Source organism: Notamacropus eugenii, chromosome 2 (genome assembly GCF_028372415.1).
Source record: "Notamacropus eugenii isolate mMacEug1 chromosome 2, mMacEug1.pri_v2, whole genome shotgun sequence".
Taxonomy (NCBI): Eukaryota; Metazoa; Chordata; class Mammalia; order Diprotodontia; family Macropodidae; genus Notamacropus; species Notamacropus eugenii.
This window is the reverse complement of record NC_092873.1, coordinates 520,274,522-520,332,048: the sequence shown is the minus strand read 5'-3', so window position 1 is coordinate 520,332,048 and position 57,527 is coordinate 520,274,522. Positions and strand designations below refer to the sequence as shown.

The following is a 57,527-nucleotide window of genomic DNA, read 5'->3' as shown; positions in this document are numbered from 1 at the left end:
AAAGACTCGGGTAGCCCAATACAGGCCTCTAGGCTTGGCAATTTCTCACCTGGATGATTGCAGGAGGTTCCTATCCATGCTTCATGTCACTCTCCAAACCAATCCCTCCGCACCCAGCTGCCACAGTGATTTTCCTAAAGTGTAGGTCTGATCATCTGATGTCATTCCCACTCAGTGAGCTCTGAGGGCTCCCTATTATCTCTAGGATCAATTAAGGGCCAGAGGAAGGACCCAGGCTGGGTTTCTGAATCCAGGAAGAAAGGTTTTTTTGTTTTCCACAATGCTGAGGAGAGTAAATGAGTACTGTAAGGCTAACAAAGGCCTGATATGCACTGTCCCATTCAGTCTTCACAACACCCCAGTGAGGCACCTGATAACATTGTGTGCATTTGACAGATAATAACATTAATTGGAGTACTGGTAGTAGTAGTAGTAGTAGTAGTAGTAGTAGTAGTAGTAGTAGTAGTAGTAGTAGTAGTAGTAGATAACACAGGAAAGAACCTGAAACTATCCTCATCTTCCAAGGTCCCCTACCCTACCCTTTGAAGCTTGGGTGGGGAAAGAGAGAGGAGTCAAGGAGGGAAGAAGAGGATAGAGATACAAAGGGAGGGAGAATAATTGTAGCTCAGTCTGAACCTTCCTGTTGAGAGATAAAGAAGAGGCATTAATGTCATCCAAAGGAAAGCACAAAAAGTCCTTGCTGGATTTGCAGTCCAAGCACCTGGGTTCAAATCCCAGCCCTGCCACCTACTACCACTGAGATCTTGGGCAAATCACTTCAGCCTCAGTTTTTAATCTCAAATGAAGAAGAGGAAGATCTCTAAGGTGTTCTCCAACTCTAAATCTAGAACACTGTGATGCTATAGAGAGCCAATACTTTGCTTCATCTACCTCAAATAATGGGGAGGTTTCAGAGAGTTTAAATGAGTTGTAGAAGGTTTCCACAGGTTGATGAGGATAATTTTTAGAGATCCTTATAGACTGTAAACTCTAAGTGGGTAGGGACTATTTCTTTATGTCTTTGGATCTACAGCATCCAGCCCAGTGCCCAGCATGGAGAAGTAGCCCAATAAATATTGCTGATTGTTTCATCTCTAAATCACTCACTTTAACATTCATTATTTGCTTTAACTTTCACAGTGTGAAATATTAATCCATCAACTGATGTGCTAAGTTGTCATTATTATTAAAAGTTTTGCTATAGATGATAAAGTATAATCACTCCAGTATTAATGATAGTTACATGGGGTTTTTTCTCATAAGATTCAGCTCAAAGAAGGAATCGCATGCACACAAAATTGGGTATAGAAATTTATCTTACCCTATAATCAAGTAGGAATGGAAAGAGGGAAGAAAAGTGGGGAGGCCTGATAGAAGGGAGAGAAGATGGAGGGAGGTGGTGATCAGAAGGAAAATACTGGTGAAAAGGGGCAGGGAAGAAGGAGAGAGGAAATATAAATGAGGGAAAATAGAATAAAAGGAAATACATAATTAGCAATCATAGCTGTCAATGTGAATAGGACGAACTCTCCCATAAAATGAAAGCAGATAGCAGAGTGGATTATTAACCAGAATCCTACAATGTGTTGTTTATAAGAAACACATCTGAAGTAGAGATGTACACACAGAGTGAAGGTCAAAGGTTGGATCAGAATATATTATGCTTCAACCCAAATGAATGCCATTCTCAGACAAATCACAAGAAGAAATAGATCTAATTAAAAGAGATAAGAGGGGAAACTACATCTTGCTAAAATGTACCATGGACAATGAATTAATATCAAATCTAAACATGTATGCACCAGGTGATACAACATCCTGATTCTTAGAGGAGAATTTAGGTGAGAGACAGGAAGAAAGGGACAGCAAAACTGTACCAGTGAGGATCCTCTACCTCCTCCTCTCAGAACTAGATATAACTAACCACAAAAGAAATAAGAAAGAAGTTAAGGAGGTGAATAAAATTTTAGAAAGATTAGATATAATAGACTTCTGGAAAAAAAGTTGAATGGGGATAGAAAGAAAAAAGACTTTTTTTCTCAGTAGTACATAGCACCTACACTAAAACTAACCATATATCAGGGCATAAGAAATAACTTCACAATCAAATGCTGAAAGGCAGAAAGATTGAATGCATCCTTTATCAGATTATGATGCAATGAAAACTAGATGTAAGAAAGGTCCATGGAAACATAGACTAAAAGTTAGTTGGAAACTAAAGTGTGCTAAACAATGAGTAGGTCAAATAACAACTCACAAAATAATCAATAATTTCATCAAAGAGAAGTACATAATTCAGACATAAAGGGTGATACCATAAGCAAATTAGAAGAACAAGGAATAGTTGACTTATCGGCTGTATAGAGAAGGGAAGAATTTAGGACCAAACATGATATAGAAAATATTATGAAATGCAAAATGAACAATTTTGATTACATTAAATTCAAAGTTTTGAACAAATAAAGGCAAGCCAATTAAGACTAAAAGGAAAGCAGGAAACTGGGAAACAATTTTACAGCCAGTCATAAAGGTCTCATTTCTAAAATATATAGAGAACTGAGTGAAATTTATAACAATACAAGTCATTCTTCAATTGATAAATGGTCAAAAGACATGAACAGGCAGTTTTCAGAGGAAGAAATTAAAGCTATCTATAGTCACATGAAAAAGAAATGCTCTAAATCACGATTGATTAGAGAAATGGAATTTCAAACAATTCTGAGGTACCACCTCATGCCTATTAGATTGGTTAATAAGACAGAAGGTAAGTGATCAATGTTGGAGGGAAGGTGTGAAAAATGAGATATTAATGCTCTGTTGGTGGACTTGTGGACTGATTCAGTCATTGGTACTATGCCCAAAGTGATATAAAACTATGTGTATATATACCCTTTGATCCAGCAATATCACTCCTAGGTCAATATCCCAAAGATTATTTAAAAAATTAAGGAAAGGGACCCACATGTACAAAAATGTTTATAATAGTTATTCTTGTGGTGGCAAAGAATTGGAATTTGAGGAGATATGCATCATCAGGGGAATGACTGAACCAGTTGTGGTACATAAATGTAATGAAATAATATTGTATAATAATAAGCAGGGAGATTTCAGGAAAACCTGGAAAGACTGACATGAACTGATGTTGAGCGAAGTGAGCAGAACCAGGAGAACATTGTACTCAGTGACAGCGGCATTATACAGTGATCAACTAGGATAAACTTAACTCTTCTCAGGAATACAATGATCCAAGATAATTCCAAAAGATTCATCATAGAAAATGCTATCTGTATTCAGAGAGAGAGAGAGCTATGAAGTTTTAATGTAGATCAGAACATAATATTTTCACTTTTGTTCTGATTCTTCTTTCACAAAATAACTAATGTGGAAATATGTTTAATATCACTGTATGTGTATAACCTATACCAGATTGTTTGGCATTTTGGGGAAGGAGTAGGAAGGGAGAGAGGGAAAAATGGAATTAAAAATCTCATAAAAGTAAATATTAAAAACTATCTTTACATGTAATAGGAAAAAGACAAAATACAGTTAAGTAGAAAAAAATAAAAAGAAGATTAGAAAAAAAAGAAATTAACAAGGAAAACTGCCCTGATATGCTAGAATCTGCAGGCAAAATAGAAATTGAAAGAATTATTCAATCACCACCTGAGAGAAATCCCAAAATGAAAATTCCCAGGAACATCATAGCAAAATTCCAGAGTTCACAGATCAAAAAGAAAATAATTCCAGCAGCCAAAAAGAAACTATTCAAATGCCATGGAGCTACAGACAGGATTACACAGGATTTGGCAGTTTCTATATTAAAGAACTGGAGGACTTGGAATATGATATACTGGAAGGCAAAGGATCTTGTTCTACAATCAAGAATAATCTACTCAGCAAAACCGAATATAATACTTCAAGGAGAAAATAGACAGCTAACAAAATAGAGGATTTTAAAGTGTTTCTATATAAAAGACCACAGCAGAATAAAAAACTTCATCTCCACATACAACCCTCAAGGGAAACATAAATATATGTACCAAAAAGCATTGTAACTAATTTTTTTGGAAGAAGTTCTATGAATTACAGCTGGAAATAGACAATAAAACTATACTAGTGGAGAATTCAACTTTCCTCTCTCAGAATTAGATAAGATCTAACCAAAAAATAAACAAGAAAGAAGATGAGGAGATGGATAAAATTCATAAAGAGTTAGATATGATAGTTCTCTGGAGAAAACTGAATGGGAATAGAAAGGAATATACCTTTTTTCTCCAGAGCATGTGGCCCCTGTACAAAAATTGACTATAAATTATGTTATAAAAGCTTGACAAACAAACACAGAAAAGCAAAAATGGTAAATGCATCCTTTTCAGGTATCATAGAATAAAAATTACATTCAATAATGGGCAATGGAAAGATAGGTTAAAGGTAATTGGAAACTAAAAAAGCTAATACTTAAAAATGGGTTAAATAATATATCATAGAAACAACCAATAATTTCATTAAATACAATTATATCAATGAGACAACATACCAAATTTTATGGGATGCAGGCAAAGCAGTACTTGGAGGAAAATTTATATCTCTAATTGCTTACAACAATAAAACAGAAAAGTCAGATGAATGACTTGGGAATGCAGTTACTTGCCTCACCCCCTCATTAGACTAAGCCCATCTTTCTTTTCATATTCATTATCTCGTTAACTGTCAATCAATATAGGTTGATTTTCATCAGTTGGGAACAACCACTGTTCCAAAGGTATTTAAACATCCAGCTGCCCCTAACTATCATCTTTGGTTTATGAATGAAAATCAGTGACCTTAATCTATTAATTATTTCCTAGCCATAATTAATAAATTGATTATCAATTGTTCAGAAATTATGTTTCTCAGGCTTTTCATTCATCACAGGATGGTGATACTTCTGGCCACAAAAGGAAAGTTGGGAACAGGGCATGTTTGAGAAGAGAATAAGAAAATGAGTTTTATTTCTAAAATATCAAGTTGAATTGCATGCAAAATATCCAGTTTGAGATATTCAATAGCCAATTAGTGATTCATGACTAAATTTTACGGGAGACACTGATGCCCTGTAGGTAGACCCATCAGTCATCTGTACAGCAAGGATAACCAAGACAATGGAAATTGATGCATTTGCCTAGAGAAAGTATAGAAAGGGAAGCCTTGGTTAATACCCATGATTAGGGAGTATGATATAGTGGCTTATTACACATCACTCTTCTTCAGTGAGGTGGCAGGAGAGTGCACAGAGTCTGAAATCAGGAACACCTGATTGAGTGCAAATCTGGCCTCAAAAATCTAATAGCTATGTGACTGTAGACAAGTCACTTAACCTCTACCTCCCTCAGTTTTCCCAGCTTTAAATAAGAATAATTTTTCTATCTACCTACTAAGATTATTAGGAGGATCAAGTGAAATAATATGGGTAACTGCTTAATACATAGCAGAGAAAAGGCACTGGAAATGAAAAGAGTTGGGAAAGGTTTCCTGCAGAAGGTGAGATTTTAATTTGGACTTTAAAACAAAATGGGAAAGTTAGTAATCAGAGTAGAGGAGGGAAAGTGTTTCAGGTGTAAGATCCAACCCTGATGAAATTCCTGAAACTCAGTATTGTTCATGGACCTTGTTCATGGATCAACCAGGGAACTACTGTCACTGGATCAAAGAGTACATAGGCAAGAAAAAAGTTAAGAACATTTAAATCACAGGAGAGGTAGGAGAGGCTAAGGTTAAGACTGCCAAACAGCAGGCCTTGTATTTGATCCTGGAGGCAATAGGGAGCCACTGAAATTTACTGAGTAAGGAGTAATATGGTCAGACCAGCACTTTAGTAAGATAAGAGTAGCTAACATTTATATAGTGTTTACTATGTGCCAGGCAATGTGCTAGGGCTTCATTGTTATCATATGTAATCCTCATAGCATGAGATGTAGGTGCTACTATTATACATATCTTACAGATGAGGAAACCGAGGCAGATAACGATTAAGTGATTTTTCTGGGGACACTGTATCTGAGGCAAGAAACAAACCCAGATTACCTTGAGTTCATATCTAGCACTTAATCTACTGTGCCATCTCAATACTGACTAGCCAACAAACTATTGCAATCATCTCACTCAGTAATATGAGGTGATGTGTGACTATGCCTGGGTGGTGACAATGTCAGAGAGAGAAGGGCATACACATGAGAGATGTCATGAAGATAACATCAACAGGTCTTGGGCATGGGAGTGAGAGTGTGAGGAGCTAATGAAGTGGCCCAGGGAGAGAAAGGAGGAGACTTGGGTGGTGGCACCCGAGCAGTAAAAGGGAAATTAGGAAGAGAGCAAAGATTTTGGGGGGGAAGATCATGGGTGGCATTTTGGATAGATTGAATCTAAGATGTCTATGTGTCATTCAGTTTGAGATCTCCATCAGAACTTTGGAGATATGGGACTAGAAGTGAAGAGAGAGGTCAGGACTGGATAAAAAGATTTGAGAACCATCAGCTGAGAGATGATCACTGAATCCATGGTATCTAAGGAGACCAACAAGTGAAACAGTCTAGGGAGAAAAGGGAAGAGGACTCAAGACAGAAGTGGCTGCCTGTCCCTGGGTGAGTCACACATTTGGTGTCTCTGTCAGCTCTGCATGGCTATAATCTGCAAATAAGGTCCAAATCTCCTTTTACAGACAGTTTTCCATAGCAATGAAATCACAGATACAGTCCAAAAACTGTACAACTATGTGAGAGGCACAGGAGGGGCCTTATGTTTGGAAATGGAACTGATAATTCTGTATCCCCACCCTACCTCACTCCCAAATTCATTAAGAAGCAGTCAGAATAATCCCTTGTCTTGTATGCATATATTACAGAGTGGCTGTGGAAAAACTAAATTGAATATTGATTTAAGGACAAGAGAATAATAGTGTGACTGGGTGGATGTGGAGTGTGGGGAGTAGGAGTAGTGTAAAGGTATGTTGTGGGCAGAGGATGGGTGAGTCTGCACCTTGATCCCTGGGTAATTGACTTGTTTTCCCCTAGAGTGAACTTTGACTTAGAATACGTGGAGAGGGCAGATAATGAAGGTGAGACCAGTTTGGAGTTCCCAGTGAAATCATGTGCTTATTGACTGTTACTTCCTCTTCTCCAGTGACCACAAAATTGGGAAATAATGAGGAAACAGCCCCGACAGATGGGGCCTATCTGAATGGTACAATTCTAAGTCTGTATTTAAACGGGAATTTTTTCTGTATTTTTAATAGGAAAATCTAGTTGAAATGATGGAGATATGGGCATGTACCTGCAACACCATTCATACTATCATCAAGTGCAGCTACCTGGGAATAAGCTTTGGTAAATACTCAGCTTTGTTCATTATTCCTGGGTTCTTGGCCTATTTCACTGCCAAAGATTTCAGGTTCTGGAAGCCAGGGTGCTTGGAAAGGCCAAATAGTAGGTAGCTAAGATTTTGTTGTACATCCTTCATTGCTTAACATATTTTGCATGCTAGTTTTTCACTCCTAAGTTATCACAAGTCCTAGATTTCCAGAATCACCGTTCATTGATGTGGAAGATGCCTTGGAGATATTTCTTCCAAGTCCTTGACTGTACAGATGAAGATATGGGGGCAAAAAGAGATTAATTTACTTGGCGCATGTCAACGGGCAAGTCACATACCCAAACCATAAGTGAGACCTTAGCAACAATAATAAATTGTAGAATATAAATGTAGAACTAAAGGCAACTGAGAAGTCATCTACTGAGTTTTCTTCATTTTATAGATAAGGAAACTGAGGAAAACAGTGTTAAGTGACTTGCTCAGGGTCACACAGTTGATAAGTGCCTGAGGCCAGATTTAAGCTAATGAAGATGAGTCTTCTTGATTCCAGGTCTGCACTCTCTCCACTGTGCCACATATGTTATACAACTATTAAATGTTAGAGAAGAATTTGAAAGAAAATTTGGGTTTAAATATTTCTTCAAATTTTGCCGTACAATTTTGCTGTGCCTCAGTTTTCTCATTTGCAGAAAGAAGTCATTGGACTTAGTGTTTTCTAAGATAGCTTCTAGTTCAAAATCTGATTCCCTATGTAGCTTTGAAAATAGCTTCATTTCTAGGAACAAATTTGCCTTTGCAAGAATGTGGTAAGTGACAGCTGGAGGAAAAGAGAGCGTTGCAGGAAAGTAAGAAAGCAGCACATTCCAAATAAAAAAGAAAACTATATTTCAACAGAGTTAGTATCCTTTGTTGGAACTCTTTCTAATTCCTTTATGGAAGACAAGGAATGATTCATGGAGAGATCATCCATGGTTCATCACTGTCTGTTTTCAAAGTCTGATATGCCCTAGAGACTCTGTTGAGGTGGATCATTACAGAACAGACAGACAAAAAATTAGCAAACTGCCACTGTTTCCCAACCACATTATCCATTTTTCAGAAAAATAATAGCCTTTGCTGTTGTTCCTGATTCTTCAGACTGTAGTCCATTCATATTAAATTCTTTCAAACTCCTGAATAGGAGGATGGATTGCAGTGGGGAGATATTGGAAGCAGGTAGACCAACCAGCAGGCTATTGCAATAAACCAGATATTTTATGAAAAGGGCATACACTGGGGTATTAGCAGGGTCGGAAGAGAGAAGAGGGCATATTGGAGAGATGTTTCAAAGGTGAAGTCAACAATCATTGACGATTTTGGATGTAGAGAATGAGAGATAGATAGGTAGGAATCCAGGATGGCTCCTATATGATGAGCCTTGACAGAAATAGGGAAATGAAGAGGTGGGGCACAATTTAAGGTGAAAGAAAATGAGTTCAGTTTAAGATGCCCATCTAGTCTGAGATTTCTGAAAGGTCACTGCAGATGTGAGATGGGAGGTCAGCAGACAGATTGGGGGAGGATAAGTAACTTGAGAATTGTCATCTGAGGGAGGTCACTAAATCCATGGGTACAGAGGAGTTCACCAAGTGAAGTACTATAGAGGGAGAAGAGAACAGAGTCCAAGACAGAACTCTGAGGGACACCCATGGTTAGGGGGCATGAGTTAGAGGAGGATCAAGCAAAAGAGAGAGAAGAGGGATCAGAGAAATTAAAAGAAATCCAAATGAGAGGGATATTCTAAAAAACCTAGAGAGAAGAAAATATCAAGGAGGAGAGAGTGATTCACGGTATCAAAGGCTCAAGGAACATCAATGAGAATAAAGACTAAGAAAAGGCCACGGGATTTGGCAGACAGGAGATTATATGTAACTTGGAGAGAGTTTGGGGGAAACATAAGATTGGAAGCTGGATTATGAGAGGTTAAGAAGAGACTGAGAGGAGGCAAGATAGAAGACACTCTTGTAGACAGCCTTTTTGAGGTTTTTGCCAAAAAGGGCAGAAGACATATGAGATGATATTGGGATAGAAGGATCATGAGAATTGCTTGAGGATGGAGGATATATGGCATGCTTCTGGGCAGTAAGAAAAAGCAAGGAAAGAAAGAAAGATTGAAAATCAGTGAGACAGTGGGGGCAGTCTTCTGGGAGTCAAGATGAAATGGGGTCACCAAATACATGGGTCAGCCTTGGTAAGGAGCAAAGCCATTTCATCTTGTGAGACAGGGGTAAGTGCATAGTTTCCTTATCTGTAAAATGGGAATACTAAACAACCTACCTCATCTATTGTTGTGAAGAGGAAATGAGATCATTTATGTCAAGGACTTTGTCAACCTTAAGGCAGCATATAAATGTTAGCCATTGATAAATGCTTGTGGATCCATTAATTGACAGTTGGAGCCATGAAGCCAAAGTAGTTACAGTATAACAAAATCTATGAGCTAAAAGCAACAGCAGAAGCATCTAGTTAGCCTCAGCTCAGTCTTAATTCCATCTTCTACAGAAAGCTTTCCCCAGTCCTTCTTAATTCTAGTGCCTTCCCTCTATCTATGATGTAATATTTATCCCGTTGATCACTAGCTTTGTATTTGTTTACATGTTTTTTGCCCTATTAGGTTGCAAGCTCTGTGAGGGCAGAGGCTGTCCTTTGCCTCTTTTTGTATCTCCAGCACTTAGCCCAGTACTTGGCACAGAACAGGAATGTGATAAATGTTTACTAATTGATTGAAAGATCCCACTAGAGCACTCCTGGGGAATGGGGATCCTCTCTCTACCTGAAGAACTCGGATGAGAAGAAATCAATCACTCTCAGAAGTATGCAGTCAACAAATATTTAAGTGCTTACTACCTACCAGGTTCCACGTATACAAACACAAAGAAAGACTCACAATCTCATGGAAGAAGAAAGCCAATTGGAAAGAGCTGAAAGATAGTGGTGAGGTCAAATGGAAGGGGAGGGGCAAAGATAAAGTCTGAAGTCAAATGGATAATGAGAAGGTGCTTGTCCTGGGCCCCCTCTTTAAATGGAGGATGTTGGAGGGTTTCCTTGATGTCTGCCCTCCGCCTTCTCCAATCAGAATCAGGCCACTCTTACAGATCAGGATTTCAGAGAAGCAATTCCTTTCACTTGGACAGCTCTGGGTGTAAATTGGAACTCCCCTCCCTCATGGTACCATATGTATTAAGCTTACATACCCACTAGTTCTGTCCTTGGGCACGAACAAGAACAAAGCTAATCCCTCTTCCATTTGGCAGTCCTTCAAAGAACTGAAGACAGCTCCATACCCAACTCTCCCACGCCCCAAGTAGCCACACTCTCCTACAGGTGAAACATCCTCAAGTGTCTCAAATGTTCCTCCTATAACATGATCCTAAGAGTTGTTTTTATCTGGAGGTAGTGTGGTGCAGTGGAAAGATCACTGCATTCAGAGGCAGAGAATCTGAGTTCTAATGTCTGATCTGATACTACCTATATGACCCTGGACCAGTCACTTGACTCTCTGAACTTCAGTTCTTCATCTGTAAAAGAAGGAATTTGGACTGGCTAACCACTAACACTCCTTCTCGTTCTAAAGCTGTAAGCATATGAGCCTTCTTTACCTCCTCTATTGATTACCAGTGTCCTTTCTAAAACTGTGGTGCCCAGAAGTGAAGACAATGCCCCAGAGGAGGTTGGACCAGGATAAAGAATGGCACAGCATCCTCTCACTGACCCTGGACCTTGCATATCACTTAATATGACTTAAGGGTAGCACAGTCTCCTTGACTGCCTCACAAAATAGTGACTAATATTGACCTTGCTGTTGATTTAATAACCAGCTCTCTTTTTCAACAGTACTGTTCTACTCATACCTTGTCTTTCTTGTGCTTGTGAAATTAGGGCTTTGTTCTCAAGTGTAAGATGTAATATGTCCTTGAATTACATTCGATATTCAATTAAATTCCTCAAAGATACTTACCATCTCATATATATGTCCATACATGTATTTATTTTTCTCTGTCTTTCTGTGTTTGTATCTGTCTTTCTGTCTCTTGTTGTATCTCTTTATGTCTATATTTATCTATCTATCTATCTATCTATCTATCTATCTATCTATCTACATATATATCCACATATATAATATATATCCACATATATAATGTGTTTATATATAAAACTTTAATTAGTGTATTGATGTGTATAGATAAATGTATGTATGTACATATATGTATGTGTGAATATGTGTGTGCATGTTTGTGTCTGTGTGTGTATCTGCAGATAGGGCCTTCTGAGCTGCAGGATGGAATTGGGCAGAGATCCAGGACTGCTTAGAGCTTTTAGTTCAAAAAAAATCTTCTTTACTATTAACAATATATTTATCAGTTAAGGAAGGCAGGATGAAGTAGTGGGAAAATTTTGAGTTAAAGGATCTGGGATTGAATGCCACTCCTACAAATGACTACCTACTTAAACTTGGCAGCTGCCACCCTTGCACTTCTGGTCAGAAGTCCTGAATTCAGATCTTGACTCAGATACTTACTAGCTGTGCAACTTTGGGCAAGTATTTTAACCTCTCTCAGTCTCAGTTTCTCCATGTGTAAAGCAGGCATAGTAATCACATTTATTTTACACGGTTGTTCCTTGTAAGCCTTAAATTCCTGCAGAATATTAGGATAACAGTGATTGCTGATGGTCCCACTGTCAAGTCCCATCTCCTCTCTAAAGTGAGAACAATGGACTAGACAGCCTCAGAGATCATCTAGTGCAGGCGTGTCAATCTGCAGGCTTAGAAAACCACATAGTGGCATTATCTATATTGTATAGTATCTTTATTTTGTTACACATTTCTAAACTACATTTTAATTTGCCCCTGGCCCTACTCAGGACTGAGAGCTATGATGCTTCAGGTAGGCTCTTGTGTTTAACACTATTGATATCCCAATCTCCTTTTATATAGAGGTAGAAATAGAGTCCCAGGGAAGCAAACTTGGGTGACCTGAGATTCAAGTCCAGGCCCTCTGACTCCAAATCCATGAGGGCCATGGGAGGAGAAAACACAAGGATTTCCATTCACTCCTGGCTCCTGGTCCCAACCTCACAAACTGAGGAAGGTTTGAAAAGTAGTTGCAAGCACTTAGAAGTGCCTGACAATCAGAGAAGGTGGTTTCCACCTTCTTTGTGCCCTGAACCCCTGTGGCAGTCTCCTGAACCTACGGCTCCTTTCTCAGAATGATATTTTAAAAGCATAAAATAACATACTAAGGATTAAAAATGAAATTCTCGTTATATTAAAATATGTTGGAATTTTATTCCAATCATTCAAATTATTCCTATTCACTCCAATCAGATTGAAATTTCATTCCAGTCATTCCATGTTTTTTCTAGTTACAATGGAATTTTACTTCAATTACTTTGTAATTTCATTCTGATTTAACCCAATTCAATGAAAATTTTATCCCAATAATTGTAATTGTATTGGAATTTTAATTTAGTTTTTCCAGTTATGTTAGAATTTTATTTTAATTATCCCAATTTATTCCAGTTTTATTGAACTTTTATTTCTATTGTTCCAATTGTATTGGTAATTTATTCTAATTATCCCAATTTATTCCAAATCTATGGGAATTTTATTCTAATTATTCCAAAAAGCTGAAATTATTTCTCATATTCAAATTCTCAGACCCACTGAAATCTATCCACATACTCCTTAGAGCTCCTGTATGTTAGTTCTTAAGCCAATTAGGAGGCAATTTGTCATAGGGAGAAGAGTATTGACTTGAAATTAACAGTTTCCAGGGATAGAGCCAAGATGGTGGAGTAGAAAGACACACATATTCTAGCTCTTCCCCCACAGCGCATAAAGTAAAAAATGACTCTCAACAAATTCTAGAGCAGCAGAAGCCACAGAATGACAGAGCGAAAGAGATTTCCAGCCCAAGGCAATCTGGAAGGCCAACAGGAAAATCTATCTCACAGGGAAGGAAGCAGAATGCAGCCCAACTTTGGCTGTGAAGCACCAGGAAGAACAGGACTGGAACAGGCCTCAGGGGCAGAATTCCCAGCAGGAGCAGAGGTTCTCAGATCCCTCAACCCACAAGGGCCAAGGAAAGCATCAAAGGTCAGTGAGAGGACTTTTTCTAAGGGCAAGAATGGAGTAGGGTCCTCCCCTAGCATCAACCACAAGTGGTGGCAGCAGCATCAGCAGTGGGGCAGCAGCTGCAGCTTCTATTTGTGGAGCTCTCAGTCTAAAGCCCCTGAAGGAATTGAGCCACTGATATGAACTTCAGCTCTGAGTGGTGGCCCTGCCCCTGCCTATACGCCCTGGGGGAACTGAGCAGCTGATCTGAATCTCAGCCCTGAGCATTGACCTGGGGCATGGAGGAGCTAGAGGTGGCTGTGGACAAGGAATTCTACTACTCCCAGATTCTGGGCAGAAAAGCTTTTGGTTGCTCCCAGATCAGTGCACAGGGCCTTGATTGTGCCACCTTGGAGGAACTGAGAACTTTGAGGTCCCCAGAGTATACCCTCCTCTTGACAAAGGATCAAAAGTCAAGGAACTGGCTGGGAAAATGCACAAAAAAGCAGAAAAAAATAACACTACAGAAGGTTACTTTCTTGGTGAATAGGTATTTTCTCCTATCCTTTCAGATGAGGAAGAACAATACCTACTGTCAGAGGAAGTCAAGGCTTCTGCATCCAGTTTCTCCAGAATAAATATGCAATGGTTTCAGACCATGGAAAAGTTTGACAAATGAGTCAACACCTTGCTAAAGGAGACCCCAAAAAATGCTGAAGAAAATAGCACCTTTAAAAATAGGCTAACTTAATTGGCAAAAGAAGTCCAAAAAGCCAATGAGGAGAAGAATGCTTTAGAAAGCAGAATTAGCCAAATAGAAAAGAAGGTTCAAAAGCTCACAGAAGAAAATAGTTCTTTAAAAATGAGAATGGTGTAGATGGAAGATAATGACTTTATTAGAAACCAAGAAATTACAAAACAAAACCAAAAGAATAAAAAAAATGGAAGATAGTATGAAATCTCTCATTGGAAAAACAACTGATCTGGAAATAGATCCAGGAGAGACAATTTAAAAATTATGAAACTACCTGAAAGCCATGATCAAAAAAAGAGCCTAGACATCATCTTTTATGAAATTATCAAGGAAAACTCCACTGATATTCTAGAACCAGAGGGCAAAATCATTATTGAAAGAATCCATCAATCACCTCCTGAAAGAGATCTGATAAGAAAAACTCCTAGGAATATGGTAGCCAAATTTCAGATTCTCCAGGTCAAGGAGAAAACATTTCAAGCAGCTAGAAAGAAACAATTTGAGTATCGTGGAAATACAATCAGGATAACACAGGATCTAGCAGCTTCCACATTAATGGAATGAGGGGCGTGGAATATTATATTCCAGAAGTCAAAGGAACTGGGGTTAAAACCAAGAATCACCTACCCAGCAAGACTGAGGGTAAAATATGGTCATTCAGTGATATAGAAGACTTTCAAGTATTCTTGATGAAAAGACCAGAATTGAACAGAAAAATTTGACCTTAAAACACAAGAATCAAGAGAAACATGAAGAGGTAAACAGGAAAGAGAACTTTTAAAGGACTTTCTAAAGTTGAACTGTTTACATTCCTACATGGAAAGATAATATTTGTAACTCTTGAGACTTTTCTCAGAATTTGGGTAGTTGCAGGGATTATACACACACACACACACACACACACACACACATACATATAGACAGAGAGCACAGGGTGAGTTGAATAAGAAGGGATAATATCTAAAAAAATAAAATTAAGGGGTGAGAGAAGGATATATTGGGAAGAGAAAGGGAGAAATGGAATGAGGCAAATTATCACTCATAAAAGAGGCAAGAAAAAGCTTTTTCAATGGAGGAGCAAAGGGAGGAGGTAAGAGGGAAAAAGTGAACCTTATGCTCTTGACATTTTGCTTAAGGAGGAAATAACATCCTCAATTTGTTATGAAAATCTATTTTACACTACAGGAAAATAGGGGAGAAGGGAATAAGCAGAGTGAGGGGGATGATAGAAGGGAGGGTAAATGGGAGAAGGAAGTAATTAGAAGTAAACATTTTTGGGGAGGGACAAGGTGAAATGAGACAATAGAATAAATGGGGGGCAAGATAGGATGGAGGGAAATATAGTTAGTCTTTAACAACATGACTATTATAGAAGTCTTTTGCAAAACTACATATATATAGCCTGTATTGAATTGCCTGCCGTCTCAGTCAGGTTGAGTGAGGAGGGAGGAAGCGAGAGATTGGAATTCAAAGTATTAGAAATGAATATTGAGAACTGTTTTTGCATATAACTGGGAAATAAGAAATATAGATAACGGGGTGTAGAAATCTGTCTTGCCCTACAAGACAAGAGAGAAGATGGGGATAAGGGAAGGGTGGGGTGTAACAGGGAGAGCATATTGAGGGAAGGGGTAATCAGATTGAAAGGCGTTATGGGATGGGGGAGGGGAGAGATGGGGAGAAAAGTTGGAACTCAAAATGAATGTGGAAAACTAAAAATAAATAAATAAACCTAAAGAAGAGATCAATGGGTTCCAAAGAAGGCTCTGAAACTTACAAAGAGCTGTGGGACCCTGTCAGTTTCCTGGGTTCCCTGGACCTCAGCTTACTGCTCTCTTAAACAAGGGGATGAGTCACTTCCTGCCCCACAGATCTAGCCCTGTGATTTGGGCCCTTCTGGGTGCGTTTGTCTGTGGGAGGAGCCTTCTCAGGACACCCTAACCAAGTTGTCTCTCTGGTTTTCTGTAGGCAAACCCAGTCTTATTTTCAGGGGAGAATATTGTAGGGGTGGGGCATGTTTACTCCCAGGAGGCAGACCTTAGCAGAGGGCAGAAGGCTGGGCCACAGAGGGGAGGCTGGCACTTCCTGGAGCTCTCAGTGTCTGGTGTATAAAGCCAAAGTGTGCAGCAGCAGCAAGGGGACAAACACAGCTTGGGTTTTGTCCCTCACATGAACACTGCTCAGGCGGGCCCCATAGTTGCTGCTGTTGGTGCAGGAAGAGGGAGAGGAAGAGGGAGGAAGAACTTGGCTTGTCTGCCCTTGGTGCCAGAGCTGGGGAAAGATGCAGCTCTCTCTGGGAACTGTGCTTCCTTCCCTTTGGGAAAGAGCCCCCCTGCTGACCCTCCTTCTCCTGTCTGCCATCCTCCTGATCCTGGCACAGTATCTGCAGAGGAGGAGGAGGCAGCATCTCAACTATCCCCCTGGCCCTCCTGCACTGCCCATATTGGGTAACTTCTTTCAAATCAACTTTAAAAAACCCCAAGCCACCATCCAAAAGGTAAGGAGTGAGATGGGAGGGTGAGAATCCACTGGGGTGGGGCATGGGAACTGGAGTCCTGGTAAATGTGCTGGATTAAGCAGCCACAAGTCTGGCTATCCATCCCTGCTCTGCCCCGCTGGAAGGCAGCTTAATGCAATGGAAAAAAACATCTGGTTTGAGGCTTAGAGGGCCTGGATTCACATCCCCTTCTGACCTGTGGGAGATGGAGAAAGTCAAAAGCTCATCACTCCTGGGGTGTGTCATTGTTGACATTGTACGGGGGCAGGATTGAATGGCTGCCGAGCTCCCTTTTGACTCCATACAGTGATTGGCACACATTAAACATTATATAAATGTGAGATATTTGTTATTATTATCATTACTTGGATTATTATAAGTTGATAGGTGAGCTCCTTGAGAGACTCTTTTGTCTTTTTTTGTTGTTTTGTTTTGTATCCCCAGTACACAACGCAGTACATGGCACACAGTAAACACTTGATGAATATTCACTAATAGACTGAATGGCAGAAATTGTACAGGTAGCCTCAAATCCCTTCAGACTCTACAATCAGAGGTATTTAACTGGAACCATTGAATTTTAACTAAAAACATTTATTTTTTAAATCACAGAATTTAGTATATTTGGTTTCCTTTATAATCTTATGTGTTTTATTTTATGCATTTAAAAACGTTCTTCTGAGAAGGAAACCATAGGATTCACTAGACTAACAAAGGGTTGATGACCACAAGAAGAGCCACTAACACACTTCCACACCCCAAAGGCTCAGAACTCGTGGTCCCTCACTCTGATCTTAAGACTTTGGACAAATCATGTCAGGTCTCTGGTGTGATGGTGAAACCAGTGGAAACACCTTCAGAATCATGGTTTTAAATGGTTAAAATAGGATTATAAAGGACACTGGTCACAACATAATACAGTTATCAAAATTTAAATTAAAAAAAACAAAATTATCAGGACCCAGATCTTTCTCAAAGCAAGTGTATATGTGAAATTGGATATTTTATCTCAATGTGAGATTTAGCACTTAACCCTTTTGAATTTCACCTATTGCCTTCAGTTCAACCAGTGCCCATCAAAGAATTAGCCAAATAGAAAAGGAGGTTCAAAAGCTCACAGAAGAAAATATCAGTTCCTCAAGAGAAGGGACTATTTGGTGTTTGTGACTTCTCAGCTCCTAGCATAGGATCTGAGATATACTTTGATGATTCAGTGTTTGTTGGGTTGAGCTGAACTGAATTCAATGGAATTGGATCAGATGAATTGAGTGAACTCCATTAGATTTGATGTTTTACACTGATAGAATGTTATCTGATATCAGTACAGACAAAAAAATGACCTAAAAGGTAATGCAAATTTCCAACTCAAACTAATTCTTTTTCAGCTTGCCAGGGAGTACGGAAATGTTTTCTGCACATATGCTGGTAATCTTGCCATTATGACAGTAACTGGATTGCCACTGATCAAGGAGGTCCTGGTTAACCAAGACCAAGTATTTATTGATCGTCCAAAAATTCCTGTCCACCACCATGTCTTTAAAACTCATGGTGAGTTCTTTGAATTGTCATAATTATTTTTCATTTCCAGGATTATTTGAATGGTATCTTTGATTCCTGTACTTCATCATTCCTTGAGAATTTCAATCCACTGTAGAGGTCTTGGGACTAGAAGAAATATGATAGAAAAAAGAGGTCTTTGAAGTTTCCCTCCATCTTGTCTGAGAGTGGGGGAAGGGGAATAGGATTGAGGGGGAGGGATATTAGAATGGTGGATGGGGTTCAAATTCATCCTATCATAGGACTAGTTATATGAGCTTGGAGTGTTTAACTTGAAGACAAGAGCAAGTTGGATGGTAAAGAGATGCATGATGATTGTCTTCAAGTGTTTGAAGACCTATTCATTGAAAAGATCTTGGCCCCAGAATCAGCAGCAAAGGGTGAGAGTTGCAGAGGGGTATGATTAGCTTGATGCTAGGGAAAACTTCCTGACCATGAGAACTGTGCTAAAATGAAATGCTTTTCTTCAAAGATGATACATTCCCCCTCATAGGAGGCCCTCAAGCAAATGCTGCTCAGTATATTTCGTTGGTGTTATTAACTGTGTATAAATTAGACTAGATGACATCTGAGATCCCTTCCAACAATGAAGCTATATGGGTTTATCATTCTGCCTTTTTGCCCTTTGACCCACACAATGGTACAGACGCCAGGTCAAAGCTTTTTTGTTTGTTTTGTTTAATTTTTTTTAATTTAAAATTTATTTTATTTTATTTCAATAGATGAAATGAAACAAGCATTTCTGTAAAACAATACAATGAAAACAGGATTGTACAAGAAACTGCAAATCTATTATGCATAATTTAATATTATTTTTCAAATATTCAAAACGTTATCATGTAAATTTATTTCTTTCCCTTTTCCTCCCCTCCTCAGCCCTCCCTAGTGATATATATGTATATGTGTGTATATGTATGTAAAATTATGCTGCAGATACTTCTATTTATTTTTTCTTTCTTTGGATCCAGATAGTGTCTTTCTCTATATGACTTTTATAGTTAATTTTGATATTTATAATTTCCAAAGTAACTTATTCACTCAAAGTCATTCTTAAAACAGTATTACTCTTACTCTATACAATCTTCTGCTCATTTCACTCTTAATTATTTCACAGAATTCTTTGCATATTTTTCAGATATCATTGAGCTCATCATTTCTTATAATACAGTAGTATTCCGTCAGATGCATATGCCACAACTTGTTAAGCAATTCATGGGCTTCCGTGCAATTTCTTTGCTACCACAAAGAGAGCTGTCATAAACACTTAAGAATATATAGGTTCCTTTCCCTTTTCTCTAATCATCTATGAAAATAAACCTAGTACTCGTTTTGCTGGATCAAAGGGTATAAGTAGTTTAGTAACTCTTTGTGTATAATTCCAAACTGCTCTCCAAAATTGTTGGATAGATTCACAATTCCACTAATAATGAATTAGTGTCCCGATTTTTGTACACCACCCCCAACACCGATTTCTATCGTCTTCAATCATTTTAGCCAATCTGATGGGTATAAAATGATCTCAGCTTATTTTAATCTGCATCTCTCAAATGATTGAGAGCTTTTTTTCTTACAACTTGTTTTGATTCCTTCATTGGAAAACTTCCTGTTCATATACTTTGACCACTTATGAGGTGGGGAATTGCATTCTTTCAGATTTGACAAAGTTCTTTCTATATTTTAGTTTTGAGAACTTTATCTGATAAAATATCTATGAAATTTTTCCCAGTTTTCTGCTTTCCTTTTGATCTTGACTACATTGATTTCACCTGTAGTACTTTTTTTAATTTAGTGTAATCAAAATTATTCATTTTGATTTAACTTTGATCTTTATCTCTTGTTCATTCATAATTGTTTGTCTATCCTAAGTCTAATAGGTAATACCTTCCATATTCTTATAAATTTCCTATAAAATCTCTTTTTATATCTAGGTCATATGTCCATTTTCCCCTTAACTTGGTACATTGTGTTAGATATTGGTCCATGCACAGTTTCTGCCATAGTGCTTTGTAGTTTTCCCAAGAATTTTTACCAAATGATTATTATCCCCAAACCTTAATTCTTTTCCCTGGTCAAATACAAGGTTATTATGTTTATCTGCTGCTGCTGTAACTTGTAATTCTATCCTATCGCATTAATCTACCTTTCTATTAGTTAGAGAGTACCAGATAGTTTTAATAATTTCAGCCTTGTCATACACTTTAAGATCTGGCACAGATAAACCTACCTTCTTTACACATTTTTTTTCCATTATTTCATTTGATATCTTTACTTTTTTGTTTTTCTAAATGAATTTTGTTAACATTTATTTCCAATTCAATAAAAAAAAATTTGGTAATTTAATTGGGATGTCATTGAATATGTAAATGATTTTGGGTAAAATTCTCATTTTTATCATATTGGCCTAGCCTACCAATGAACAATTAATCTCTCCAATTAATCTGATTTTATGCGTATAAAAGTTATTTTATAATTTTGTTTATATAATTCCTGGGGTTTTTTGGCAGGTGAACTCCCAAATATTTTATACTGTTTATTGTTGTTTGTCTTTCATTCATAAAAAGGACCATGATATCAGCGAGGTGATGTAATGACATGCAAGTGAATTGAATTTCCAGCTGCACTTTCTCCTCCAGAACCTTCTGTGTCCAGAAGCAAGATGTAGATCAGTATGATAGGAGATGGTGCTAGATGCAGTGCGAGACCTTAGCTTTTTTAAGCTAAGGTATTTAAGAGGTCTCAGTTCAACTGAGGCAATACCCACTCTGATTGAGGCTAGGTAGGAAATGAGGCAGAGAATGATATCTTTAAAAAGTCAAATTAAAAAGAAAAAAAAAAACAAAACTGAGGGGGAGAAGACCCTCAGGGTTTCTAGCCACAACAGAAACAATGGTTATTTATATTCATTCTGAGAAATCCAAGCTCATAAAATGACCAAGTGGGATTTGACCTGGGCTTCATTTTAAATAGGATATTTTTTACTATCTCTTTTGGAATAATTTTATGATATATAGGAAGGCTGATGATTAATGTGGATTTACTTTAAATCTTGTTACTTTACTGAAATTATTTTTTCACCTAACTTTTTAGGTGACTATTTGAGATTTTCCATGTGTATCATCATATCATCTGAAAAAAGGAGATGATTTTATTACCTCATTTCCTATTCTGATTCCTTCAATTTATTTTTCTTCTCTTATTGCTGTTGCTAAGATTTCCAATACAATAATGAATAATATTGTAGACAATTGGTGTCTTTTCACATTTGATCTTATTGAGAAAACTTCTAATTTATTCCCACTACATATAATGCTTATTTATGGTTTTATATAAATAATGTGAATCAACTTAAGGGAAAATTCATTTATACCAATACATTTAAGTATTTATAATAGAAATGACTGTTGTACTTTATCAGGAATATTTTCTTCATGTATTGATAAAATCATGTGTTTTTTGTTTTATTATTGATATAATCAAATATGTTAATAGGTTTCCATAAATTAGACCATCCTTGCATTCTTGGTGTAAATCACACTTGGTCATAATATATAATCTTTATACTATATAGATGTAATCTCTATTTAGAATTTCATTTAGGATTTTTGCATCCATATTCATAAATGCAATTGATGTATAATTTTCTTTTTCTGTCTTTACTCTTCCTGATTTAGATATAAGTATAATATTTGTTACATAAAAAGAGCTTGGTAGAATCCCTTCTTTATCTATTATTCCAAGTAATTTATTTAATATTGGAAATAGTTGATCTTTAAATGTTTGATGGAATTCACTTGTAAATTCATATGATCCTGGAACTTTTCTTTTAGGAAGCATATTTATGGTCCCTTTAATATCTTTTTCTAAAATAGGTATATTTAGATATTCTATTTCCTCTTCTACTAATTTAGAGAATTTATATTTTTTGTACATATTCTTCTATTTCACTTAAATTATTAAATTTAATAACATATAATTAAGTAAAATCTATACTTATACTTGCTTTAATTTCATCTTCATTAGCAGTATATTCACCGTTTTCATTTTTAATACTAGTGATTAAGTGTCTACTCTCTTTTTAAATCATTAACCAATTTTATCCATTTTGTTTATTTGCTTTTCATAAGACCAATTCCTAGTTTTATTTATCAATGCAACAGGTTTTTTATTCTCAATAGTATTGATATCACCTATTTTTTGTGATTTATAATCTGGTGTTTAATTGAGGAGTTTTAATTTGTTATTTTTCTGGGTTTTTTTCAATTGTATACCCAATTAATTAGTCTGTTCTTTCTCTATTCTATTGATGTAAGCATTTAGAGAGATGCTGTCTCACTATTGTCATTCTCTTTAGTGCAATTATTGTCTCTATGATTTGTTCTTTAACCCACTCATTCTTTAAGATTAGGTTGTTTAATCTCCAATTAGTTTTGATTCTATATTTCCTTGGCCCCTTATTAGCTATACTTTTTATTGAATCATGGTCTCAAAATGATGCTTTTAATATTTCTGTTTTTCTGCTTTTGATGATGAAATATTTATATACCAATATATGCCCGATCTTTAAAGTTACCACACTGAGAAAAAAGATTCCTTTCTATTTGAATTCAATCCTCTCTAGATAACTATCATATCTAGTTTATCTAAAATTCTCTTTACTCAGCCACAGTGTGAAAGGACTCTTCCTAATAGATTTAGTTCTTCACAGCAATGCAAGGACCTAAAACATTTCCAAAGGAATCTTGATGCAAAATGTCATCCATATCCAGAGAAAGAACTACAGAGTCAGTATGTAGAATGAAGCAGACTATTTTCTATTTTGTTATGTTTGGGTTGGGTTGGGTTTCTCTCATGGGGTCTCCCATTTGTTTTAATTCTTCTATGAAACATGACTAATGTGAAAATGTATTTAATAGAAATGTATGTATAGAACCTATGTAAGACTGCATGCCATCTTGGGGAGGGATGTGGAAGGAAGAGAGAGAAAATTTAAAATTTATGGACGTGATTGTTGAAAGCTGAAAACAAATAAATTATTTTTTAAATATTCCTAATAAAAAAGATTAAAAATTCTATTTACTTTCTTAACTCTATTCTTATTTATATTTTTGATTCAACTGTTCTATTTCTGAGAGGGGAAGATTCTACTACTATTATGAAACTACTGTCTATCTCCATCTGTAATTCATTTAATTTTTCTTTTAAAAATTAGTTGTTATAGCATTTGGTGGATATAGGTTTAGTATTGATATTTCTTCATTGTCTATGATACCTTTTATCAAAATGTGGTTACCCTGCTTATCTCTTATAATTCAATCTATTTTAGCCATAATTGTCTGAATCATAATTGCTACCCCTGCCTATTTTGCATTTGAGGCATGATAAATTCTACTCATCCTTCATTTCAACTGTGACATGTCTCATAGGATTCTTATTTTTAGTCCATTGTGCTATCTGTTTTCATTTAATGGGTGAGTTCATCCCATTCACATTCAAAGTTATAATTATTATCTGCGAATTTTCCTCCATTTTATTTCTACTATTTTCTTGCTCAAATATATTTTTTTACCATATCAGTTACCTTATCTATTTCCCTCACACTATTACTCTTTATTTTAGACATCCTCTAAAATTCTCTTCTTTGTCTATTTACTCAACCTTCTGAATCTTAATCTATGTATACTTTTAAAAGTCTCTCACTCACCTTATATCCCTCTTTTCTCACCTCTCTGGAAATTCACAGGACTTGTAAAGCTCTTCAGATGTATACGTTATTTCCTCCTCAACCCAGATGAAAGGAAGATTCCAATATTAGCACTCCTTCACACCTACCTGTTTCCTCTGTATTAGCTTTTCCATTCATGCCCCATTTTTATTAGATACTTTCTCATTAAACCATTTTCCTACCCACTTTGTTTTTTAGAATCATCTCCTCACACAAGTCAGCCACAACTTTTCTTTCAAACTATCTCATTAATGATGAGTTTTAAAAATGCTAATACTAATAATGAAAAATGACTAATATTAATAATGTTTTCATGTTTTATGAAGATTTACCTTAAACACAGCATTATAATTAATCTTTAATGATTTCGTTATATTTCTTCTGGATCTCATATCTAATTTTCTATTAAGTCTGATCATTTGTTAGAAATATATGAAAGTCAGTTCATCAAATGTCCTTTTTTCCATTCAGTATTACATGCACCTTTGCTGATTAAGTTATTTTTTATGCAATCCCAGCTAAGTTTGCTTTTTGAAATACAATGTTCCAAGCTATGTGGTCCTTTAGTGTAGAAATTATTAGGTCTTGTAAAATTTGGATTGCTTTTCTGAAATATTTAAATTTTTTACAATATTTTACAATGTAAATCTATTTGCAATATTTCTTTTTCAGCCAGGGAATTTTGAAAATTATAGGTGTTCTTCTTGGGATCTCCTTTGTTGATCAGTAGACTGTTTCTATTCCTACATTAGCTTCTTCTTCTAGAACTTCAGAGAAATTTCCTTAATGATTTCTTGTAATATTGTATCCAAATTACTATTTTTGATCATAACTTTCATGTAGATGGACAATTCTTCTCAATTTTCTCTGCAGGTAAATGTTTTTTTCCTAATGAGATGTTTCAGATTATCTTCAATTTTTTCTAGATTTATGATTTCTTGGTGTCTTGTACAGTCATTTGATTCCACTTGCCCAATCCTAGTTTTCAAGGAGTTATTGTCTTCATTAGATTCTGTATCTCTTTTTTCTCAATTGGTTAACTTTCTTTTCAAAATTTTCTTGGAATTCTTTAATTTTTATAGATCAGAGTCTTGGAGGGGACAGGTCCTGCGAGGTGACTGGGGAAGGGTAGTGGGAGTGGATAGGAACAAAGACGACATTAGCATAGATTAGAGATGTCTATTATTGAGAGGAAAGGAGGAGAGTTATGCAATGACTTAAGTGATGAAGGCATTTAACTGAAACCCACAAGAGAACATCTTCTTATGGAAGAGGGAAGTTTAGTCATCTGGCCTTATGTTTGGCTTGGTAGTGGAGGAGAAAAGACATAGGCTTAGAAAATTTACTATAAAGAGTGTGATAGGGAGTCATAAAGGATGGGGTAGAAGGATTGGCCAGGCAGAGTAAGGGACTGGAATTAGGTACTATCATACTGGAGCCTTCCAGTTTGGACATTCTGAAGGTCTGTGGTTCTTTATATCATTGATGGCTTTTCAGCCAATCTTCCCATCTTTTCTATGACATATCATGTTCCTTTCCCCAACATGTTACTAAACTAACATAGGCACTGTTTCCTGAATGCCACTGCCCCACACCAACCCAATCATAGAATTACAGATTGAGAGCTAGAAGGAAAATTAGAGGTCACCCAGCCCAATCCCCACATTTATTTTACAGAAGAAGTTACCAAAGCTGAGAGTTCATAAATATCACTTATGATTTAAACCTGGGTCTTCTTACCTCCAATAACAAAGTTCTAGCATATGAACTATACCTTTACTCCATGCTATACCCTTCATTTGGAATTCTCCTTCTCCTCCTCTTATCCTTTTGAAATCTTTGAAGAGCCAATTCACACATTTAACTTCTCTATAAAGGTTTCCCTTGTCAATAATAAATTCTCCTCTCTCTTATATTAAAGAATTTTATCATACTCTTGAACTTATATATCAGTTCATAATAATGATCTATCCTGGTGCTTAGCACAGTGCCCAAGACTAGCAATACAGGTGTGTTGATTGACATTTATACATGTATGGAGGAGTTTCTGGCATGCCTTCACAAGAAGATGAAAATTTATTTCCATTAGAGCTCAGGAAGTCTGACATTGACTATATGCTCTATCATCACTTAATGCAAGGCTTTGCACATCTTCATTCCCTAAAAATGCATGTTGAATAAATATGTGAAAAGGTTCAGGGTGTATACTTTGAGATTTGAGAGAACTGTGGGATAGCAGAGTTATAAGGGACCTTAGTAACTGCCCAAGGCTGCCTGAACCTGAGTTGGAATGCCATGTCAACATTTCCAACATGTGGTCATACAAACTCTGCTTGAACACCTCCAGTGATGGGGAGCCCATCACCTTTCAAAGAAGCCCGTGACACTCTAGTGCAATTCTAACAGGTCAAAAGTTCATCATTCTCTACAATTTCATTTCTCCTCCTCACATCTTTCACTGATTGCTCCTGGTTTTGCCCTTGGGGGCAAAGCAAAAAAAAAAAAGCTAATTAATCTTTCACATGACAGCATCAATACAATTCTGCTGACTTTCTACTAGTTCCTCTTCTATCTTTTTATATAATCCATAACTTATGGCTTACTGCAGATTATTGGGGAGAACCTATCTATCAGATGGTAAATTGTGAAATCTCCAGCCACTATGATTTTCCGTGATTCTCTCCACCTAGATCACCTGATTTTTTTCTTTTGTCAAGGTTATCACCATTTTTTTTACCATCTTCTCATTCTTGTAAACTATTTCTCTTTGTTATTTGATCTTTTCTAATATGCTGGTGAAACAGGACTCTCATGACATGGGAAAATCAATCTTTCACAAATCAGGTCAACAAGGAGACATTCTGCCTTTGAGGCAAGAAGGTGAAGATATCTCATTCTGTGGCCCTCAGGCCTGGGCTGCCTAAAGAAGTATGGTGTTTATTGCATTCCAAAAGGCCTTCCCTGTCTAAAAGTAGGGCCTTCATGGGATGTGCATAAGAGGCCAGTCTTAGAGTAGAAAGTATACTCTTATGAGATGGCAAGAAGTAATAGAAAGATCATAGGTTTTTGCATCTCAGGATCTCACTTTGAATCTCAGTTCTGCCATGCTTTCCCTATGTGACCTTGGGTAATTCCCTTGCTCTCTCTAGGATTCAGTTCCCAAGTTCTTCATAGCAAAGATACTTCTTGGCAAAGGGGCAGTTAGGTGGTGCAGTGAATGGAGCATCAGTGCAGGAGTCAGGAGGGCCTGAGTTCAAATCTCACCTCAGACACTTGACACTCACTAGCTGTGTGACCTTGGGAAAGTCACTTAACCCCAGTTGCCTCATCCTGGGTCATCTCTAGTCATCTTAAAGAATATCTGGTCACTGGATTCACATGGCTTTGAAGGAGAAGTGAAGTTGGTGACCTGCACCGCACTCTCTCACTCAAAATAAAGTCAAGTGCAAGTAATGTCGTTGTTTCTCTGATGGCATGGTCTTCTTTTGGCAATGAAGGACGAACACACTTCTTGGGAAAGGAGTATCCCAAGGTCCCTTTTCTACATCCACCATTCTTGGGTGGAGAGAAATGGGGTTGACTGTTTAATACTATAGTGACAGCAAAGTACAGTGACCTTATAAGGTCCAGGTGATATTGAGCAAGGGAGGGGAGATAGCAGCCTGCTTGTACATATCCAACACCCATGGGCCAGATGCATCATTGCCCTGCCTGGACCATTACACTGATGAAGTCTATAGGGGCCACATGAGATGACTTAGGCCACTCAAAGTACATTTGATCATCCAGATTAAGATGTGAACTCCTCCCCCATTCATAGCTGTCTTCTCCAAAGCAGAAACTCTTCAAGTAGCCAGTCATCTCTGACTGAGAAAATCAGAAGCTCATATTTATGTACCCCAAGTTACATGGCCTACTTATACACCCTCAGGACCTCTGAACCTTTACATCTCTCCTTGCTTTGTCTTTAGGTTTTCCAGGTATTTCCACAGGCCCTATAGTTGAACTATAAGTATTATTTTCTCAATTTGTATGAGATTTTCTTGGGAGCAAAAACTGTGTCTAGCCCTTAGTATTTGTGTATCCAGTGCAGTGTTTAGCACATAGTAGCTGTTTTTGAAGTGATTGTTCAATTGAATTCCATTGCTGGTAGAGGGAATAACCACACCAGTAAATTCATAGGTCATTTAGAATATTGAAATAAATTATTATCTTTATGATTTAGGCTTATTAATGTCTAATGGCCAAGAGTGGAGACAGCAAAGAAGATTTGCCTTGATGACACTAAGGAACTTTGGTTTGGGAAAGAAGACCCTGGAAGACCGGATCCGGGAGGAGGCCAGGTACCTCACCGAGGCTATCACAGAAGAAAAAGGTGAGTAATAGTCAGGCAGAGATATTTTCAACTGTTTCTGATTGTCCATTTGTCCAAATGATCATAAAAGAGAATCTGTACCTCTAGAGGAGCAGAGGAAGAGACAGACTAGATTAGAGACACAAAATGCCCCTCCCCCAGCCCCTGGGAAGGTCTACAAAGACCTAACATTGTCCTCTGGGAAGAAATGAGTCAATCAAGAAAGAAAGTACCCCTATGATGGTTCATTCTCTTAAATGCCAGTATAATTATGTTCTGCCATCAACAAATAGACCCTACATGCCTCAATTCTTCAAATGCTGCACATGGAGTTCTGCCTTGACTGGTCACTCTAGGAATTCTTTACACACACACACACACACACACACACACGCATATATCCTCCTGCCTCTATTCTCTCCTGCTGCCCTTCTCTGACTCCTCTTCCTAATCATTCTCCTGCCTTTCTAGTTACTGAATCACCTATTTCCTTTGCTAGGTATCTTCTCTCTCATCCCTCGCTTTTTTCTTTTCTCTTTTGTCATGTTCTCCTTTTTCTACTCCTTACCAGACACACAGACACACAGACACACACACACACACACACACACTCACACACACACACCTATCACTATCTCTATTTTTCAAATTTTGATTTTTTTCAATCATTTATTCTTTCCTTATTCTTCTTCTTTTCACTGGAAAAACTAAGACCCTAATGACAAATATACATCATCAAGCTAAAGAAATTCTTACATAGGTCATGCCCAGGCACACCTATCTCCTTGTGTAACCTAAGACCATCACCTGTCTGTTAGGAGGTGTCTTCACTGGTCTTCTGGAGTTGTGGTTATTGCTGCATCTATACAAGTTCCTAAGTCTATCCAACTTATCTTTATTTTCACAGTGTTGTTATTGTAGACATTCCTTCTTCTACTCTTATTCCAGTTTCTATGCTTCTATTTTTCCTTCTCCTCATCCCATCCTCATCTACTTCCCCTTCTCCTTCTACTCTGCTGTTTTCCCTTATTACCATTGATTGAGGGAAAGAATGAACCATTAGTACAAACATCCCTCACATTCTGCACATGAAAAAATTGAAAAGTAGAGGAGCTAAGTGACTTACTCAAAATTACACAGTCAATAAAAATAAATCAAGTGTCTACTGTATTCCATACACTGTGCTAAATACTGGAGATATAAGGACAGGGAAAAGAGAGCCCCTGGTCTCAAGGAGGTCCTAGGCTAAGGGGGAGACAACATACAACCAACTATGTACAAGCACAATCTAAAGAGGAGAAACTGGAAATATTCAGTGGTGGGAAGGCACTAGGACTAAGTTCCCCTAACTAGTGAAGGTTTTAGGTAGGATTTGAGTAAATGTCTGATGTGGTCCAGGTCTTCCTGATCCCAGGTCCAGTACTTCACACACTGCCTTATACTGGCTCCCTTCCTTATTCATCTTCTCATACCTTTCTCTTTCACTCTAGTATCTCCAACTGTAATTTCACCTTTACTACTCACATGCATGCAAGTAGCACAGAGGTAGGTATAGTCATAGGTGATATAGTCAGACACATACATCTATGGTCCCATATGCACATGTGTGCCTATACTTTTACATAGGCACACCTTTGTGAACCTATGCACATGATATATCACATCATAGGCAGAGGCAAGAAGGGCCCTCAGAGGTCTTCTTATCCAAACCCTCTCATTTTACTGATGAATACATAAAGGCAAAGCCACATAAATAACTTGTCCAAAGCCACAAGTAACCTATTTTAAAACAAAATATACCAAACAAATCCCAAGTCTTGACTGAACATTAAAAGTGTGTTCTCTCCTTTTTTTTCACATCTAACTAAGCAGTGGCTGCTCATAGATAATAATAATAAAGCAGATGTGTGCTAGCAGGTATGGTAGGGGTGGGGAAAAGAGAAAAAAAATTAATTATTTAGGAGGAAAAGGCAGAAAGCTCTGCTGGGTCATTTAAAGAACATGAGTGAAATGAGGAGTAGATTGTTCCCTTTCTCATCTGGTCAACAGGACAGCCCTTTGACCCCCACTTCCAGATCAACAATGCTGTTTCTAACATCATCTGCTCCATAACTTTTGGACATCGCTTTGACTACCATGATTCTCAGTTTCGAGAGCTGTTAAAGAGTTTGGATGAAGTCCTGTTGCTTGAAGCCAGATGGGAGAGTCAGGTAACAGACCATTTCTTCCTGGACAGAGTGGGATCAGCCCCAATCTGGCTCTGTACTTCCTCCAAAGAAACATGAAAAGAAACATGGCTGTGAGAGGTTGGCAGGAGCTGAGTCAGGTTGTGAGTTCCTCTAAGCAGTAAAAGGGACTCGAAAGAGGAGAGGAAAGAGAGAAGATATTTTTAAAAGCAAAGAATATTTACTTCAGGCAGGATCCAAGACAAACAACAAAGAAATAAATCAGACAGCAAGTGCTTTCACCACCCACTTTCCAGATATATCAACTCTTATGCCTCCAGGGACTAGGGACTCCAAGTTCCATCCCCATCTTTTCTTCTCATCTCCTCAGTGAAACAGGAGAGAGACCAGTTTCATTAATGCTCAGGTCTGTTACCGAGGTAAGTATTCACAGGTGATGGCATTTACCCAATTCTTCTCTCCTATCTCTGAACCCTATGCTGTGTCCCCAGCACGTCACTGAAAGCTAGAGAGTGAAAGAGTAGGAGAAACTTGTTGATCAATTGAGCGTTTGATGTCTAGAAGACACTTTTTTCTGATCATGAGAAATGGGGAGCACTGCATAGGGCCTTGCTGCTATCTTTCAGGACCAGGGGAGTGAAAGCCTCCTGCTGTGACTTTGACCAGGTAGCCCAATCCTGGTATCAGCTTGACACTCTTTTTTTCATATTTTTTTTCACCTCCAACCTCTAGACTGTACATTTTCTGTCCCTTGAGAAGACATCATAGAACTTTTAAAGACCAGGCACATTGAAATCATGCCTGTCCCACTAGAGGTTAGCTTTTTCCCCTGAGTTCACAGGCATCTTTATAGGGGATGTAACTCCTGAGGAGAACAGATTTTTCATGACCCCTGGACACTCTTTTTATCTATAATTTTTTATATTGGAGTACATTGTATGAGTAGCCTTCCCTGAGTGCTTCCCCCTGTTAATTATTTCCTATTTATCTTCTATATAGCTTGCTTTGTATTTCTTTGCATATTGTCTCCTCCCTTATGGAGGTAAGCTCCTTGAGAAGAGAGAATGTCTTTTATCTGTTTTTGTATCCCCACTTTACATAATGCCTGGCACTTAGAAGACAGTTACTACATGTTTATTGATTGATCAATTGATTTTGCTCTTTAATCCTTTTCAGTTCTTGTTGCCTTTTTACGCAAAGTTTTTCTTTCATGATGAGTTATTTCCTTTTCCTTTTCTGTTGCTTCTGCTCCTCTTTTAAAATGTTTGGTGTTTTTTTTAAATATTGTGGGGAGATGGACTTGGATAAAACTTCATGCTTGGTCCTTTTGCCAAATGACTACAATTCCCTCCCTACCACTATCTTACGCTAAACTACTCATTACATATTTTTCATTGCATTCAATCCAGTTTCCTCATTGTCTCTTCCCTAGTATACAATCCCATTCTTGTCCCCAAACATTTCCTGACTCTATTTCCTTCTTTGGGTACATCCCCACCACTAACTAAATTCTATCCATTTTTCAAGCCTACTTACCTTCTTGAAGAAGATTCCTTTCAAAACTAAAGCATGAAATTCCATAATCCATCTAAAGGCTTAATAATTTTATTATCCTCACTTGTTTTCTACCTAAAACTATGGGATTTCATCACTGCAGAACATAATTCATCTCTTTTCATGCTTCTCTTGATTCTTGTATCAGAAAGACAAATTTTCTATTCAACTATGTGCTTTTCAGCAAGAGCATTTGAAAGTCCTCTATTTCCTTGAAATTTTTTCCCTTGAAGTATTATGAGCAGTTTTGCTGGGTAGGTGATTCTTAGTTTCAATCTTACTTCCTCTGACCTTTGGAATATCATATTCCAAGCCCTTTGATTCCCTTCAGGTAGAAGCTGCTAGATCTTGTGGTATCCTGTTAGTATTATCACTATACTTGAATTGATTTTTCTAGATGCTTGTGATATTTTCTCCTTGACCTGGGAACTCTGGAATTTGGCTACAATATTCCTAGGAGTTTTCCTTTTGGGATCTCTTTCAAGAGGCAATCTATTTTAATCTCTGGTTCACGGATATCAGGGCAGTTTTCCTTGATAATTTCTTGAAAGACGATGTTTAGGCTTTTTTTTTTTTTTTTGATCATGACAATCAAGTAGTCCAACAACTTTTTAATTATCTGTCCTGGATCTACTTTCCAGGTCAGTGGTTTTTTCCAGTAAGACATTTCATAACATCATCTATATTTTTCATTCTTTGCATGGTGTTTTATACTTTCTTGATTTCTCATGAAGTCATTAGTTTCCATTTGTTACATTCTAATTCTGAGGAAATTATTTTCTTCAATGAGCTTTTGGACCTCCTTTTCCATTTTGCCGAACCTGTTTTTTAAGGCACTGTTCTCTTCATTAGCATTTTGGACCTCTTTTGCATTTGGGTTAATCTATTTTTTAAGGTGTTATTTTCTTCAGTATTTTATGGGGTCTCATTTAGCAACCTGTTGGCTTATTTGTCATGATTTTCTTGCATCACTCTGATTTAACTTCCCAATTTCTTCTCTGCTTCTTTTACTTGATTTTACAAAACCTTTTGGAGCTCCTCCAGGACCTGTGTACAATTCATGTGCTTCATGGAGGCTTTTGGTATAGGAGCTTTGACTTTATTGTCTTCTTCTAGTTGTATGTTTTGACCTTCTTTGTCACCAAAGTAAGATTCTATAGTCTGAGATTTTTTTAAACTGTTTGCTCATGTTCCTAGCAAGGCACTTGACTTTCTAACTCTTTGTCAAGGTAGGACTCTAATTCCAGTGGGGACTGAGGTGAGTGTGGGTGTACTGTCCCAGGTTTCAGGGACTTTGTATCAGCTGCTTGATCCCTCACTGCCTGTGGGCCCACAGCACTGGAAGTGGCCACAACTGCCACCACCACTGCTGCTTCAGTTACTCCTGCTGCTGCTGCCACCACTTCCTCCTATGCCCTTGGGCTGGGACCAGACCACAGTCAGATCAAGTCTAACAGAGTTTTCTGACTGATGATCTACACTGTTTTTTGTGACTCTGGGTTAAGAAGTCTGGAAATTGGCACAGCTGTCAGGGATTCAGTCCCCTGAGGCCTGCTCCAACCCTGTCTGTGTTAGAGCAACCCATGTCAGACTGCACTCACTCTGTGTGATAGATGCATCCTATTGACGTTCCAGGCTGTCTTGAGTTGGAGATTTATTTCAATTCATTATGTTGTGAGTTCTGTGTCTTTAAAATTTGTTTAGAGTCATTTTTAACAGGTATTTAGAGGGGGTTTAGTGGAGATCTCAAGCAAGTCCCTGCTTTTACTCTGCCATCTCTTCTCAGCCACTTGAAATAAGATTTTTATAAATAGTGACATGAAAAAACATGCTTGAGGAACCCAATGGTTTTCCAGAACACTGAGACCTTCAAATAATGGGAAATAAATTTCCATACAGTTTGAAAGTTTTTCCAAGACTTTTACTGAAATTATCACTTTAAAAACATTTATTAAGCACCTATTGTATGCCAAGTACTGTGCCAGAAGATGAGGACACAATGACAAAAATTACAACACCTGACCTTGGGTGGGTTATATTCTGTAGGAGGATATAACATAGCCTCAAAAGTGTATATGCAAATACATAATTAAAATTAAAACAGAAGTTTTGGCATTAGCTGTATTAGAAACCAAGAGGAACAGGAAAGGCTTCATGGAGAAACTGTCTATTAATCAGTGTTTGAGGGAAAACTAGAATTTCATCCTCATCTCTGAAGAGAGAGACAGAGAGTTAGAGAGACAGAGACAGAGACAGAGAGAGAGAAGATGATGGGAAGTAGGATGGGAGGAATGGAGAGAGGTTCAGAGACAAGAGACTTGATCAAAGGGCAAGAGAAACTGAATGAAAAAAGAAACAATCAGAGAGACATAGATTCAAGTGTTTACAAACAATTTTGCTTTTATTAGCTCCCACCTCAGTGCCTTTGCATTGGCTGTCCACCATTCCACACATGCTCTCCCTTCCTAACTTCACCTCTTGACTTCCTGCAAAAATAAGCTCAAATTTTACCTTCTACTGCAGGATGTCTTTCCCACTCCTTCCACCTGCTAGCCCCCTCCCCTCTCAGATTAACTTTCAGTCACTCTATATATATCTTACATGTACTGTTCTCTCTTCCATTACCATATGAGAAACTTGATAATAGGAACTGCCATTTTTTCCCCTTTCTTTATGTGCCTTATATTCATCACAGTTCCTGGCACATAGTAATTTATTATTAAATACTTTCTGATTAACTTATTTCTTCAGATTGTCATAATGACCCTTTGTGATAGTTGCTATTGTTATACCCATTTTACAGATAAGGAAAACCATTGAGAGAAATTCATGACGTTCCACAGCTTATAAGTGCCCGAGGTAGAAATCCAGCTCAGGACTTCCTGAGTCTTGCCAGTGCTCCATCTGGCTCATGATTTCACTTAACTGCTCAGCAGTCTGGCTATGGAAGAAAATGAGGGGAAAGGGTAAATAATAATATAAACTCTCATTTCACAAAGAGGAACAAAATGGAAACTCAAGAGAAGGGAATTCTGTAGGGCTAATAGGACCCTTATTTAAAGACCCAAGTATTATTAATTTCCCTAGAAAGAATCACTCCTTCCTTTGCAGGTTGTGAGGCTGACTACATCAGGAACATCTTGAAAAGGTTATTTACTGCATCAGGACATGATCAAGGGGCCAATGTATGAGACAAAGATGGTGGGAAGCCAGCCTGAGTATTAGGAGAGCAACCATAAGGAAGTATAGGACTGGTTACGAGGAGAGTAGATTTCTGGAGTGGTTAGATATGGAATAAGGGTAAATTCCATGACACAAGAAAAGGTCAGGGTCACTGACTGGACTTAGGCTGAGGAAAATGAAGAGATAGGGTAGCCTAAGAGGAATTAACATTCATGCTTCCTCCCCGTCTACTTTTATATTATTAAGGTCTTCAATATATTTCCTTGGATAATGAAATTCCTACCAGGAGCTCACCAGAAATTCTTTAATGAATGGAAGAAGCTAGCATCTTTTGTAAAATATGAGATCAAGCAACATAAGGAAGATCTAAACCCAGAGGAGAATCGGGACTTCATTGATGCTTACTTGAAGGAGCTGTCCAAGGTAATAGTTAATACAGAGAATGGGCATTGTGTGTTTAAAAGCAAAAAAGAAATGCAGAGTTGGGGGATAAGAGTGTTACAATGTTCCAAATCTGCATCTCCCTTAGAATGGAAATATCTTCCCTAAAGGACCACCTTGGGAGTTAAAGAGTATAAGTAATGGAACTTGCTAGAGGAGAGGTCACTACTTTTATTTACAACTGGACTCACTGAGATCAACCACCTGATTTTATATGCATGGAAACTGAGGCATCTAGAGGAAAATTGACTTGCTCCAGTTACACAGCTATTAGCAATCTGAGCGTGAATATGAACCAAGCTCTTCCTGTCTTCAAGTCCAATGTCCTTTTCGTTGGAACCCACTCTGACTGAGATTAAGTCTTGGCATTTCATCCCTATGAAATCATCTCACTGTACTTCACTTTTTTATATCTATAATATTAAGATATTATTTCAAACCCTTATCATGTCCAGAGTTACTGTGTGTAATCACAACACCATAAAAATAAGGTGAATTATCAATTTTATAAAATAAATCAAGACACAACCATCTGTGGGAATGCGTGCAATAGTCAAATATCTGGGCAGCATTGCAGCCAATGTTACTCTTCAGTACTGTAGAATCACATTAAAATGTAAATTAAACATTTAGCTAAGTAAAAAATACAATAGAACATAGGAAATGTCAATCAATATGTAGCCTCGAGGGATCCTTATATATGGATCCATTTCTCTTTAAGTACCCTAGTGTTTGATAAACCCAGAGACACCAGCTTCTGGGATGAGAACTCACTATTAGAAAAGAACTGCTGGGAGAAGTAGAAAACAGAAACTAGGTATAGACCAACATCTTCCACTATATACCACGATACAGTCAAAATGGATACATGATTTAGACCAAAAGGGTGATACCAGGAGTAAATTTAGGAGAACAAGAAATAATTTACCTGTAAGATCTATAGAGAAGGGAAGAATTTATGATCAAACAAGAAATAAAGAGCATCACAAGATGTAAAATGGATGTAGAAAGCTTGGAAATTATTTTTATAGGCAGTGTCTCTACTAAAGGCCCCACTGCTCAAATATATGAGAACTGATAAAAATTAGTAAGAATACAAGTCATTTTCCAATTGGTGAATAGTTAAGGGATATGAACAAATAGTCCAGATGAAGAAAGCAAAGCTATCTATAGTCACATGAAAAACCTCTCTAAATAACTCTTGATTAGAAAAATGAAAATTAAAACAACCCTGAGGTATGACCTCACACATATCAGATTAGCTAATATGAAAGAAAACATCAATGATAAATGCTGGAGAGAATGGAGAAAATTTAGAACACTAATGTATTGTTGGTGGAGTTGAAAACTGATCCAGCCATTCTGGAGAGCAGTTTGAAACTATGACCAAAATTAATCAATCTGTACATACCCATTTATCCAGGAATATTGCTAGTTGGTCTACATCCTGAGGAGATCATTAAAAGAGAAAAGGATGAATATGTAGGAAAATATTTCAGTAACTCTTTTTTTGGTGGCAAAGAATTGGAAATTGAGGAGCTGTGCCTCATTTGGGGAATGGATGAACAAATTGTGGCATAGAAATATAATGGAATTCTATTTTGCCATAAGAAATGACAAACAGGTGGATTTCAGAAAAGCATGGAAAGACTTACACGCACTGATGCAAAGTGAAGTGAGAAGAACCAGGATAATATTGAACACAGTATCAGCAATGCTATGAGATGATCAACTATGATGAATTTAAGTGTTCACAGCAGTACAGTGATTTAAGACACATCCAAAAAGGCTCACAATGGAAAATGACACCCGTCCAAAGAAAGAAGTGATGAAATCTGAACACAGCATGCTATTTTCACTTTCCTTAGTATTATTATTTCATCATTTTCTTCCCTTTGTTCCGTTGCTTCATTTACTATGTGAATAATATAGAAATATGTTTTATCTAAATTCACATATATAACCTGTATCAAATTGCTTACAATCTTAAGGAGGGGGAAGGGTGGGAGGAAAACAGAAAATTTGGAGGTCAACATTTTATATTTTCAAAGAATGCTTAAAATTGTCTTTACATGCCATTGGAATAAACAATATTTCAAAGGGGAAAAATCAGAGCTGTCATTTTTAGGATATTAAAGGGAAGCCTAGGATCTGCCATCTTGACCTTCCCAAGACCCCATTGAGGATGCAGCTCCTCATGATCAGAGACAGCCATAATTATTCTTTTTGGACTGACTAACTGATCCTTGCCTTTTTCATTTAAGGATGATATCCATCCTAGTTTTAGTGAAGAAAACTTGGTCTTCTGCACCCTGGACCTCTTCTTGGCTGGAACAGAGACAACTTCAACCACTCTGAGGTGGGCACTCCTGTACATGGCTCTTAATCCAAAGATCCAAGGTACAGTAATGGCTCCAGATTATTCACTCCTGTACTTTGCCCAAAAGAGTTCTCATTTACAGAGAGTTTGAAAGTTTGCCAAACATTTTACATATATCATCATTCAATTCTCACTGGAAGAAAGCAGTGATTGCCATTTTCCACCATCATGCCCACACCTTTTTAACATCAACATTTCTTTCAGCTCCACATATGAGAGTAGTTGCTGTTCAAGACAGCAGAGTATAGAATATGGAGTCAGGAAGATGTGAGTTGAAATCATGCCTCAGGCACAACCTAACCATGTGACCCTGAGCAAATCACATAATTTCTCTCAGCCTCTGAAACTTCATCTATAGAATGGAGATAATAAGAACCATTACCATATAGGGTTGTAAGGAGGATTCAAACAAACAGACAAATATAGAGTGCTTATAAGCCATCAAGTGTTTTATAAATACCACATAATAATTTAAAGTTATTAATTATAATTTTACTGCACTATAACTATTTTATTGAAAAATATATGTAATAACAAAAAGTAACATTTAAAATGTATTTGTATCCTATTAAATATGATAAATCTCCATTGATTTCAAAAGAGATATACTTAAGTGGACATATTATTAATTCAACCTACTGAAGATCCTAAGGTCTTTAGATTTAGAGTTGGAAGGTACCTCAGAGGCAATAAAGCCAATCCCCTCATTTTGCAGATATGGAAACTGAGGCTGAGAGAAATTAAGCATTTTCTTCAGAGTCTCACAGGTAGGGAGTTTCTGGGGTGGGATTTAAATACAGGTCATCCTTACTCCAAGTCCAGGGCTCCATCTCCATGGACCACTATCTGCTTCTCCCTCAAGAAATCTGAAAGTCAAAGCATGATCTAAAGTTCCATTTCCTTGTCTAGTATACTGTGACATGTCTCATATCTTCCTTAAACTAAAGATCAAAATAAGGATCCATGGAACAAATATGGATTTGCAGATCCCTAGCAAACTACTTAGGTAAATACACAGCTCTCAGTTTAGAAATACCTGGAATGGATACATTCAAGTTCCTCTTAAAGTACTACCTAGAATGCAACATTACTTATACCTTTGTGAGATAATACCCCAAAACAGCATTCTTAGCAGACATTTAGCATCATAGAACTCAAATCAAGTACTTATTATGTGACTACTACATACCAGGCAGTGGAGACACAAGACACAAAATGAAGCAATGCTTCCCTCCTTGCAGGGAACTGCGGGTGACAAAACTTAATTAGGAGTCAGAAGTTTGCTTTATAGTCCAGGTTTCCCATCTCTGCAGTCATGAGACTGTGAGCAAAGCATCTCAGTCAATAAATGAATATTTATTAAGTACCTACTAAGTGCCAAAGACAGTGCTAAGTATTGTTATTTGTCCCCCATTCTCACAGGGGAACATGGCATCAGGAAAGTGATTTACTGGTGATTTGAATTTAAGTGATGGAGGACTGTGCAAAGTCACCAGCCTCACTTTCTCCTTCAGAAACATCTGAGTTCAGTGACAAGACATAAATCAGGATGGGAGGAGATTGCTAGCCCACACCCCAACCCCCAAGTAGTAGGAATACAAAAAAAAGACCAAATAGAAACTATAACAACCGAGTCCCTGTTTTCAAGGAGTTCATAGTCTAATTGGAGAGATGACATGTGAAGACCTTTGGACAAAAAAGACACAGACAGACTAAACAGGAGGAAATCAACAGAAGTAAGACAGTTCTCTGGTCCTCAGCTTCCATTTAAAAATATCATGGACTTCAGGAAGACATAATGGCAGCCTTCAACTATTTGAAGTGCTCTTGGGCAAAAGAGGGATTCAACTTATACCACTGGGCCCTTGTGGGTAGAAGTGAAATGAGTGGAAGTGGCAGGAAGCCTAATTTGGGCTTGAGGTAAGAAAGATCTCTACAGAGTCCTCCTCTCATGCCTCTCTATTGTGTCAAAGTGCCCCTGGCTCTCAAAGTCTATGCCAGTGGAATAGATGGGTCAAGCAGCATCTACCATGATGGAAAGGCAAGACTCTTGAAGCCACTCTCTTTTTCTTCTTTTTGTTGGTATCCCCAGAGCTTACCACAGTTCCTAGCACATGACAGGCTCCTATTAAAGGCTTATTGAAGTGAATTAAAAAGCATACAGTATTGTCCCAGCTGTTGGGACATACATCCTGAAGCCCAGTTTAGCTAAGTAACCAACAGCTCATCCCAGAAGGCTGAACACTGGGAGTTAAATTTGAAGTCCAAAGCAACTCTAAACACAAATAATGATGCAAAATGACCCTCACCCTGCTCCTCTCAACTCCTGCTTCCACAATGACCATGGCAGAATGATAGGAAGTGGGCTAAGAATCATATTGGTGCTAAAAATCACATTGTCAATAAGCATTAATTTCTTTGTAAGTTATAAGTTGCTCTCATATATGTCATATTATTACTATATATTATATTACATATTATTTATATATTAATAAATATCATAGTTATAAGCTATTAGAAATGAATGATTTGGTCATTGTCCAGAAATATACCACTTTATGAATTCACAAATTCTGAAATTCCCTTATCTGATCTAAGTCTATCTATATTCCACCTCACTCTCTGCCTTCCCTGCCTGCCAATCTCTGGGATCTTCAGTTCCCTTCCAGACCATCACCCTTGCACTAGTCACACACTCCTCCTTTTTCCATCTTGACCCCTTGGTGAACCAGTTCAATTTAGACTTGCCCCATTATGGTATCATCTGTCTTCCCCTGGAAAGCCTCAGGCATGTTTCCCTTTCACCATCATTGGCTTTTTCTCTCACTCATGTGCTGTTATATTAATGTAAAGAAAATCACGAAACCAGGTTGAATGCTTCCAGTACAAATTTATCGTGCATAATCTCATAATTATTGCTGTAGGGCAATGTTTTTACATTTCCACAATTAATTAATTTTCCTATTCATTGCAGTAGCTCTTCCAGATTATTGCATCCTTTCTGAAGGGACTCTCTCTCCCCAACATTTTCTGAGAAACTGGTCTCACATTTTACTCCAAATCAGTATAAACATATGCATAATATTTTATATTATTTTTCTCCAATAACATCTTAGAACAATTGTTAATATTTTTTAAGGTATGAATTTCAAATTCTATCTCTACCCCCCTCATTCTCTCTCTTCCTTCCTGAGATGGTATGCAATGATATATAGGTTATGCAAGTACAATTTATAAAACAATTCCAAATTAGCAATTTTGTACAAGAATACTTGAATGAAACATGAAAGAAATAAAGAAGGTGAAAAGCATGATTGTTCAGTTTATATTCAGCCAACATTAGTTCTTTCTCTGAAGGCAGATTTTATATTTCATCAGTAGTCCTGTGGGATTGTCTTGGATCATTGTATTACTGTGAAGAGCTAAGTCATTCATTGCCTTTCATGGGACAATATTACTCTCACTGTCTACAACGTTCTTCTGGTTCTGCTCCCTTTAATTTCTATCAGTTCATTTTACTGCAAATGATGAGTCCCTTCACCTTAAGATTCCTCTTCTCTCCTCCTCCTCATCTGACATCACCCATATGGCTTCTACCCCTACTGTCTCCTTCAATCCTATCTCACCTGAAGAGGTTACTCATACCCTTGCCAAGGACAACTCTGCTAGATGCACATGTGATCTCATTCCATCCCATTTTCTTTAGTAGACTGTCATCTCTATCTTTCCCACTCTCTCCTCTAACTGCAATTACCCACTGTCAACTGGCTTCTTCCTTACTGCCTGCAAACATACTCTGTCTCTCCTATTCTGAAAAAAAAGAAAACAAACATGATCTATCCCCACTAATGATTGTCTCAGATTGGTTCTTTCTTTTGTGGTTAAACTCCTTGAGAAAGCCATCTACAAGAGATGTGTCTACTTCCTTTCAGCTAATTCCTATTACCATTTCCAGTTATCCTGATGAATATCAGGCCACTGGATCCAGATGGCTGAGGAGAAGAAAGTGAGGTTGGTGACACTGCACAGCCCTCCCTCGCTCAAATCAAAGTAAACTGCAAATCAGATTATCCTCTTGATGTCATGGTCCTCTTTGGGAAGAAGGACAAACATAAGAAATTAATTCTCTAGTCTGTCTTAACAGTTTTAAATCATTCAATTGAAACCAAAGTAACTAATGATCCTTAATTGGCAAATAGAATGGTCTTTTCTCATTCTTCATCCACATTCATATTGTCAGGCACCTTGTCTCCCCTCTTCTCTCTAGATTTCCCTGGCACTCTTACTGAGTCTCCCCCACCCCGATCTGCCAGACCACTCCTCAGGTTCCTTTGCTGGATCTTAGTGCAGGTCACACTTACATCCAGGTCACACATATGGTGATGCCAAAGAGATCTCTCCTGGGCCTTCTTCTCTTTTCTGTCTATATTATTTCACTTTCAGATTTCATCCATTTCTATGAATTCAGTTATCACCTCTAAGTTAATAATTCTCCTCCATTTATCCAGCCCTAACTTCTCTGCTGACCTCCAGTCTCTCATCTTTAACTGCCTATTGGACATCTCAAAACACATGTCCTAGAGACATGTTAAATTTGATACGTACAAAGCAAAACTCATTCTTTTCCCCTAAACCCTCCTTTCCTCCTACCTTTCCTATTGTTATAGAATATAACACTCTCCTCCCAGTCCCTCAGTCTCATAACCTAACAGTCATACTTAACACCTTATAAACACACACACACACACACACACACACAGAGACACATACACACACACACTGATTTAATATGTTATCAAGGTCTGCTTATTTTACTCTGAAACATCCCTTTAATGTTTCCCTTCCTCTGACACTATTTCCACTCTGGTTCAGGCCCACAGTCCCTCACACCTGGACTATTGCTACAGTCTGTGGTGGGTCTGCCTGCCTCAAGTCTCTCCCCACTCCAATCCATCCTCATTCAATCACCAATCATTAGTTTCCCTGACTCAATAAGCTCCAGTATCACACTATCACCTCTTTGATCAAATGGAAAATGTGTTCTTTGGTAATCAAAGTCCTTTATAAGCTGGTGCCTCTGATATTCCCAGTCATCTTACACTTTAAAACCTTAAATGTATTCCTGGATTCAGTGCCACTGGCCTCTTGGCTGTCCCACTAACAAGACTCTCCATATCTCACCTCTGTGCATTTTCTCTAGCTGTCCTGATATTCCTGGAATGCATTCCCTTCTTATCTTTGCCTCCTGGCTTTCCTAGTGTCCTCCAAGTCCCAGATGAAAGCCCATCTTCAGTGAAAAGACTTTCCCAATCTACCTTAATCTTAGTGCTTTCCTTCTGTCATTATCCCCCATTTATCGTGAAGGTGTCTTGCTTATATGTTTTATCCATCATTAGATTATGAGCACCTTTAGAGCTGGGATTGTCTTTTGCCATTCTCTGTCTTCTCGGTCTTTTGAACAGTTTTTGACACATAGAAGGTACTTAATAAATGCTTGCTGACTTGAAATACTTAATTTCTGTAAACATGGTTCATCACAAATGCTTTGTCAGGGATAAGCTCTCATAGGGAGTCAAATTACTCTTCTTCTAAAACTACCATCTGGTTCTTCGAAAACTGATCTCTACATCTAATTCACTTGGAGCCACGGATCATTGGACACTAAATGTAAAGCTATGTAAATTTAAAAATACATAAATTTAAAGACTTTAGAGACAGCCTAGTCTGACCTGATCATTCTAGAAATAGAGAAAACAAGACTCCATGAGATTTTGTGACTTGCCCATGGGTCTTCTGTCTGTAACTCCAGCATGCTTTCCATGGTACTTCCATGGTACATTCCTGGATGCCTGCCTAACAACACAAACATCCTTATTTACCATTAACCAGCCAAGTCTCCACTTTTTCAGCTATAAAAATTCGCAACTTTGATAAAGTTTCAAGCCAAACTTTCATCTAACCACAACTGTGGCTGTGGTTCTCCCCTATGATCAGAGAAAACATAATCATAGGGGAAAGAAAGTCCTGAGTTCAAATCCACCTAGATGTATGACTGAATAAGTCAATTAAATTTTGTTTGTCCGAGTTTCACCTATAAAATGGCAATCATAACAGTGTTGTCTTGGAATTTTTGTGACAATCAAATGAGATAATATTTGCAAATGTTTTGCAAACTTTAAAGCACTCTACATATGTGAGCTATTATTTGGGTCCTAAAACACTCTACTTTTCATTCTAGGCAAAATACAAGCTGAGATTGACAGGGTACTTGGCCAGTCGAGGTACCCCACCATGGCTGATAAGGAGAACATGCCTTACACTAATGCAGCTGTTCATGAAGTTCAGAGAATGGGTAATATTGTTCCTTTCAATGTGCCCAGGGTGGCCAGGGTTGACACGACAGTGGCTGGATACCATGTGCCAAAGGTAAACTGCTTTCTCTCCAATGAACCTGAATGGGCTCTATGGCTTCCATCTACCCTGGGGTGTGGGGTAGCAGAAGGGAAAAGAAAAGAAACATTGACTATAGAACAAAGGTTCTTTAAATCTGCATTTGATGTTTTATCTCCATAGAATTGAGTGGTGTTTCCAAACCTATGTATGTTATTTTATACTTCAAAAAGAATTATTCTGAGAAAGGGAGTATGACCTTCACCATATGATCACCAAAGTCTTCCATGATAAAACAAAAAGGTGAAGAAGCTTTGGATTAAAATCTTAAAATCGCCGATTCTCACAGTTGGATGAAATAAAGAAAGATTGATCTTGGAGGCAGAGGGACTGGGTTTAAAGTCCAATTTTATACCTGTGTTTAAATTGTTTAGGTTCACTTAGGTTCCCTATGTGCCACATCCCTATGTGTGATACCTACCTGCGACTCTTTCTTCATTTGAAAAAAGAGAGCTTGACAAAGAATTTCCCTTGTAGAAATATAACAGTTCAGTGTGATAAACATTTCTTAAGCACCTACTATGTGTTAAGCATTGTGTTAAGTGCTTCTGAGCTACAGACTTAGGTTTTCTGACCTAAGTTTCATTTCTTTTTCATCTACTGAATTGATCACTATGTATAAGACCCCATGAGCAATACAGAGCACAATAATGAGCAGAGAAATAGCTGCCACTTATGCTTTGTTTTAAGGTTTACAAAAACTTTGGAAACATCTCACTTGTCCCTCACCACAACCCTGGGTGGGAGGGGCAGTTATTACACTCATTTAACAGATAAGAAAATTGAGGCAGGCAGAAAGGAAGTCAGTTACCCAGGGACACACAACTAGTAAGTGAGTATCAGGTACAGGTGATGGATAAGTGAGGATGAGGGAGAGCTCCTGATAGGATGAAGGAATTATCACAAAAGAAGTGAGCATGTTGGGCTGTGAAGGATGGATGGATGGCACTTAGAAAGTCCACAGAGATAAGAAGAAAAGGAACACTTTTGGGAAGTGGACTGAATCGGCCTTTGGACTGAATTGGACTTAAGTATAATGGAAGACAGCTTAAGTAAGGAGGCAGAGGGACAAATTGGAAGAGTGAAGAGAATATTGAAGTGGGAATATGGAAGACCGGGGTTCAAATGTTGAACTTCAGGACCCTGAGTGAGTTACTTAAGTCCATTGTGATGTAAAATAATAGCAATAACCTCTAAGGCTCTCCCAGGTCTACTATCATGATTTCCTGAATCCTAGGAAGCAGAGATTACTCCCAAGATGACATTGGATGACCTTGTTTTCTTCAGTATCTCCAGGCTGAGAGACAGGGCCATGCCTGCTCACTCATGCAAACAGGAAACAAAAAGGCCTGGGCACACCTACTTCACTGCCCTCTTCTCTGCCCCCATCATTGCCTCACCCTCTGAACTCCTCCTATGGGGAAGCTAATTCTAAACCAGGTTATCTGTTTAGACCTATACAGGTGTGTCTGTATAGTTAGACCCAGGAAGCTGGAGGTTCCAACCCAACAAAGCACAGTAGATAGAAAGCTGGAACTGGAGACAGGGAAAACTGGGTTCAAATTCAGTCTCAGAGGCTTCCTGGGTAACCCTGGACAAGTCATTCCTCCTGTCAACCTCAGTTTCTTCATCTGTAAAAATGAGAAGGTTTCTAACCCTCAATCTATGATCCTTTATTTTAACCAGCCTGTATAAAGATTTTGATTGGCCGCCTTTATATCCAGTCCTATTGGTTTTTCACAGTATCTGACAACCAGATCAAACCACCATAGATCTTACCATCATTTCTTACAGGACTTCTGAAAGAATTTACTAATTTGCAAATATAGGACACACTGCTGTCTCACAAGTTTATTCATTTACAACCCAATTCATAAGAAGGCATTAGGTAGGATGTGTCCCAGATTGGGCAGACACTAAGTGGAAGAAAAATCGCCTAGTGATGTTGGGGATCAACCTTGCCCTAAAGTGGAAGTTTAGAATGAGGCAGTTTGGGCTCATCTGGTCCTTCTCACACTACCTGGAGGACCTACACTGAATCTACTTTTTCATGTCTCAGTTTAGACCTCTGTAAAATGAGAGAAGTGGACCAGAAGACCTCTACAACCCCTTCTAGTCTGAAATTTGCTATGCTCTAGGACCAGCACTCTTACCTTGTGCTCCATGAATTCTATCTTTTATTTGTTTTGATTAGATTGTGATGGTTGCATTTCCATATAATTGGTTTCTTTTGCAATCAAATATTTCATTTGAATCATTTCAAAATGTGAGTCTGAGAAGGGATCTAAAGGCTTTGCCAGCCTTCCAGAGGGGTCTGTGACCCCAAATAGGTTGGGAGACTCTGCTCTTTGCCAGCCTTCCAGAGGGGTCTGTGACCCCAAATAGGTTGGGAGCCTCTGCTCTAAGAAGTCTTGAGTTCAACCAAAGTCTTGGCTACTAAAAAGCTCTGTGACCTTGGCTGGTTCTTTGGCACCCCAGTACCCCAAACTCCAGGACTCAATTCCCTCTTCTGCAAAATGAGGGTGAGCCAGGTTTCTTCTACCTCAAGGTTTCATGGACTGACTCAATTGTTTTCTCATTTCCAGGGTACTGTACTGTCAACCAACTTGACTACCTTGCACAGGGATCCCAAGGAGTGGGCTACCCCAGAAACTTTCAACCCAGAGCATTTTCTGGAGAATGGACAATTTAAGAAGAGAGAATCCTTTCTCCCCTTCTCAATAGGTAAGCCACACAGTTGGAAGGGAGCTCTAGGTCAAAGTGCACAAACCTTTTTAACATTAAGAATCTTTATAGACTATACCTCCTGAAACCCACCACCATGTGATGGTGCATATACTAGCAATGTTCATTGTTTGGGAAAACAAATTAAAAATAACAGACCTTCAGATAACTTTTTAAAAATCTACAAGACAGATAACAACCCTTTGAAATTTTACAGTCACGTCATAAGGTAGGTACTACAGCTGTCCATTTTACAAATGAAGAAACTAAACATCAGGGAGGCTGTGATCTGCCCACAGTCACAGTTTTGAAGTATCTCAAATGAAATCAGCCCCAGGTCCTGGCAGTCCATCCACAATGTGTGATGGACTCAGAAAATCGCTAGTGTACTTGTATTTTAGTATACAAATAGCACCTGCAACGATTTGAAAATAAAACCAATCAATAACTCTCCAAACCACTGGATAGATGCCTGACCCTGAGGTATCTAACAAGACAGTGAGGCCTAGTTCGCATTCTTTGGAGAACAGCTCTGTGGTTGAAGTGGGGAAAGATTCATCCTCAGCTCTGATTTTGCCTGATGGACCCCAGAATTCCCCCAAGCCTAGCCACCACCTACAAGCTCTGCTCCTTCCCCCCAGATGTCTTAGGGAAGCCTCACTTAAAACTCCTGGGCCTCAGATTCCTGATCTCTAATGAAGGGATTGGTCTAGATAACTAATAAATTTCCTTCTGGCTCTGAATCTATGACAGAAGAATCCCAGGAATTCAGAGCCAGAGGATGAGAGTTTTAATTGTGTGTCTTCCTAGTCATGTGACTTGCAGTGACTCAGACCCTCTCTGGGCCTGTTTTGTCATCTCTAATAAGTAAGAGGGTGAGGTAGGTGTCCTGTAAGGTCCCCTACACCCTCCAATTCTCAATATTCTGATCCTAAGTAAATACAAGGGATTTCAGGAGGGAGAAAGCCCATGCAACTGGAGGCAGGCTCTGAGCTGAGCCTGAAAGGAAGCTGGGGGTCGAAAGGGCAGGAAGGAGAAGATGCTGACTTCTCTGGGGAAGCAGTCTTGGAAAGGAATGGAGATGGGAGGGATTGTAGATGATTCCTGAGGCATCAAATTCTGTTCATTTCCTTCACTATCAAACTTGCATTTAAAAAATTTATTTTAAAATTATTTTAAAATCTTAAAATAATTTTAAATTTAAATTTCATAAATATAATTTATTAATAATACATAAAATTTTATATTGTAATAGAGTTCAATTCTTTGGAAATATTAAAATGCCATTAGATTTTATTTAAATAATACATAGGTGATTTACCTAGTGCTTTAGAGTTCCCCAAGTCTTATCATCCCTCTGGCAGATCTTCTCTTCTTTTTCTCATCATCTGTCACCTGGCTGATTGCAAGAGGCTCCTATCCGTGTTTCAAGTCACTCTCCAAACCAATCCTTCCAGCACCCAGTTACCACACTGATTTTCCTAAAGCGTAGGTCTGACCATCTTTTCCCCTGCCCTCACTCCCACTCAGTGAGCTCTGAGGGCTCTCTATTACCTCTAGGATCAAATATAATCATTCAGTTAACCCATTGGTTCTTTCCATGAAACTGCACAGCTGGCTTTACCATCTCTTGTCATGGCATTGAGGGGGTTGACAGACAGACTTAGTCTCTTGAAGGCCAGACTGGCCCCTTCTCCCATCACAAATAATGTGAGCTTCCTGAGAATGGCCCCCTGGAGAAAGGAGTGAAGACAGCTCCTTCACACCTTTGGAAAAGGTGAACAGGTGCTCAAGCCTGATTACATAGCCAATGGGATCTGTTCACTTCTCTCTCCTTCCTCCAAAGCCTCCTCCTTCAGGAGAGTCTACAGCAGCAAGTTAAGCTGGTTCTGAAATAACAGACCCACTGCCTATCACAGTCTGTCCTCCATGGTAGGAATTGCCAGAGTCAGGTGGACACTTGTTCTGTTTCCCTAAGTCTTGTGACTTGCCCAGAGTAACACAGCTACTGAGTGCCAGAGGAAGGACCCATGTTGGGTTTCTGAAGCCAGGATCAAAGTTAGTTTGGTTTTTCTTTCCGCAATGCAGATGAAAGCAGATGAATACTGTAAGTCTAATAAAGGCCTAATATACATTGTCCCATTCAGCCTTCACAACACCCCAGTGAGGCACCTGATAATATTGTGTGCATTTGACAGGTAATAACATTAATTGCAGTACTGGTAGGAGTAGTAGCAGTAGTAGTAATATAGTCCTTTAAAATTGTCATACCTTTATATCTTTACCCTATGAGGTAAGTGCTATGATTATCCCCATTTTACGGGGGAAAACTTAGATTGAGAGCAGTTAGGTGACTTGACCAGGGTCACTCAGCTTCTAAGTATCAGGAGTAGGACATGAACTGAGGGTTTCCTGACTCCAGGTCCTACTTTCTCCACTGAACCCATGTAGCTTAAATTCAGAGAAGGGCCCTGTTTTTGTTAAGGCTGCACAGAAGCAGAATCTTACATCCAGAGCTAGAAGGGGCCATGGAGACTACATCATCCCACTCCGTCATTTCACAAGTAAGGACACTTGGCCCACTCAGGCTAAGAAACGTTTCCAATGCCATCTGGGTGAAAACATCCAAGGTAGGATCTGAACCCAGGTCCTCTGTTCACAGATGAAGTATTTCAACTGTACAAAGTCTCTGAGGCCGGCAGCAGGATAGCTTGACAGAAATGATGCCAGGCATGGAGCAAAGAAAACTTGGGTTCAAATTCTATCTCTGACTTTTATTAGCATGATACTTGTGGATAATCAATGAATGGCCTTAAGGCCTATACCCAGTGCTGGGATCTATATCCTGACCTACTGCCTGTGGCAAGCATTACTGGATTTACTCCTTTCTCATCTCCTTGCCTTTCAGGAAAGAGGGTCTGCCTGGGAGAACAGTTGGCTCGGACTGAGCTCTTCCTTTTCTTCACCAGCCTGTTGCAGAAATTCACATTCCAAGCTCCAGCAAACACCCAGCTGAGCCTGGACTACCGAATTGGCTTAACTTGCTCTCCTGTCTCCTACAAAATCTGTGCCCTTCCTAGAGTGATGTAGACCAAGCAAGGCTTGCAGGGTGATCTTCCAGTAGTAGTAGTAGTAGTAGTAGTAGTAGTAGTAGTAGTAGTAGTAGTAGTAGTAGTAGTAGTAGTACATGACACAAAGAAAGACCTGAAACTATTTTCATCTTCCAAGGACCCAACCCTGCCCTTTGGAGTCTGAGTGGAGAAAGGGACAGGAGTCAAGGAGAGAAGAAGAGGATAGAGAGACTAAGGTGGGGGAGGGGGAGAGTAGTTGTAGCCCAACCTGAACCTTCCTGCTAAGAGAATAAAAAGAGGCATTAATATCATCCAAAGAAAAGCACAAAAAGTCCTTGCTGGATTTGCAGTCCAAGCACCTGGGTTCAAATCCCAGCCCTGCTGCCTATTAGTATTGAGATCTTGGGCAAGTCACCTGAGCCTCAGTTTTTACTCTCAAATGAAGAGGAAGATCTCTAAGGTGCTCTCCAGCTCTAAATCTAAAATGTTGTGATGCTATAAATAGAGAGCCAATGCTTTTCTTCCCCTACCTCAAACAGTGGGGAGGTTTCAGAGAGTTTAAATGAGTTGTAGGAGGTTTCCACAGGTTGATGAGGATAATCCTCAGAGATCCTTATAGATTGTAAACTCCATGTGACTAGGGACTGTTTCTTTATGTCTTTGGACCTACAGCATTCAGCCCAGTGCCCAGCATGGAGAAGTAGCCCAATAAATATTGCTGATTGTTTCATCTCTAAACCACTCATTTTAATATTCATTATTTACTTTAACTTTCACAGTGTGAAATATAAATCGAACAACTGATGTACTACCTTGTAATTATTATTAAAAACCTTGCTACAGATCATAAAACATAATCACTCCAGTACTACTTATAGTTACATGGGGATTTTTCTCATAAGATTCAGCTAAAAGAAGGAATCACACCTAATATAATAAAAATGAAAAGTCTGTCTAAATGAATTTACTTATTCAAAGCCATACCAACCAAACCACCAAAAACTTATATTGTGAAAGTAGAAAACACAATAACCAAATTCATGTGGAAGAACAAAAGTTCAAGAGTATCAAGGGAATTAATGGGAAAAAGTAAAAAGGAAAGTAGACTAACCACACCAGATCTAAAACTATAGTATAAGTAGACATCATCAAACCATGAGGTATTTGCTAAGAAACAGTGTGATAGATCATTAAAATAGGTATATTCTATAATCAATGACTATAGTATTCTACTGTTTGATAAATCCAAAGTTCTGGAATAAAAAATAATAAGAAATCATTATATGACAAAAACTATAGGGAAAGCTCGAAAATAGTATAGCAGAAAGTAGGCACACACCCACGCCTCACACCATATACCAAGATAAGGTCAAAAGAAGTACATAATCCAGACATAAAGAATGACACCATAAGCAAATTAGTAGAACAAGGAATACTTTACTTACCAGCCGTAGAGAGGAGAGAAGAATTTAGGACCAAACATGATGTAGAAAATATTCTGAAATGCAAAATGCATAATTTTGATTACATTAAATTCAAAGTTTTGGATAAATAAAGGCAATGCAATGAAGACTAGAAGGAAAGCAGGAAGCTGGGAAACAATTTTACAGACAGCCATGATGGCCTCATTTCTAAAATATACAGAGAACTGAGTAAAATTTATAAGAATGTAAGTCATTCTCCAATTGATAAATGGTTAAAAGACATGAACAGGCAGTTTTCAGATGACGAAATTAAAGCTATCTATAGTCATATGAAAAAAATGCTCTAACTCACAATTGATTAGAGAAATAGAAATTCAAACAATTCTGAGGTACTTCCTCATGCCTACTAGATTGACTAAAGGGATAGAAAAGGTAAATGATCAATATTGGAAGGAATGTGGGAAAAATGAAACATTAATGCACTGTTGGTGGACTTGTGGACAAATTCAATCATTTGGGAGTATGCCCAAAGTGATAGAAAACTATGTATATATGCCCTTTGACCCAGCTATACCACTCCTAGGTCCATAAACCAAAGATCATTTTAAAAAAAAAAGGAAAAGAACCTATATGTACAAAAATGTTTAGAGTAGCTATTTTTGTGGTGACGAAGAATTGGATTTGGAGCAGATATCTACTAATTGGGGAATGGCTGAACCAGTTGTGGTACATGAATGTAAAGGAATACTGTTATATAATAGTGAGTAGGCAGATTTCAGAAAAACCTGGGAAGACTGACAAAAACTGATGTTTTTGAGTGAAGTGAAGTGAAGTTTTGAGTGAAGTGAGCAGAACCAGGAGAACATTGTACTCAGTGACAGCAACATTGTGCAATGATCAACTATGATAGATTTATCTTTTCTCAGAAATACAATGACCCAAGACAATTCCAAAAGAATCATGATAGAAAATTCTATCCATATCCTGAGAAAGAGCTATGAAGTTTTAATGCAGATCAGAAAATAATATTTTCACTTTTTTTCTTTTTCATGGTTTTTCATTTTTGATCCAATTTTTCTTTCACAAGATATCTAGTGGGAAATATGTTTAATATTTCTGTATACATATAACCTATATCAGATTCTTTGGCATCTTGGTGAGAGAGTGGGAAGGGAGAGGGAAAAATGGAATTAAAAAATCTTATAAAAGTAAATGGTGAAAACTATCTTTACATGTAACAGGAAAAACCAAAATACTATTAAATAGAAAAAAATTAAAAAGAAGACTCAAAAAAAAAAGAAATTATTACAGAAAACTGCTCTGGTGGACTAGAATCTGTGGGCAAAATAGAAATTGAAAGAATTATTCAATTACCACCTGAGAGAGATGTCAAAATGAAAATTCTCAGGAACATCAGAGTCCAATTCCAGAGTTGACTGATCAAAGGGAAAATAATTCACGCAGTCAAAAAGAAACTATTCAAATGTCATGGAGCTACAGTCAGAATTACACAGGATTTGACAGATTCTACATTAAAGAACTGGAGGTCTTGGAATATGATATACTGGAAGGTAAAGGAGTTTGTTCTACAGTCAAGAATTATCTACTCAGCAAAACTGAATATAATACTTCAAGGGGAAAATAGACAACTAACAAAATAGAGGACATTAAAGTGTTTCTAAATAAAAGTTCACAGCTGAATAAAAAACTTGATCTCCAAATACAAGACTCAAGGGAAACATAAATAGGTTAAAAAGAAACAAGAAACAGATAACACAAGAGACTCAATAAGGTTAAATTGTTTATATTTCTATATGGCAACATAATATTTTTAACACTTAAGAACTTTATTACTTTCAGGGCAGTTAGAAAATGTATATGTATACATAGAGTACGAATATAAGATGACTTGGAAAGGATGATACCAAAAGAAAACAAAATAAAGGGATGAGAAAGAAGATTGCACTGGAAGGAGGCAGGGATAGAATGGGGTAAATTATGTTACAAAAAAGAGGTGTAAGAAAGCTATTATAATGGAGGAGAAGATGGGAGAGTGGTGGGCAAAGCTTAAATTTACTCTCATCAGAACTGGCTCAAAGAGGGAATAACATACACACTCAGTGAGAAACAGAAATCGATCTCATCCTATAAACAAGTAAAGAAAAAAAGAAAACAGGATGGGGATAATAGAAGGCAGGGTGACCAATAGAAGGGAGGGCAGATTGCCAGGGGTGATCAGAAGTTAAACACTTGTGAGCAGGAATAGGCTGAGAGAGAGAAGCATGGTGAGAGACAGAGACACAGAGAGAGACAAACAGAGAGATAGAGAGAGAAAGACACAGAGACAGACAGAGAGTGACAGAGAGGAAAGAGAGACACAGAGAGAGGAGCATGGAGGAAATTACACAGTTTTTGTCAGAACTATAAATGTGATGAAATGAATTCACTCATAAAAGAGAAGTAGATAGCAGAATGTATTTAAAAAAAAAACAGAATCCTACAATATGTTGTTTACAAGGAACATATTTTAAACAGAGTCACACACAGGGTAAAGGTAAAAGGCTGGAGCAGAATCCACTGTGCTTCAGCTAAAGCCAAAAGAGAAGAGCAGCAAACATAATCTCAGAGAAAGTAAAAACAAAAATAGATCTACTTAAACGATATAAGGAAGGAAAATAAATCTTCTTGGTTTCTCATAAAGTCATTAGCCTCCATCTGTTCCATTCTAATTTTGAAAGAACTATTTTCTTCAGTGAGCTTTTGAATCTCCTTTTCCATTTGGCCAATTCTGCTTTTGAAAGCATTCTTCTCCTCATTGGCTTTTTGAACTTCTTTTGCCAATTGAGTTAGCCTATTTTTCAAGGTGTTACTTTCTTCAGAATTTTTTGGGGTCTCCTTTAGCAGGGTGCTGATTTGTTGTTCATACTTTGACTTCATGTCTCTCATTTCTCTTCCCAGCTTTTCCTCCACCTCTTTAACTTGATTTTCAAAATCCTTTTTGAGCTCTTCCATGGTCTGAGCCCATTGGGTGGGCTGGGATACAGAAGCCTTGACTTCTCCGTTTTTCCCTGATGGTGAGCATTGTTCTTCCTCATCAGAAAGTAAGGGTGGAAATGCCTGTTCACCAAGAAAGTAACCTTCTATAGTCTTATTTTTTTTCCCTTTTCTGGGCATTTTGCCAGCCAGTGACTTGACTTCTGAGTGTCCTCTCCACCCCCACCTCGCCTTCATATCGGCCCAGCCAGCTCTTGGGGTCTGAGATTCAAATGCTGCTTCCCAGCCTCAGGGCTTTGGGCGGGGGCAGGGCTGCTGTTCAGTGTGAGATTAAGTTCAGGTGCTCAGGTCAGGGCAGGGCTGCCTCACAGGCTCAGTTCCCTCAGGGGGTTTATGCAGAGACCTTCAACAATGGATCCAGGCTCCTGCCTGCTTGGGGAGCCCTGGCCTGCTCCTGCCTCCGCTGCTGCCTCTCGAGGGGGCCTGAGTTATGGGGGCACCCCACTCCCCTCTTGACCCGCCAAAGAGACTCTCTCACCAACCCCCATCACCTGTGGGTGGAGGGACCTGCACGGCTGCTGGAGATTCTGTCCCTGAAGCCTGCTCGGATCTGCTCCTTTTGGTGCTGCGCCGCCGAGGCAGGGTTGGGCTCTGCTCTGGGTCCAGAGCGCGAGGGACCTTTTGCGAGAGGTTTTCACGCTCTCTGGAGCAGAAATCTCGTCCGCTCCGTTCTGTGGCTTCTGTTGCTCCAGAATTCGCCAGCGGTTCTTTTTATTACAGGTATTTTATGGGCAGTGGGTTCAGAGGTAGCATATGTGTGTCTTTCTACTCCACCATCTTGGCTCTGCCCCCCAGAAAAATAAATCTTGCTGGAAGATACCATAGGGGATAGAAGGATCATGAAAATTGCTTGAGGATGGAGGATATATGGCATGCTTGTAGGCAGTAAGAAAGAGCAAGGAAAGAAAGAAAGAGTGAAAATCAGTAAGACAGTGGGGGCAATTTTCTGGGAGAACAGGATGGAATGGTGTCACTTGAACAAATACATGGATACACCTTGGTAAGGAGCAAGGCCACTTCATCTTGTGAGACTGGGGAAAGTGCATAGTTTTCTTATCTGTATAATGGGAATACTAAACCACCTACCTCATCCGTTGTTGTGAGGAGGAAATGAGATCATTTATGATAAGCACTTTGTGACCATTAAAACACCATATAAATGTTTATCATTGACAAATGCTTGTGGATCCATTAATTGACAGGTGGAGAGATAAAGCCAAAGTAGTCACAGGATAACAAAATGTCTGAGCTGAAAGCAATGTCAGAGGCATTGAGTTGGCCAAAGCTCAGTCTTAATTCCATCTTCTACAGAAAGCTTTCCCCCGCCCTTCTTACTTCTAGTGCCTTCCCTCTGTCTATGATGTAGTATTTATCCTATTGACTGCTTGCTTTATACTTGTTTGCACGTTTTCTTCCCTATTAGATTGTAAGCTCTTTGGGGGCAGAGACTGCCCTTTGCCTCTTTATTTATCCCCAGCACTTAGCCCAGTATTTGGCCCATAGTGGGAATACAAAAAATGTTTATTCATTGATTGAAGAATCCCCACTAGAGCCCTACTGTGGAATGGTCTTCTTGAAGAGTTCAAATAAGCGGGAATCCATCACACTTAGGAGTATGCAATCAATAAACATTTAAGTGCCTACTACATTCCAGGTTCCACATATACAGATACAAAGAAAGACGCACAATCTCATGGAAGAAGAAAGCCAATTTAAAAGAAGTGAAACACGGGTCTGGGGTCAAATGGAAGGGCAGCGGGGCAAAAATAAAGTTGGAAGTCAGATGAATAATGATAAGGTCATTGTCCTGGGCCCCCTCATTAAATGGAGGATGTTGGAGGAGTTCCTTGATGTCCCCCCTCCACCTTCTCCAATCAGAATGAGAGAGCTCACCCAGTGCAGGGTTACTGGGCAGATATGAGTTTCAGAGAAGCAATGTCTTTCACTTGGACAGCTCTGGGTGTAAATTCGGGTCCCTCTCCCTCATTGTATTAAGCCCAAATGCCCCCCTGTTTCTAATCTGTTCTTGGGAACCAACCAGAACAAAGTTAATCCCTCTTCCATTTGGCAGCCCTTCAAAGGACTGAAGAGAGTTCATGCCCAACCTTCCTCTCTAAATTCCTACACTCTCCTACAGGTTAAACATCCCCAAAATTCTCAGATGTTCCTCCTATAACATGATTGTAAGGATTGTTTTTATGTGGAGGTAGGGGGGTGCTGTGGAAAGACCACTGTACTCAGAGCCACAATTCTGGGTTCTAATATCTGATCTAATATTACCTATGTGATGCTGGACCAGTCATTTTCCTCTCTGGACTTCAGTTCTTCATCTATAAAAGAAGGGATTTGGCCTGGTTAATCACTAACACCCCTTCTAGCTCTAAAGCTATAAGCATATGAGTCTTCTTTACCTCCCCTATTGATTACCAGTGTCCTTTCTAAAATTGTGGTGCCCGAAATTGAAGACAATGCCCCAGAGAAGGTTGGAGCAGGAGAGAATTTGGCATAGCATCACCTCTCTGGCCCTGGACCATGCACATCTCTTAATATGGCCTAGAGGTGCCATAGTCTCCTTGGCTACCTCAAAAAAAACAGTGACTGATACTGACCTTGCTGTCAATGTAATGACCAGCTCTTTTTTTTTCAGTGATATTCTCTCTACTCATAACTTTCTTTTTTTATGAAATTGAGGTTTTGTTCTCAAGTGTAAGATGTAATATGTATTAGAATTACAT

General features: G+C 38.4%; 1 protein-coding gene across 1 annotated transcript; it reads left to right on the top strand.

Annotated features, from left to right (window-relative positions):
- Positions 1–16,211: 16,211 nt before the first annotated feature.
- On the top strand, positions 16,212–51,185 carry LOC140530236 (cytochrome P450 2J2-like). Its single transcript, XM_072649665.1, has 9 exons — positions 16,212–16,692; positions 18,078–18,240; positions 28,197–28,346; positions 30,375–30,535; positions 35,495–35,671; positions 37,954–38,089; positions 44,308–44,495; positions 47,105–47,243; positions 50,152–51,185. Exons 1-9 carry the CDS (start codon positions 16,477–16,479, stop codon positions 50,331–50,333), a joined length of 1,512 nt encoding a protein of 503 aa, XP_072505766.1. The 5' UTR covers positions 16,212–16,476; the 3' UTR covers positions 50,334–51,185.
- Positions 51,186–57,527: the final 6,342 nt, after the last annotated feature.

Coding starts and splice junctions, on each gene's coding strand:
- LOC140530236 (XM_072649665.1), top strand. CDS start 16,477: ATGCAGCTCTCTCTGGGAACTGTGCTTCCTTCCCTTTGGGAAAGAGCC. Junction 30,536..35,494: donor AAGCCAGATGGGAGAGTCAG/GTAACAGACCAT, acceptor TATATTATTAAG/GTCTTCAATATATTTCCTTG. Junction 38,090..44,307: donor TCTTAATCCAAAGATCCAAG/GTACAGTAATGG, acceptor TTTTCATTCTAG/GCAAAATACAAGCTGAGATT.